This window comes from Chanodichthys erythropterus, chromosome 22, assembly GCF_024489055.1.
Source record: "Chanodichthys erythropterus isolate Z2021 chromosome 22, ASM2448905v1, whole genome shotgun sequence".
Classification (NCBI taxonomy): domain Eukaryota; kingdom Metazoa; phylum Chordata; class Actinopteri; order Cypriniformes; family Xenocyprididae; genus Chanodichthys; species Chanodichthys erythropterus.
In genome coordinates, this window is record NC_090242.1 from 8,006,945 (window position 1) to 8,079,033 (window position 72,089).

A 72,089-nucleotide genomic window follows, 5' to 3' on the forward strand; every position below is an offset into this window, starting at 1 on the left:
ACGCATCACTGTGTGTATATATGCATTTCTTTGAGTAATCTATGTTATGCATTTATCATTTCTGAATTGGCTTCTAATTGTAATGTAATTGGCATGATCCATTTTTACTTGACAAATAAAATGTTATATTTGATTTACTCTGGATTCTTCTGAAATCATTATGACCGGTAGATTATTGGAGTCCGTTATTTCCGTAAATCTGCGTCAAGGCAGGTCAAACTAGAGAGCCTCATGAAAGGAGCATGTGGGCACATCATGGGACTTTTTGAGTTTGTCTGTTATTGACTTAGCAAGTTGCAGTACCGTGACTAAGAAAACTGTATTTTTGTATGAACAAGCATGTGGCGGTTCGACTCAAATGCATTAGTAAACTCTGCACCCTCTGACTAAGAATCATAAACTGGCGAATTTATGTCCGTGAGAACGCAGTCGGCCGATGCGAAATTCTCTAAACGATAATGGGTCCGTAATGAAAGAATAATTGAAAATAAGATACCCATAATAATCAAATATCTAAAATAATACATAACAAATGATTAATTTCTAATTGGAGACACAACCCTTATGCTGCGTTCACACCGAACGCGTCTGGGGCGTCTGATTTACATGTTAAGTCAATGCAAACGTGCGTCTAGAGGTCCTGTGGCGCAAATCAAGCGTCTAGCGCAGCGCGAATCGGCCGTTGACGCGCGAATGGCGCGGCGCGAATTGAGCATTCACGCGGCTGACGCGCGAATTGAGCGTCTGACGCCCAAACGCCCAAGTTGAAAAATCTGAACTTTGGCGTAAATTCGCGGCGCGTTAACCAATCAGGGACTCTGCTTTGGTACGTGTTTATGATGTGATCAGTGATGCCGGAGACCAGAACAAAGATGTCGCTGTGTGTGGCCACCCTGAGCTCTGTGATGTGTCATTATATTTTTATCGAGACAGGAATAAAAAGGACCTTGCCTGGAAGAGAATAAGCGAAGAAATCGGACAATCTGGTTAGTTGTAAAACTTTTTGCATGATTTTAGCCGTTGATACTAGCCCACCTTCTAGCTAGCAAAAGTCGGCCGGCATAACAGAGTTAAATTGCCGCTACAGGTTTCCAACTGACGAGATTATGTGTTTATTCAGAGGATCTGTGCAGAAAGAGATGAAAGCCCCTCCCATGACGCGAATTCGCGTCTGAACACACTTTGTTTATACGCGCGAATTGAGCGAATTTTACGCGCGTCTGAAGCGTCTGACTTCAAAATGTTCAAGCGTCCAACTAGACGCGTCTGGCGCGAATTTGACGCCCCAGACGCGTTCGGTGTGAACGCAGCATTAGAATAAGAATCATTTGAAATTGGAGTCAGATTAAACGAGTGAATTTAAGTGAACTTCACAGAGACGCTGAAAAGGCATACATGCGTTAACCTTCGCCCAACGCCGTCGGACTCCGTTTTTGGGCCGATGGGGGGTTCCTTACACTGTTGCTGCAATTTTTTTTTTTTCAATCCACGGCAGTAAAGGCGGTGCAACTATAATGATCAGTCTATAATCCCACCCACTTTGAAGCGGTACTAAACTGCAGTGGAAAAACAAACCGAAAGTAAGCGAACCGATCTGAGTCCACCATAACTCGCGATTGAGCGGGCGAGCCAATGCTCGGTGGCTCCAGTATGTCATCAAAAGTTATTAGGCTTGTTCGACTTCATGCAGCGCTGCACAGACCGATTGGCTGCTGACTTAAAGCAGTGCATACCGGTTAGAAATTTTGTCCGACTTGAGACAGCGCCGACGCCATGAGACTGTGACGTATGGCTTCAAATTACTCAGACCTTTAGTTCGACTAAGGTCCCACTTTATATTAAGTGGCCTTAACTACTATGTACTTACATTTAAATTAATCATTTGATACAATGCACTTATTGTGTACATACATGTTTTTACATTGTACTTATATTTTAAAAACACCTGCATGTAATTACTTCTGTAATTAATTTCTGTAATTACATTTATAATTACACTGTTGACCCATCCCTTAACCCTTACCCCTACCCTTAAACATACCCATACCACCAAAGCTTTCCCTAACCTTACCCGTATCACACCTCAATAGCAGCAAAAGTGTTTTGCAATTTAATATGAACCCAATAAGTACATTGTACTTATTTTTTGATGTAAGTACATAGTAGTTAAGGCCACTTAATATAAAGTGGGACCGTCTTTGAAATATCAGTATATTTGTGAAATATTGCATTTATCTGCATTTATCTACTTTAGTGTTAGAGGAGGGGCCTTTTTAGCCCCGTTTTAGCCCCAATAAAAAAAAATCCTGAACACAGAATTCGTGAAAAACTGTTTAACGGTCTAACTCCACAATTCAGTACTCATAGTTCACAGTCTGTGTAATGTGTTTCAGCAATACATTTGTAACATTTTTGATGTTTAGAAACAATTCTCAGAATGGACTATACAGGGAATGTTGCAGTTTCAAAACAAGTTGAGCTCTATTTTTTTAAAATATCTAAACACCATAGCAAAGTGTTATACATTTTGTTGACATGGGTATTTGCATTTTCTCAAATGTTTCCAGCAATGTTTAAATCTAGAGAAATTCACAGCAGTGTAACATCCCTCCTTATTGTCACTGTCACATGTCTGTGTTATCTTCAATTTCCCCTTTTACTGTCATAGAAATCATGGCAACACAGTGAGTTTAATGAAAAAATGCGGAAGTGGTAAAACTGTGCTGCGTTACTCGACCATTTAATCCAACAAATAAAGTGACATGTATGTAATTTAGCATTAAATATTACGTTACTTGTGGCCAATCCATTACAATGAAATACAATCATGTGTTTAAATGTAACGGCTATAAAAATTGATTTATTTGCGACTTAATTTCATTACCTCATCCATGAACATGATCGTCGGATTGATTTCCATCAGCAGTGGAGGTGAACAACTCCCATCATTCCACACTCCTTCACAGCAACATCAAGCCATGGCTTTGCTATTGTTTGGAATAAGCCACCTGTAGCAACAAAAATTACATACTGTGCCTTTAAAGGGGTGGTTGATTATAAATTCATTTTTTTTTTTTTTACTTTAGTTAGTGTGCAATGTTGCTTTTTGTGCATAAACAACATCTGTAAAGTTGAACCACATGTTTGGGCAGATACAAGTGTGTTGTTGATAGTTGGTCCTGCATACTGTTTGTGTTGACAGCTTTATCAGCTTTGAGCTCTTTGAAATGAATGTGAAGAACACTGGGATGCTTCTGCACACTTTGCACCTTTTACACTCTTTGCTCCTGTGTCTAACATGTAAGCAACTAAAACACATCTTTTTTCTTATAAAGTTGATCTTTTCCCTATGATTCTTTTAAAACTCTTTATATTGCTCTAAAAAATGACTTTGTGAACTAAACAAACCAGTGGTGGAGTTACTCTTGAATTGACTGACTGGATGTTCAGCATTTGTTTTGAGAATTTCAGTCAAAGTTAAAAGGGGATAGTTTTGCTACCAGTTTTTCTCATCTCTACATTTTTAATGGACCAAAATATTGGATCTGAAGTGATTTTATCTTGGTATTCAATGAAGTTGACAACATCAGCCAGGTGAAAAAAAGTACACTTCTATCATATACTTAAAGTGCTCTATTTTTGTGCACTAATTTTATACATAATATACTAAAAAATCTTCTTTAGTACTTCAGATCATCTAAGTGTACTCAACTGTGCTATTTTGAGACATCATGAAATATGAACTAAAATGTGCTTTTAATATACTATCTCTGTTAGAAAATGTATTTAGATACTACTTACAGTACATTCAAACCCATAGTGTACTACAAGTGGTAACTAAATATAATTTTTAAATACAAATAGTACATTAAAAGCACATTTTAGTTAATATTTAATGCTGTCTCAAAATAGCACAGTTGAGTACACTTAGATGATCTTAAGAACTACTAAAGAAGATTTTTTAGTATATTAAGTATAAAATTAGTGCGCAAAAATAGAGCACTTTAAGTACATTATAGAGGTGTTCTTTTTTTTCACCTGGGCACTAAATTTGGCTCTTCGCCCGTCTTTCCATGATATCACATGAAGCTGTTCTCCACTTTGTCCAGTTCTTGCATGTAGGCCTAATGTAGATCTGCCATCCCATTGCATCACCAATGTAAAAAAGAATGCATAAAATAATCTTCTCCAAAGCGCTGTTTAGGCATAGCTTTAGCTGTATCAGAACCTCTTTTAGGTGCCATTTTCTTATAGCTTCGAACAATTTCTCTTGGCCGCCCTCTTGTGTATCATTCAATAAAATACAAGCAATCACCTTTGTTATTTGTTTTCTCCTCTACACAATGTTTAAAAGCTTTGGTAAACAAACTGAATTGCAGTTTAAGACATTACATTTGTACACTCTAAAAAATGCTGGGTTAAAATCAACCCAAGTTGGGTTGAAAATGGACAAACCCAGCAATTGGGTTGTTTTAACCCAGTGATTGGGTTAAATGTTTGCCCAACCTGCTGGGTAGTTTTATTTAACTCAACTATTTTTTAAAAATTACTGTATTGCTTAATTAAAATTAACCCAAAGTATGTTGGAAATGAACATTTATTAATGTTCAATGAATAATTATTAAACAATAAACATTTATTAAATTGCTTATTAATACATTTATATTAATAAACTATTAAGCTTTTAAATTTATATTCATATATATTTATAAAAATATTAAAGCTTATTAATAAACATTCACCTTTTGTCTATTGTTGTTGCCTCTAATTGCATCTGGTTTTTAATTTCCCAACTATTTTAAGCTAGCCATATAGCAATTTTTAAATAATAATTGGTTTAAATAAAACTACCCAGCAGGTTGGGCAAACATTTAACCCAACCGCTGGGTTAAAACAACCCAATTGCTGGGTTTGTCCATTTTCAACCCAACTTGGGTTGTTTTTAACCCAGCATTTTTTAGAGTGTAAGCACATAACACAAGACACTTCTCTTTAAAAATATAAACAAGACTAGCATTCAACTGCGCTGAAACTAATTTTGACCTTCAACCGTTTGGGGTCTATTGAAGTCAACTATAAGGAGAATAATGTTTTCATCAAAAACCTTAATTTCTTTTCAACTGAAAAAAAAAAGAAAGACATGAACATCTTGGATGACATGGGGGTGAGTAAATTATCAGGACATTTTTATTTGAAAGTGAACAAATCCTGGACTAACTTTCCTGCTCTCAGCAGGAAATACAGAGAGTACAGTTTAGACATGATTTCTCTAAAAATGATGATACATTTTACACAGAATTCATTCAAGCAAAAAATGTAAGTTATGATCAGAGATTTACATTCATTCCAAGCAAGGCACACTTTCAATCAACCATTCTATAGTTATAACAATTACATGAATTGTGAGTGTTCCAAGCATAACTAGTTACATGTATAATGTGTAGACATATAGAATTGTGCAGTTGATTCTATGTTTGATAAGTCAGTTTAGAATTGTTTTGGTTTGTAGACTGAATGGAGCCACAAATGGCAGATTCTCTAATTTTGGGTCATGCGTGTTGATTTGGGATCTTCAGTGTTGAGATGAGTTTTGTATGGAGTTATGTTTGAACGAATCATCTGGAAGATTATTTTGTGTGGTTGCAATTTTTGCATCAATATCCATCTGTAACGTCCAACTGTTTCTCAATATCATGCTTAGCTTTTAAAGACTCTGTCTGAGCGAAAAGAGTGGCTTTTTCCACTTCAAGCCTAATGCGAGGCACCGAGGCATTCGATTTGGTGGAGCATGAACTGTGGCAGCTACTTTTGTGGCATTAAGTGCAATTCCACATTTAAAACGCAATCATTGGGTTGGCAGCACAATCACATTCTTCCTGTAGATTATCCAACCATTTATTTACCACAATGATGAATTCCACAATTTGCATCATTTTTGCTTTGAACCATGTTTCATGACTGTCCTTCATGTGTAAACTGTAAATGAGTTGTCAATTTGTGTTGTTTTTGTTTTGGTTTATTTTCATAAAAAAAATACATCTAGTTCTTAAACCCATACAGCAACATAGTGTAATCCACGTACCAGATGTGGGCCGGATCTGGGCCACACTATGTTGCTGCCTGGGTTTAAGAACTAGATGCAGCGTTAAAAACTGTGAGGCAAGAGTAACTAAATCCTTATCCCATCCCATCACTTTATTCCCAACATTCATGTAGACAAATCTCTGTGTATATCTAAGGGTTCTGCCCGTCTGGAAACAAACACACCTTGTGACTTTTTTTTGAGCACATTTATTAACTACTACAAATGCATTGTCATCTAATTCTGCGTTACAATAAAGCATAATACACTCTCTGAATCAGACTCCCATAATGAATTGAGCTCCATCTATGAGAACGCAAGGAGAACCGGCTCTTCACAACACTGTGATGAATTCTCCATCTGTCTCCATGTGGTCCTGCACACAATGTCAGATGACACACTCATTTCTAATGAAACAATGAGATGCTCTATCGTGTGTGCGCGCTCACCGTGAAGATCTCCATGTGGCGCACGATCAGCTCTCTGGTGAGTTGTACGACGCTTGTGTTCATGGCGAGTTCCTGGAACAGGGTGACCACAAATATCACTGCCAGATTATGAGCCGTCATGCGGTTCACCTGACTGTGCGTCTGCACCCTGAGAACAGATATAGACGTATGATTCATGAGAACGCTATATAGTCGAAAAAATACACTTACAATGTATGAAAGTCACTGATACTTCATCCTCTCTAATCAAATGGTGCTAAATCTTTCCATCAACCTCATTTTAGCAAAGTATGATATCAGTTCCTCTTAAGTGGACACGGGTGTAGTTAATCATATTGTTACATATAGTTTCAAAAGTTTTAAGGTCTCTCCTAGGTTTTGCTTTCTTCACATCTTCAGATTGATGACAAAGTTATCAACCAGATTTTTGCTTCGTCACCAAAAAAAGTTGAAAGCATTTTATCAAAAAATGAAATGAATATATAAATGAAGCATAATTAATGTTTTAATGAACAAATAGAAAACATGTCTGTTAAACAAAATGCCCAAAGTAAGTTTTGGACATTCAAACTTATATTCATATATTCAGATTTATAAATGTATGTTTACATTTACAACTACATGTCCAGAATTGATAACTCTATATTTGGATTTATAACTGTAAATTGATATCATACATGTGTAGGTGTCCACACAGAGCTGCCAGTGTTGCATGGCTGTCAGGAGGAAGCTGTTTAAGCAGTTTGCGGTACGTCTGCAGTCTGCGTACTTCATCTGACAGAGCTGGGGATCAATACATAATACATATTTATTTATATACTCTTAACAGTGGGCTCCACAAATATGAGCAAAACTGAAAATTTGTGTTTGCAATTTCACCTTAGTCTTTCATTTAAAATATACACAAAAATCTAACCTTAAAGTCCAATAGTTCAAAAGAAAAAAAATCTTATAAGATTATAAAACGAATACACATACACACACATATATTTTATATATAGAGAGTCTTCTGTAGAGCTAATTTATAGCTGAATCAAATTCATTTCATAATTGACCAGCTGAATTGAATCAACACTGACGTGAGCTGAATAAAGACATTATTGCTTCCTGTAGAGCTTCTTTACATTGATGTCCATTGTGAAAGCTGTGTTTGTTAGGATGAGGATAATGACAGCTGAGAACAGACGTACCTGCAGCTTTCAGCCAGTGCGGTTTGTGTGTTTGCGGTATGAGCTCAACATCCTGCCGTAGGATCTGTTTTAGTGCTCCTGAAACATCTAGGATGGAGAGCTCATCTGTTTCCAGAACAGTTCCTTTTGGAGAAACACGCAGGGCATCGACCAGCTTACTGATATGAGGAGTGATACCACAGCGCCGATACAAACCCTCCACCTTCAACCCTGACACAAACAAAACATCTCCTTTTACAATTGGTTAAAAATCTGGCTTTGAAAGATAACTTTCATTAAATTAAACCTTTCAGGATATATTTCAGGTTTCAAAAATGTGGTCCTGGATGCTGATTGGTCAATCCAGCATAACAGCCAGGCTAAAACACACAATATAGTACCACCTATATTCATCTGCTACCATATATTCTGACCTTCTATCTAGAGGAAAGATTTCAATTAATGAATTTACTTAATGTTTAAATGTGTGTCCTAAATATTTTTGTCATGCAATCCCTTGAAGTTCATTTAATAATACTTTTAAAAATAGTGCTTATTAAGTGGTAACACTTTATAATAACTCACACTATGAAGCATTAGTTAAGCATTAGTAAATAGTCAATTCATAATTTATAAAACATTAATAGACATTAGTAAGCATTTATAAATACAGCTATAAATGCTTTATTCTTGATTTATAAGCATATCTATAATGAGTTTAATAATTGTATTTTCATACTTTATTAATAATAAATTTATAATTTCTAAATTTAGTATTACATTATTTAAAAAAACAGTTATTTAGGAGTTGTCAGTGGTTCATAAGATCATTTAGGAAGTGAAAGTCAAAAACAAAGTCAATGGAGACGGCTGGATTGTTTTCCCCTTTGGTGCGGGCGTGTCCTAAATGCGCTCTGTCTCTATAAGGCACCTGAGGTTTTACTATATATAGCCAAACTGAAGCTGCATGCATTCCATGCTGTTCTCGCACCTTTATTTACATTTGCATTTTTTCATCTTGAAACTCAAAACCTGTATAACTCCAGGCAGTCACTCACCGTATTGTGTGATGTGAGATATACACCTGTCTATAGAACATGGCACAGAGCCTAACCGCTGCGGTCCGTCCGTCGTCGAGCACACCGCTCTCTGCACGAGCTCATACCACTTCAGACAGCTGTGCTCCAGCTCAAACTGCATATGTAACGTCCTGCAGGAAACAGACTGTGAGGTATACAGATATACATCAAACCCAGAAATCCTATACGCACAATATAATGGCCAAATGTTCAGCTGTTCATTTTAAAAGTCACCTTCTTGTAGAATTGTTATGCATTAAACACAGCCGGTGTCATAATGGTCACAGACACAAAGATGTACTTTTAATTTCATCAAGCTCTCTAAAAATTCCCTTACAGATCCTCAATGATCAAAATAATGATCAAGTCCTTTCAGGTTAATTTCGGCTCTGCCACAAAAGAATGCAGGGCTTCATGAACGGGCGAGTTGTTTACTTTGTAATTACCCTCACAAAAGTTTGTTTTATTAATTGACTCATGTATATATCAAGTTCATGTATATTTTCCAAGTATAAGCTACTAAGTAGTATGTACTATGTAGTAAGTATAATAAAATCAATTTACAAGTATAGTATACTTATAAGTGTACCATTTCAGTATATCTTGATTCAACTGCACAATTTCTAGTTTATTAAAGTGTAAGTGTAACAGTAGTAGACTCTTTTTCTATTGCAACTATACTGTAAACTATAATATAAACTATAACTTTTAGGTATACTGTTATTTTACTAGCCAGCCGTACTTCTAGCCCACTTTCTAATTTATGAAAGTACATTTTATGTACTAACACTTTTTATTCTGAAGTATACTAAGTTTTCTTTAAGTGAACTTATCATATTTATAGTTTACTCGCATTGTGAATGAAATCCCAAAGCTGACTTGTTACATTAAGAGATTTTCCTCCATTGATTGGAAACAACTGAAGTCATTTTCTCAGTTATTCTTTTTTTTTTTTTTTTTTTTTGTAGTATTGAAGTGCACAATAATAATTTGAATTTATTTTCCCTTTTTTGCAAACTCAAGTTTGAATTTTATTTACCAAAAATAAACAAATTAATTAGTTTTCATCTTTATTATCTTCATAAAATTATATAAGTTTTTGTGTAGAATAATAACACTGGTTCACACGCCTGTTATGATCAAAAACTAAATTTGGGTTGCATTTTATTTTACAGTATGTGGACTTACGTGTACTTAACTAAGAAAGTAATATAAGGTAACTGCATGTGTTAAGGTTAGGTTTAAGGGTAGGTTCAGGTTTAGTACCTTGTTATTACCCAGTTATTGCATTTACTATAATAAATAAATAGTATGTACATGGGGAACAGGACTGTAAAATAAAGTGCTACCAAAATTTGCATGTGCCTGCCCTGTCAGGGCCGCCTGCAGGATTCTCATCCATGGTAGAACAACAACAAAAGATATTTGTTTACATTTAGCCACCTTAAACCTTTGATCTAATGTAAACTGGACAAAGTAATAAAGTACGTAAGTTAGTCATCAGGACATCAGGTCTTTGCTGAAACCTGCAGACACCTAGAGGCTGGAACAGGTACTGTTCAACAGAAGGCTATATGATTTTAGGTTTTGTTCTTGCGTTAAATTGCTTCTTTTAAATTGTTTTTCTATATCAACATGTGCTAGACTATCATCTTTGACCATTGCTTTTTTTTAGCCGAAAAGCTGGTGATGTCAGGGTATGCAGTGTGTATACTTAGTGTACAGGCAGGGGTGCTACTGGTGTCTACGATAGGTCTTAAAGGGATAGTTCACCCAAAAATGAAAATCTGATGTTTATCTGCTTACCCCCAAGGCATTTAAGGTGTAGGTGACTTTGTTTCTTCAGTAGAACACAAATGATGATTTTTAACTACAACCGTTGCCGTCTGTCAGTCGTATGATGCATGTCAATGGGAACTCCATCTATAATCCAAATAAAACCCTGCGGCTCGTGACAACACACTGATGTCCTAAGACACGAAACGATCGGTTTGTGCGAGAAACTGAACAGTATTTATATCATTTTTTACCTCTAATACACCGCTATGTCCAACTCCCTTTAGCACCCGGTTGGTGAGATCTGAATGCGCTCTGACAACTGAAGTGATCCCTCACACTCATTGAAGTATAAGCCCGATAGATCACTTCCGTCATCAGAACGCGTTTTCAGACCTCACACACCGGATGTGCAGGGCAGTTGGACATAGTGGTGTATTAGAGGTAAAAAATTATATAAATACTGTTTGGTTTCTCGCACAAAATGATCATTTCGTGTCTTAGGACATCACGAGCCGCAGGGTTTAATATGGATTTGTCTGTGCATGTTTTTTTGACTCTTATAGATGGAGTTCCCATTGACATGCATCATACGACTGACAGACGGCAATGGTTGGAGTTAAAAATCATAATTTGTGTTCTACTAAAGAAACAAAGTCACCTACATCTTGGATGTCCTGGGAGTAAGCAGATAAACATCAAATATTCATTTTTGGGTGAACTATCCCTTTAAGACACAGTCCATGAGTGCACAAATGCCTGTCAGAGACACTGACCTTTCAGCAAACTCCAGCAGGATGGAGTTATCTGAGTGCTGCAGATCTACAAAAAAAGAAACATTATTTTAATGACTTTATTATGACAGTAGTTGATAAACTGATGGGAGGTGTGATACTTACGGCAACGTGTTTGAGCGCCCAGAAACACTGTGTCTCTGGAGCTGTGCTCCTTTGTGTGTATGGTCATCTCTCCTTCCTGAAGGGTGCACCACACTTCAGCACACTGCAGATCAGCACCCTCCCGTATAGACGCTCTGGACACGGCACAAACTCCCACCAGATCGTCATCCGCCACTACATCCGCAAGCACAACCTATACACAGGACATTCTCTTCAGTCACTGCTGTACTGGTATTTACATATTTACTAGCAAAAAAGGCTAATAAGTATCTACTAGGAAAGAAATGTTGTTTGAGGTTGTTAACCACATTACCTTCATGATATGCAACATGTGACCAAGGAGGGTGTTTCGTTCATCTGCGGAGCAAGTCAGTCTGTCCGTCAAAGTTAACACCTCAAACGCATGGGTTTGCCTATAAACGGAATGGTAAGTGTTAATAAATTTGAATTTCACAAATTACTCTTTTCCACAGAATAAAAAGAATTTTCTGCACAACAAAATATATGTAAGAGAGACTCCAAATAATGAATCTGGGTTATTAACAATTCATTACCAGCAAAATATAACTGTATATTTAAGCAATATAATCCAAGTAAGTGGGCTGTTGTTCTGAATATTAGAATTAGCTGTGAATCGGCATTCAAATAGTTTAATGCACAGCTAGCCGTGCATTATCTCTTAATTATTATATGGTCTTTTGCTATTCCAGCCTCTACTATACAAGTACTATACGAGTGATCCAAGGCATGAATGCCCAGTGATGGTCATCGGTGGAATTTTGCCACATTTGTGGAGTGGGTGTTGGTGAATTGCAGGTCTCCGTTCACCATCTTCCCCGCTGAGGACATCACCAGCCCCACTCCAGACCCAGAGCCCAGCCAGCAGCCTCCCATGCTTTTATACAGATAAATTATGAGGAAGAGGATATTTCCCCGAGTCTCCCATCCCCTTGGTCCTGCCCAGCTCCAAGTCTCCTTCGTCTCTGCTGGTCCCACCCAGCTCTAAGTCTCCTGCATCTCCGCTGGTCCCATCCAGCTCCAAGTCTCCTGTGTCTCCGATGGTCCCACCCAGCCTCCCTCTCCCACCTCCTTTACCCAAGAAGCTAGCCCTTTGGCCCCACCTCTGCTGGTTCCCTATAGTCCCTTGGCCCCCCATTCTGTTGACTCCACTTTGCTGTGTGGATCTGCCTTGGGTCTTCCGGTCTCCATCTCCACCTTGGCAAGGGGATTCCCTGGCTCCACTTCCAGCTGCCAAGCCCGTCACTCCAATTCGGCTCATCAACCAGCCAGCTCAACCTTGGCTTCTCCCTCCCTCGGCTCCACCTAGAGGCATTGTCCTTATGAGTCCGCCGGGCTCCCTCATCCCTCCAGCTCTGCCTTGGTCAGTCATCGCTCTGCCTGGGCCACGGACTTCCGGGCATTCAGCTGCGCTTTGTCACTCCAACCCTTTGGCTCCATCAGGCTCTACCTTCCCTCTGGCTCGGCCTTGGTCCTCAGTCCCACTGGCTCCACCTCAGTCCTATGGCACCCTGGCTTCACCTTTGACGCTCGACAATGCTTCTCCTCGGCCTCCAGATCCATCTGTGTCGCTTGGTCTCATTGGCTCTTCGACTCCCCCTGGGTCTCCACCTCCATCGGCTCAGTCTCAGTTTGTCATCTCCCTGGTTCCACCTGCCAAGTCTCCACCATGGCTCGTCCCTCCCTTGACTCTTCTGTGGGGCTTTGTCCTGGCTGTGCTCTGGGGTCCCACCTGGCTCCTCCCACCACTGCCCAGGTTTCTCCCACAGTCACACCCTCCTGTGTCTTACCCTTCGCTAGCCCCTCGTCCTCCTCATAAGCCCCGGAGTATGTTTAGTTTCATTGAGTTTTGGTTTCATTTTCCCTGATCCTGATTTGCCTGTGTTTCGTGGTCATTATTAGTTTCCATGGTTTCTAATTTATCACGGACCTGTTTCTTTTCCAGTTAATCACCTCAATCTGTGTATTTAAGGCCTTAGTTCCTTTCAGTTCTTTGAGTCATGTTTATGTTGATATGTAGTTTCCTTGTTGGTTTTCTCATGAGTATTCTCCTTGTTTATTAAAAGAACTTTAACTCTATTCAGATTTGTGCTTGCTTATCTACAAGTTACATCCACATTGAGTTTTTTTTATAAAGTAAATTTACACATTAAATTAAAGGCCCTAAAATACACAATGTGTCTAAACACAAGTTTATTCATATGATGATATCTGTAATGCACGGCTATCAAGCACAACTTAATTAATGCTGTCCTAACTTGTAGACAGTAAATATTTGTTTAACACTAACAAATATGAGCTTACCCTGCAGAGCAGTCAAACACCGAGATGACCTCTGTTAAATCCAGCACATCACAGGCAGCAGACTCATTCCCCTGAGAGAATAAGAAACGTTCCTCATCCAGCTTTCCATGGAGTTCTTCTACACAGTCGAAAATGAGAGAAAAAACACAAATTATGTAGCAGCGCCATTATTTTAATCAAAGTAGCTTGATATACTGATTCTGCATTGATTCTGCTCTCAATACAAAAATAAAAAAATCTAGAAATGTACTGCATTCTTACCCATCTGTTCCTCTAAATGTCTTGTTTGCTCAAAGTCTGGTGCCTCTTTAAAACAGAGCAACATGAATTAAAAACATCTTCAATTCATAGAAAAAAAATATGAGAAAATTACACTTACGTTAGATAATGAACAAAAGAGTTAGTTGAATAAAACATGTTCAGATTACAATTCAAGATCAAGACAAAAATGTATATTTTGCAAAGATTCTAAGGATCAGTTTTGTATTGTGACAATATTTTTAAGGAACAGCACCATTATTAGCACCCCTAGAGATTCTGAACAGTAATATTCTAAATAAATGAATATCACCATTATTTATTTTTTTAAGCTGAGCGAATTGAAACATTTAAGTGCTAAATCATGACTCCCTGTTTCACGGTATATAATTTTTTTTTTTTTTTTGATTGATTGATTATTTTTATTTCTATGGCTCGAAATAAAGTATTGTACACAGAAAGATGAATATATTGTACAGTATTATACATTATACCCACATTGGGTAAAGGAAAAAAAAACAAAAAAAAAAACAAAACAACAACAAAAGAAAATAATTGAAATAATAGTATCTATAATATATTTCAGAGATGTTCACAGTTTATATATAATATAGCTCGAAAAGGAGTGGGAAGAAGACGAGCTTATTTAACCCCACCCCCTATATTTAACCCCACCCCCTATGAGATGAAATGAGATGACATATACAATAACTTTTTTCTCTCAATTATTTGAATTTTATGAAAGATCTTTTTTTTTTACATTTTAGAATTAGTTTTGCTCCTGTTTATTAGGACATAAATGTTGTACTTAATTGTCATGAAATAATGTCACAATGCAAATGATCTGAATGGTTTTAAAATAGACTTAAAAAGAGGGTTAAAATGTGCCATGGAAAACTGTTAGATGGTAAATAAACACTTGCTGATACACTAGGAATTTAATTTGCCCTCATCAGGACTCAACTAACCCACAAACTCATTATGTCGGAGTAGTTCTGTCTGTAGTGCCTGTCCATAACTCTCTGCCACGCTGATGGCGGAGTGAAGCTCTGGATCTGTGGTGCTGCACGAAACTCTTGCCCCGGAACACAGCAGAGAAAGAGTCTCTTCCACATTAGGACCACACACCACCTCACGCAACCTCTGAAGGGCACCAGAACATAATGCAGTGATCAACATGGGATAGGTCTAAAACCAAAAAGATGGCAGGGTGCTTTTTTCACTTCCAGACCTGGTCAAGCAGTTTTTGGCTTGCGGCGAGCGGGTGAGCTTTGTGGTAAAGTCCTTTGCGGTATTTGGCTAGAATAAATTCCGCCCTCTGATCTGGTGAGACATCAGGTCTGATCTGCTCCGCTGGAGGGATGTTGTGAGCCCACACACTCTTGGCAGCTTTATTGCCATACAGCACAAACAACTGAAAAACAAAACATTTGCATCTGTTGTTAAAAGAATATTAAACACCTATGACACCATAAAACACTTTTTTTATGTCATTGTTAAAAATTTTTTTATTTTGAACATTAGTAAAAAATAAAATTACTTGGACATAAATTCAGGTTGATTGGGCAACATGTTCTCCAACCCATATGACCATATAGGTCATTTGTCACTTCCCCGAAATACGACCCATAGGAGCGTTTACTAAAGTGGCGCCCCTATCGACAACAGGACACTTAATTCATAAAATATGACCCATATGAGCATTTGCTAAAATTGCGCTCCTCTTGAAATATGGTCAATTGGTAGAGCATTGCAATAACAATATGCAACCATGTGATCATTTGATCATGCGATCGTGGGTTCAATCCCAGGGAACAAATGTGCTCATAAAGACCATATGCACTATAAATCACTAAGGGTGGGTTTAGGGATGGAGTGGGTGTAGTCGTTTATTTTTATTTATTTTTATTTTTTATTTTTTTTTTGCTAAAAGGAAATAGGAGAAATAGTGTACAAACTCCACACATTGCATTTAAATGAACAGACATTTTGATTGGTAACAACGGTCATACGTCATTTCATGATGACAGACGTAACATGAAACTGTCATTATTTTTACGCCAGCTAGAGGGCGCATGACTTTAAAACATAAATATATGGTGCTTGAAAAATGATCTATAGGGTCGTTTTTTTTTTTTTTTGGAGGACAGTCTCTGATTGGGAAACTTTTCGCCACTGAGCCGACTAGGGAACAAGTATACCAATCAATCTGAATTTACAGATTTTTAAAAACAGCATAGGAACCTTGCTAGACAGACCTACTACGAGCTTCAAGATTGTTAAATTAATTACATATGCTAGAATCAAGTGCAAATTAGTAGAAGGTCATTAAAGAAAAAGGCCACACCTTATATAAACCTCAATCGTCCATAATGTCAAAAATCAAAAGAGCTACTGAGAAAAGAAGGTTTGACAGTCTGCTCCAATCGAGCTATCCCACCAAATTCAACCCAAGAGCAGAGCACAAGATGCCTTAAGGGTTATTCACAAACAGACCAAAGCTAACCATCAGATTATAGCATGTCATTTCTTAGACATAACCTGACTAATTCCTAATGAAGACGTTCAGACAGTGAAAACAACAGCCAACCAAAGGCAACCCATGGTGACGGGGTATCACACTGTTCTGACAAAACATATTGGATACATATGAAAGCTTTAATCCCTGAATAGTGAACGAGAAACTGGCGTGGCACACCTTTTGATGTGACAATTGTCTAAAGTCTGTGTAGAATCATGCCATCTCAATGGCAGATGACATAAGCATTGAGTCACTGATGCTTCATAAAGGAGCAATCATGCCATCACAATTCAGAGTTTCCCACAAACGAAGCATAGAGGAACTGAGGAGTATGGCTGGCCACACTGTGTCTTGTTCCCTATGCAGGGAACCAAGGTAGTCGATACATTCCCTTTCATAGGCTTACTTAATGCTGTGTCAGTATCTGACACCATACTACGAAGAGGCCATTCATTTAACAGCCTGTGAAACAGACAGCACAGACTGACAAGGATAAAATTTGATTGAAACAGCTAAAACCTGGGAACATCAACATTATAAAACTTTATAGAAGTGCGAGGAGAGACCCAGTCTGCGACAACACACACACACATCCTCCAGAGACATACCTCTAGTCAAAGCCATAGAGGAAGCAACACCTCTAGTTGAAAGTGGATAAAGTCAAAGAGGGGAAGTAAGCCTACGTGCCTTACAGGCCTTCAAGATTCAATGTGGCATCCTTTGCTTAGAAGCCACAGAACCCCTGCTATGTCCACCAAAACAAACAAACAGTTCATCATATTTTCAGATTTATTAAAAAGACTTTCCTGCAACACACTGCAGCACAATAACCTAAGATCGAAATCGAAGCACACTTGGGAAGATAACCAAACCTTGACCTAAGCAAGGCTTTGACCATGCCAGGATCGAAATTCAGACAAGCAGGACTAATTGAAAGTGATCGTTTTAAGAGAAGACAAATCCAAAGCAAGACCAATTTACGAGTCAGAATCTCATCTGAGGCACCAACGAGGACCTGTCAAAGCCTTCAAAACCACGGACAAGTCCCAAGAAGGAATGCATACCAGGGTGGAAAGGTTTCAACTGTCTCACTCCATGCATAAATCTAGAAATCATGGAATGCCTTCCCAAAGAACCTGCAGAAAAACATTCTTGCAGAAATACAAGCACTGAACTTACAGCACAGTGAACAGGAACTACATTGTGCTGACTTCATTAAGCTGCAAAAAAGATCATAGTAACACCTTGTAGTGGTTAAACGGATCATTGTTGATCCGTGATCTGTACAGACAAAGCCCCACGGTCTGGCACGCATGTGATTCGCAGATCAATTGCAAGTTTAACTTCAATAGAGTAAAAGGTTAGCATTTGCACGTGTTTTGTCTTACTAGTTTACATATTAAATAGATATAAAACCATTCCAGCACTAGAAGAGGCAAAAGAGGATTTAATTTGGTATCGCACACCATGCTGTTGTCGGTGCTCACAAACACACATACAAGGCTCACGCGCACACACAAAGAGAGAGGTGGGCGTTTCAGATAGTTCGCAAACTCCAGATTAATTTCTCTTTTGCGTCCTCAATGCACTTAGATGGACACATACATGCATTATGTCAGTCAAAATACCCCTCTCGGCAAGTATTCTCAAACACATTCGGTTATGTCTTAATTGAACGAGGTGAGAATTCGGATGTGTATATCGGATGTGTGCGTGCATGGGGTCTTACTCTTAAAGTGACAGCAACCTATAAATACCTGCTGTCGTCTGTCATTTAAATCAAACAACAAAACACAGCTTTAACAAACATTAATCTATATTAAATTTATACAGTGAACAGTGTCATTTTATATTTAATTATTACATTTCTGTAAATGAAAATTAATACTACAGTTAGACCTTATACTTTATTTGTAACTTTAGGTTGTATTTATCTATGCTTGTAATTGGTGTACAGCACTTGCCTTTAATAATGTATTAGTTAGGCTTGTAGTTTCTGCTGTGGTATCGGAGTAGTTAAAGTGGGCTAAGTAATAAATACAAAGTTACCCCCCACCCCCCAATTGTTTGTTTTTTTTCGCCGATCCGGAAAATGATCCGATCTGTGACTTAATAACCATGATATGATCCGAACCATGAGTTCTGTGACCACTAACAACTTGTGGATAAGGTTCATTGGATAAGGGGACAAACCATGGGGAAATTTAAGCTGTAGTGCATGGTTAAGATATCTCTGGATTACAGTCAGGACACTTTCCAAAGGGGGAAATTTCCAAAGGGGAAATTTGAACTGCGTTGCATAGACAAGATATCTCCGGAAGGGGGATTAGGGCTGTGTTGTGCAGTTTGAGGTGTTTTGGCAAAAGGGGAGATTGAAACTGTGTTTATTAGTTTGAAGTGCCTTAACAGGTAGCAGTCCTGTCGTGTGAGGAAGATCCATTCTGATGGATAGATCCGTTTAGATCCACTCTGATGGACAACAACAACAACAACAACAAACTCCGAGACCTCCTAGCTCTTCCATCCAGATAGCAAAATTCTCTGTTTTTACTGTTATTTCTATTCCTAATGTTCTATTTTTATTATTCTTTTTTATGTAAAACACTTTGAATTACCATTGTGTATGAAATGTGCTATACAAATAAAATTGCCTTGCCTTGCCTAAATTGTGTCTGCTAATTTAAAAGATTATGAAAAGTGCTTGAATCTAAGTGCTCTGTTCAGAGGCCAAACCCAAAATTTTCACATCTCTGGCCAGGGATACCAAATCCTTTCCCAAGCCAAAAAAATGCAGGTCCTTTCTGACCAGAACTTCCCAGTGAGGTTCCTCCAGAAGTGACATGAGAGCTGAGATCCAAGCTTGATATTGTGAAATGGAGCCATCAGCAGGAGGTGCACTCTATCCTGCTGAAGTAGAACTTCCAGAAGCAGGTGCACCGGCAGAAAGGCATAGAACTTGGCCCTGGACCAGAAACTCCACAAACTGGATGCCCTTCATACACTAGCCCCAGACTATTAACAACATTCACATGTTGCTGTTTCAAAATCCCAATTTCAAACCAACAACTCTTCCAACTGTGCTAGAGTCAGCCAATCGTCAAAGGAAATAGGAACCTCAACAGAGCCAGCACTACGTAAAATACCTAGTAAAAATCCAAGGAGCCAATCCAATTTCACACAGTTTAAAGGACTTCTGCATGGAGGTATGGGCAAAACACAACTTTTCAGAGCACTGTAAAATAAGTAGAAAACAAAACATGCTGACAGGATGACACGTTTTGTTGTTGCGGCATGACAAAACTCACCTGAATTAAAGGCTCTGTCCAAACCTTATTATCCAGTTTCAGACCTCGCACTTTGGACCTGTTACTGCTCATGGATCGATGTGCACCTGCACAGGCCTCACAGATGACCACCAGCAGGTTCACCGATGCCCACTCTGGGTTGGCAGCACCACAGTCAGCGCAAACTTTATTACTCGGATTCGACCACAGTCGATGCGCCACCTCACTGTAGGAGAGCGCACTGCGAATCACGTCATTCAGATTCTCCATCCACATGGTCGCCTCCTTAGCAGAGTCTGCAGAGAAACTGAACAAACCACCCAACAGTAAACAAAGCATGTAAAGCACAGAAAAGTGGTAATATAAAATTACTCTTGTTTGCAAAAGGTGAGACTCACTTAAAGGTCCTGTACGGAGTGATGAGACTGAAGCTGTGACGCCCTGTCGACTTCACAGATGCTATATTCATAGACACAAACATCATGCCAAGACCTATATTGAAGTCCTGTTAATTCAAACAAATTCAATTTGTAAATTTTACTTGTCAACAACTATAAATTACAGTCATTTGTTTAGGTTTGACATACAGTATGGAGGTAAGTTTTAAAGTCTTTACTTTGCTCATAGTCTCAACACACTTTTAACCAGGCAGTTGTTGCTCCATGCTATTAAACAAGTTAGTTTGGGGTTAAAGTTTAATTCCTTTGAAATGATTTCCAATCATTATTTCATCAGTTTATGATGTTTTGTTATCCAGGTTCAGCTACACCGTAATATGTAATGAGGTTACACCATAAATAAACATAAACGTCATTTGAAAGACTGATATTATGTGCTCAGCCAATTAATTTAACAATATCCAATATTTTCTCAAATTATTTAATGAGATTACACTCAGAATCTTGTTTTGTGCTTGTTTTTTTTTTTTCTTTAAAACTTTCTATACTTGAAATCTGTATTATTACGCTCCATTTACTAACAGGCTCAAAACTAAAAGAAAACACAAGAAATGACAGCATTTTTGACAGATCTGCCAATGCTTTTATCATTTGTAAATCACAGAAATTTTTAGTTTATGCAAACTCTCAAGTAATATGTAAGTGGTGATTTGCATTTTATAAGTGTGATCGGTTGTCTTTCCCACGGCAATGGAGATGCGTTGAAATGAGGGTGTAAACGCTATCCGACTAAACAATATCTGGTTTCATATCTGGATTTTACTATCCAGATATGGAACGCATGTTAATGCCAGGCGTAAAGATGTGATCACTTTAGTTTTCTACTCTAATCTCTTGAATTCTTCTGGAAAGGTTCACATTAGTAAGCAATTATCCACACCTCTTTGCTGCTGTAAATCCAAAGGGAGTGTCCATATATAGCAGTGTACACCTTTTTCCTTGGGTCTTTCATGACCAGAGGCCCGTGTTGTTTGGGTGCAGTGACCGGTTCCTTCCCACGAGTGGCGTAGAGAGACACTAACCACCCCTCCTGCACAGCTACGACAAAGCACATTCACAGGATAGAGCTGAAAGTAATGACCTTCAGAAACTTCAGAGTGCTAATATTAACACAGTGAACCAAACAGATTTAAGAAATGACTTTGTTTCACTGCACTATGTCCAGAGTTTCCAGTTCCCTATTATACAGCTTACCCTCACTATGAGCCATGAATTCAAGGTGCTTCTTATGTAATGAGATGGAGAAGTGCCCGTGATCCTGCTTCCGAATGTTGGTGATGCTCGTTACATGAAACACATATTCTGTGAACTTATCCTGGAGCACATTGAACATGTGGTTAAATTGACAAATAGGTAGTGGCAATAAATTATTTATACAGTATCAAAATATCATGCCATTATGAAACAACTCACTGTGCGTTTTTTCCACAGTGACATGAGATTCCCATCTAGAGTGGTCCACAGAACATTGTGCCTGCAAAACAAAGTTGCCATTTAGTAAATTTACCACAAATCAAAATTCATTTCATTTCTTTGCACTTCTAGGGTTCTCTTATTGTTTCTTATCTTATAATCAGTGGGTGTCCAAAAAGCACTTTCACGACAAATGTGAATGTTGAGCACTAAGATTTTAAATAGAAATAATGAATTTCTATAGAACTATTCACACCAGGTTCAAACATTGGCCCAGTGATACCCCTGATTAACAAGTTGTTTGCATAATATACACTTTTTCACAAAGTGTTTGGTGTGAAAGGTATGGTGGCCGAGAGAGCTTAATGCGCTGCAATTTAAGAAAACACATGCAAATAGAAAAACACCAGAAATTAAAGAAAACATCAGTTTGACAACACGTCTGCTGCAAATGCTCACAATGCAACCAAATACAGAAACACTCTGCAAATAGCATAGACCACAGTGGAAATGTTTCAAAGGACTGTGACTGGAACTGCTTATTGTTCAAGGTCTACTCATCAGTGGTGTTGTTGATGACATGAAAGCGGAGATTTTTTTTTTGTTTGTTTTTTTACATCCTGGTCATAACATTTATGTATTTGCAGTGCGTTCCTGTATTTGGTTTGCATTGGAAATATATGCTGTGCGTTTCTGCATTTAGTTTTCATTGTATTTGCAATGCATTTCTGTATTTACTTTGCATTGTATTTGTAGTGCGTTTCTGTAGTTAGTTTGCATCGTGAGTATTTGCTGTGCGTTTCTGTATTTGGTTGTGTTGTGAGTATTTGAAGTGCGTTTCTGTAATTAATTTCCATTGCGAATATTTGCAGTGCGTTTCTGCATTTAGTTTCCGTTGCGAGTATTTGCAGTGCATTTCCCGCATTTAGTTTCCGTTGCGAGTATTTGCAGTGCGTTTCCGCATTTAGTTTCCGTTGCGAGTATTTGCAGTGCGTTTCCCGCATTTAGTTTCCGTTGCGAGTATTTGCAGTGCGTTTCCGCATTTAGTTTCCGTTGCGAGCATTTGCAGTGCGTTTCCGCATTTAGTTTCCGTTGCGAGTATTTGCAGTGCGTTTCCGCATTTAGTTTCCGTTGCGAATATTTGCAGTGCGTTTCCGCATTTAGTTTCCGTTGCGAGCATTTGCAGTGCGTTTCCGCATTTAGTTTCCGTTGCGAGTATTTGCAGTGCGTTTCCGCATTTAGTTTCCGTTGCGAATATTTGCAGTGCGTTTCCGCATTTAGTTTCCATTGCGAGTATTTGCACTGCGTTTCCGCATTTAGTTTCCGTTGCGAATATTTGCAGTGCGTTTCCGCATTTAGTTTCCGTTGCGAGTATTTGCAGTGCGTTTCCCGCATTTAGTTTCCATTGCGAGTATTTGCAGTGCGTTTCCGCATTTAGTTTCCGTTGCGAATATTTGCAGTACGTTTCCGCATTTAGTTTCCATTGCGAGTATTTGCACTGCGTTTCCGCATTTAGTTTCCGTTGCGAATATTTGCAGTGCGTTTCCGCATTTAGTTTCCGTTGCGAGCATTTGCAGTGCGTTTCCGCATTTAGTTTCCGTTGCGAGCATTTGCAGTGCGTTTCCCGCATTTAGTTTCCGTTGCGAGCATTTGCAGTGCGTTTCCCGCATTTAGTTTCCGTTGCGAGCATTTGCAGTGCGTTTCCCGCATTTAGTTTCCGTTGCGAGTATTTGCAGTGCGTTTCCGCATTTAGTTTCCGTTGCGAGTATTTGCAGTGCGTTTCCCGCATTTAGTTTCCGTTGCGAGTATTTGCAGTGAGTTTCCGCATTTAGTTTCCGTTGCGAGTATTTGCAGTGCGTTTCCCGCATTTAGTTTCCGTTGCGAGTATTTGCAGTGCGTTTCCCGCATTTAGTTTCCGTTGCGAGTATTTGCAGTGCGTTTCCCGCATTTAGTTTCCGTTGCGAATATTTGCAGTGCGTTTCCCGCATTTAGTTTCCGTTGCGAGTATTTGCAGTGCGTTTCCCGCATTTAGTTTCCGTTGCGAGTATTTGCAGTGCGTTTCCGCATTTAGTTTCCGTTGCGAGTATTTGCAGTGCGTTTCCGCATTTAGTTTCCGTTGCGAGTATTTGCAGTGCGTTTCCGCATTTAGTTTCCGTTGCGAGTATTTGCAGTGCGTTTCCCGCATTTAGTTTCCGTTGCGAGTATTTGCAGTGCGTTTCCGCATTTAGTTTCCGTTGCGAGTATTTGCAGTGCGTTTCCGCATTTAGTTCCGTTGCGAGTATTTGCAGTGCGTTTCCCGCATTTAGTTTGCATTGCGAGTATTTGCAGTGCCTTTCTGTATTTGGTGGCGTTTTGATCATTTTTAGTGTGTTTCTGTATTTAGTTTCCATTTTGAGTGTTTTCAGTGCATGCATTGTGAGTATATGCAGTTTGTTTCTGTATTTAGTTTGCGTTCGGAGTATTTGCAGCACATGTGTTGTCAAACTGATGAATGTGTTTTCTTAATTTGCTGGTATTTTTTTGTGTTTTTTTTTTTCTTTTTCAGTTGGAGCGAGTTGAGCTCTCTCAGCCACTGTAAAAAGGGTACTTTTTTGTTTTATTTTTTTGTTTTGCAAAGATGTTTGATTATTTAGTAGTAATATTTTGTATTTAGTATTGATATAAAATGTATTATTTAATTTAGCTGTTGAATAGCTGGTTATGGTATCTTTTCATGTGATTTCAGAGATTCTAAGAGCTAGTTACTTGCGTCCCTTCCATACGTCGAGCCAGCTGGATTGTGCCACCGCACACTCACTGGTTCTCTGCTGTGGCCTTGTTAAACTCTGTGTCTTCCTGCTCACACGAATGGTTGCAGCCCTGCAGACCAAGAATTCAAGATATTTTAAGATCTTGCAAAAAACTATGCAATTAATAACTTGTTGAGTTTATTTTTACATTGAAGTTGGAAATGTGCTTAATGTCACAACGTCAAAATATAATTTCTTATTTGATTAGGGGTTAAATATGACCTTGGCACATGACATTCAGTCATGAGACAATCAGTAATCATACTGTACCGTGGTTTCTTGGGTTTGTCAAGTTTGATATGAAGGTTCTGGGATTTGGGAACTTGATGGATCACTTCACTGGTGACAAGTCCCGTTTGAGCATCCATCAACTCATCTTTGACACTACAAGGAAAAATATATACACATACGTAATCAAAGACAAAACCGTTTTGTCAAGAAATATGCCATTTTATAAACAAAATAAAAACACAGTTGAGGGGGAAACAGTAATGATACATTACCTTGTCTTGTCAGAGTTGTGGTGATCCTTACTGAGGTCATCATGTGATTTTGAGGAGTTTAGAGTCACAGTGGACTCATCAGAAGAAGTAGAGTCAGCAGTTCTCTCGGCAGCCGGAACTGAACTGGGACTGACATCGAGTGATTCTGGCCATAGAATCGTTTCATTGCAGTTGGTTTCAACAGCTTGAAGATCAGGGGGTTCAGTGGTGGAATCCAACTGACTAGATGAATCATCACTAACCTCATTTTTGATATATGTTTCTACTGAGAGAGAAAAAAATCATCAGCATATCACCTTTTGTACACTTTGTCTTGTTTGTGGCTGTGAGCAGTAGATGTAATTTTAAGCCATGGTGTCAAAGACCCAAAATATTATAAATATGAAAATTCTGTCATCTCACACATTTCTATCATTCCAAAGCCAAAAGAAGTAATGTTCAACCATTTTCACACGGCTCTTTTCTACACAACAGTTCATGGTAACCATATCTGTCACGTTGCAAAAGAAAAAATGAAAGCAGAAAAATCACCGTGAATCATATTCCAAGTCTTCTCAAGTCAATACAACAGATTTGTATGATGTTATTATTAACTGATATTAATGCTTTGAAATTTCTACTTCTACATATTCAAGACTTGCAAGAACTGACAAGATTCTGTAACATTTGGTCCAGGTTTGTGTTTTGCTTGAGTAGGACTTTGTGTTTATTGCACTGTTCCTGGTTCAGTTTAGTCATGTTTCATTTGTCCCAGTTCATCTGTTGCCATGGTTTTTGATTTGCCCTCATGTGTTGCACCTGTGTCTATTTAATTATCTTTTTTAATCCCTAGTGTTTGCTTGTGTATTTATAGCCCTCAATTTCAGTCATTTCTTGTCAGTTATTGTCTTCATTTTTTGTTTTGTTCATTTTTTTATATCTGACATTTATTGGAAACCTGAGTATTTTGGTTATTTTTGAATTTTGGATTAATAAAAGACTGCTGCACATTAATCCTGAAATGTTATTCATTCGTGCTGCAAATAGTGCTGACAGATGCATCTTGAAGCACAATAATGACATTTCTGTCTGTTCCTCACAAAGCTACTGCATGGGATGAGTCAAATTGATGACTTTCACACATTTCAAAGGCATTTTTATTTCTTTTATTTTTTTCATCCTTTTTGGTGCTTCACAATAGCTGGTCAGCTACACTGAATGTAGTCAATAGAGTATTGTCAACATTTGTCTTCATTGGTGTACCAAAAAAGTAATATGGGTTTCAAACAAAGTGACCCTTGTAAAAAAAAAAAAAAGAAAAAGAAAAAAGTGTGCTTTAATTGTATTGATTGTGCATGTGTAGTGTACTCAATACATATACATGTAGATAGAGTTAAAAGACACTTAAGTGTATAAACAGTACAATTTCATGACTAAACAATAAAAAATAAAAAAATAAAAAAAATCAGGAAAAACAACACCAGACAGAATGCAATGATTTGACCAACATTTTTTGGTCCCGAGTCTTCCACAGAGAAATATATATATATATATATATATTTTAATATTTAGACCACTTCTATTATTGATTGCTATCAAGATGTAAAGAGAGTTTCAACAAGTGTAACAAAAAGTGTTTATGAAAAACATTGCCTATACCCTACCTTTAAAATGGCTTATTCCCTGATCAGTGCCCTGACTACTGAACACAGCAGCTGACTGATACGCACCCATAATTCAGCCATTTGAAACACAATTGTCAATGCAGTGGTTTTCAGTCCTGGGGACCCAGGGCTTTGAGCTTTTTGTATATCCTAATTGAACACATCTGATTCTGATCATCAGCTCGTTAGCAGAGAGCTTCATGAATTACTTATTACGTGTGTTACTGAATCAGGTATTCCATATGTTTTTCGTGCCCATGAGAAAAAACGCTTATAAATCATACTAAATAATGTAATTTTTTGTTTGTTTGTTTGTTTGTTTTTAAATGCAGAACGTTTTCTGTGATGGGTAGGTTTAAATGCGAGGTTAGGATAGAAAATATTGTCTAAATCTTTGCATTATGTGTATTCTCCAGCCGTTTTGTTCAGATTTTTTTCACCTACTTGAATATTGTGGGTTATTATTTGACCGTTAAGTAGACTGTGTTTTCATTTTACTATTATATGGATACAAATTTATTTCATATTTTTTAAAGGGTGGTGACTTTCTGTACCCACTTTACATGTTTTCATTTTCAATTTAAGGAATAATTGATATTTTAAGTAATGTGTTCTGGGTCAACATGGAGGATGACTAACACTAGGATAAACATATTACTGATATCTTGTTGCAAACAAGCCAAATAAAAAGTAGCCTACCTTCAGAGTTTATCTGTGTATCACCCTGAACATCTGGACAAGGCAACTGATCAACACCATTTCTGTAAGATATTCAAGTGTAGTAAGTGTATTGACTTTCCAAAAATTTCAAGTTCTTTGTTTCTTTAAAATGCCTTTCTTTATAGTATCAAAAATGGCATAGATCTACTTCCTACAGTAAGCTTGTTTTATGATAAAGTCAATACTTTGCAGACAATAACTGAACACCATCTGCTCACCTGTCACTAGATGGTGCCTGTTTTACACTTGTGCCAATTAAATATCTCGATCGTGGCTTTGGCACGGGTATGATATCAGGCGGATCAGACACAGACATCTGCAGAAAATATGTACAAAGCATAACTTATGTAACTATGTTATACATGTCAAGAATGTAAACATCAAGATGAACAAGAATTCACCGGCTTTGAATTGTTAAGAAACATGACGCATTTAGCAGAGAATTATTTCCACTCATCTACAAAAGGTACCCTTTTTAGGTCAAAGGGGACAATTATGGAAAGAAAATATATAAATGATCAATATATTACAGTATATTTGAAAATATACAGAAAAATATATTGTGTAAATATATCACAATACATTGAATAATACATAAGGAATTGCCGCTTTTCATATATTGAAAAATATGTGATAAAATATTTACTAATATATCATAGTGTATGTAATTTTATATTCAGTAATATACTTCATAATATATTGATTTATATGTGATCAGACATGGTATACATTGCGGATATATTTACTCATGCAGTATAACCACATATATGGAAAAATAGATTATGTAACACATTTCTTAGATTTTTAATAATTTACATTTTAAATGTTTCATATTTTCAAGTTAGTTAACAAAAGCACACCTTCATCTACTAAAGTTTCTACCAAAGAGACCGTCACTGTGCTATAGCGCGCACAGCCATTACTTTTTAAATAAAGTTATTATATTCTTAATGTTGTTCAGCCAATCACAGGCTCTACTCTTCAACACAAACTCTCACATACCAGAAAACCTTTTAAATTCCAAAATAATACAACTTTAAACACTAACAGATCTCCCCCTATATCAATATAGAGCAAAACACATGAAATAGCACTTAATTTTAACGTTTACTCTCATTTAACAATCAGAAGCAAAGCATGCTGGGAACTAGAAGTCTGTTGTAACCAATGATTGTATCTCATTCTGTGAATGTGTGTATATATGTGTGTACAATACATTCACATTTATATGGGAACATGTATGTGCAATACATAATAAAGGATAAAACTTTATGAATGTAATGCTATTTTTGTCTTCATTTATAAATATTTTATATGTATCAATATATAGCCATACATGGTCGATGCATATATTGCAGTAAACTGACAAATATAAGTTTTCCTCCATGATGTTTCTGTCCTAATCTTCATGCATTTGAATATGCACACTTGTTCAATGTCTGCATAAGTTTTATGGTAAATATAGCATAACATAACATTTCAAATGAAATTCTCAGTGCTTGATCTAATAACATTGCCCTTCTCCAAACTGTTGAATCTCAAACAAGCTTTCTGACTCCTGATAGGATATACTGAATGATTATTAAATAGAGAAAACCGTTCTCCTGTTTTTACCCCCATTATTTTATATAGCTTTATTTATAAATTTTACATATTTTGTGATGGGGAGTGGCAAATATTATTGAATTTCTGAGTTACATATTTCAATTTTTCAAGGTATAACAATGAAAAAAGTCAAATATGTCAACCACTGTATTTTTCACAACAATTTTGGATAACTGCACCTTAATAGACAGTACAAATAAAAATTTAGCTGCAAACAACAATTATCAGGATTTGTCAAAGCACAAATCTTCCGTTTAGTCTTTAAGTTAATCATTTATGAAACAATAACTATTCTCTTTTTACCAGTATTTCTTGTACCTTCAAAGGACAAAAATGACAGGTCATGTTTGTCACTGTTATAGCGCCCCCATCTGTTTAAGCGACATCTTCTTTGTAAATACAGTATAAATCCCTAAGCGGAAATAATATCATGGCGATATTATGGGATCTCAAACACTTGTTTATACACGACACCTAAAACTAGTTTATAGAATATAACCTAAATGCATTTTATTAGCGCCACCAATAGTCTAATTCAACTGGATTTTCATGTCGAAATTTCATATTCTGTTATTCTACTACTAGCTATTAGTATTACGACGACGACTAGTACTAAAATCTGTTCAAACAGCTCTATTATATTCCCAGCACTTTTCATGCTTGGATCCTTACAAATACTGTAGGCTATATTTGTTATGAATCTTGGCAGCTAATTGTACTGATTGTAAACATTTTTCAGTGTACGAAAAACAGTTCTAATGAAATAAAACATCGACTAACATAAATAGCATATGTATATGAGAGACTGTGACTTACCGTCGTGATGTTCTTCATGAAGAATGCAGACGCAGACAGCGTGTTTGTGACTTGACGTTTTGAGTCTTACCGGTTTCTCCACTCACGCGCTCAGAGGGTTGGGTTATAATCAGGTGAACTTAAACCTACCAGACAAGAACTGAATGACAGATGACGCGATAGAAAGCTGTAAAATGAAAGCTGAACTGCTCGTATGAAAAAAAAAAAAAAATTCAAAGAGTCATTATTACCTCATTTAAAGGCCGCCTTATGAAGAAAGTGTGTTTTTGACTTTCAGTCCATAGTCTCTAAATTAAATTATGCAAGCTTTTTATAACTATTGTTTGTTTGTTTTTCGCGCTATATCACTATAAATATACAACGTATACAAAATCTGTAAATTAATTTCAAAAAGTGAGTGGCATTGCAACTTAAAACATGGACGTTTGATTTTTTGTTTATTTTGTTTTATTTATTTTATAATCAACTTTCCCATGAGGCTGCATAAATTCTTCTACATTACTTAACAAATTTGGAAGACAAACCTTATTTAATTCAAACTGGCAAATCATGCGTCAATATTTTCCACAGCACCCATTGCTTTACGCGCGCGCAGAGATAAAGATTTTAAGATGCTTTAGGAAACAACATCATCATTTGTCTCTTTCTCCCATCGGAGTTTCAGTGATTCAAAGTGAAGATTGATTCAAGAAATTTATTAATATATTAATATTTCTTGTAAATCCGGTCACTGACTATTGAGATAAGGGACAAATGTGTTTTAGAAGATAGTTTTTATTATTTAATAACACATTATTTATAAACTGATATATTTGTAGACAAAGGTACAGAACAAGGGAACAGATTTTTCTGAAAATGTTTTTTTTCTTCTTCTAAATGGTATTTTTATTCACTTTGGAGCTTAATTTGTGTCGACTCTGTCAGACGCATTAAAAAGCATATTTTAATTTGATCCATCCAACAACAGTGTAAAGTCTTTAATTATGTAATAATGGTGTTCGGTAAAGGAGCTAAGTGATAAAATAAATACTTAAAAAAAATTTCTTGGCTTATTATGGACAATTCAGTTCCTAAATTCCTTAATTCTCTACAGTACTTTTAAATATTAAACATATATATAACCAATGTTCTTAGGTAAATCAGACATGATGTCATGTAGTCCAGTTGATGTTTTAATATTTTAACGCAATCAGTTGAATAAAGAATAAGACATTTGTTCCAAAATGAACAAAAACCTTCATCTGATGTTGTTAAATACTGGCAGTGCTGACAAACACTGACAGAGTTGACATATACTGAGGGAGTTGACAAATACTGACAGTTCTGACAAATACTGACGGTGCTGACAAATACTGATGGTGTTGACATATACTGACAGTGTTGACAAATACTGACAGAGTTGACATATACTGACGGAGTTGACAAATACTGACAGTTCTGACAAATACTGACGGTGCTGACAAATACTGATGGTGCTGACAAATACTGACAGTGTTGACAAATACTGACAGAGTTGACAAATACTGATGGTGCTGACAAATACTGACGGAGTTGACAAATACTGATGGTGCTGACATATACTGACAGTGTTGACAAATACTGAAGGTTCTGACAAATATTGACGGAGTTGACAAATACTGACGGTGCTGACAAATACTGACAGTGCTGACATATACTGATGGAGTTGACAAATACTGACAGAGTTGACAGAGTTGACAAATACTGACGGTGCTGACATATACTGACGGAGTTGACAAATACTGACAGAGTTGACAGAGTTGACAAATACTGATGGTGCTGACATATACTGACAGTGTTGACAAACACTGACGGTGCTGACAAATACTGACGGTGCTGACATATACTGACGGAGTTGACAAATACTGACAGAGTTGATAGAGTTGACAAAAACTGACGGTTCTGACAAATATTGACGGAGTTGACAAATACTGACGGTGCTGACATATACTGATGGAGTTGACAAATACTGACAGAGTTGACAAACACTGACGGTGCTGACAAATACTGACGGTGCTGACATATACTGACGGAGTTGACAAATACTGACAGAGTTGACAGAGTTGACAAATACTGACGGTGTTGCCAAATACTGACGGAGCTGAAAAATACTGACGGTGCTGTCAAATACTCACGGTGCTGACAAATACTGACGGTGTTGCCTATTACTTACGGAGCTGACAAATACTGATGGTGCTGTCAAATACTGATGGTGCTGACGAATACTGACGGTGTTGCCAAATACTGACGGAGCTGGTAAATACTGACAGTGCTGACAAATACTGACGGTGCTGAAAAATACTGACGGTGTTGCCAAATACTGACGGAGCTGACAAATACTGACGGTGCTGTCAAATACTGATGGTGTTGACATATACTGACAGTGTTGACAAATACTGACAGAGTTGACATATACTGACGGAGTTGACAAATACTGACAGTTCTGACAAATACTGACGGTGCTGACAAATACTGATGGTGCTGACATATACTGACAGTGTTGACAAATACTGATGGTGCTGACATATACTGACAGTGTTGACAAATACTGACGGTGCTGACAAATATTGACGGAGTTGACAAATACTGATGGTGCTGACATATACTTATGGAGTTGACAAATACTGACAGAGTTGACATATACTGACGGAGTTGACAAATACTGACAGTTCTGACAAATACTGACAGAGTTGACAAATACTGATGGTGCTGACAAATACTGACGGAGTTGACAAATACTGATGGTGCTGACAAATACTGACGGAGTTGACAAATACTGATGGTGTTGACATATACTGACAGTGTTGACAAATACTGACAGAGTTGATATATACTGACGGAGTTGACAAATACTGACAGTTCTGACAAATATTGACGGAGTTGACAAATACTGATGGTGCTGACATATACTGATCGAGTTGACAAATACTGACAGAGTTGACAAACACTGACGGTGCTGACAAATACTGACGGTGCTGACATATACTGACGGAATTGACAAATACTGACAGAGTTGACAGAGTTGACAAATACTGACAGAGTTGACAGAGTTGACAAATACTGATGGTGCTGACATATTCTGACGGAGTTGACAAATACTGACAGAGTTGACAGAGTTGACAAATACTGACGGTGCTGACATATACTGATGGTGCTGACAAATACTGATGAATTTGACGGATTTCACAAATACTGACGGTGTTGCCAAATACTGATGGTGTTGCCAAATACTGAAGGAGCTGAAAAATACTGACGGTGCTGTCAAATACTGACGGTGCTGACAAATACTGACGGTGTTGCCAAATACTGACGGAGCTGACAAATACTGACGGTGCTGTCAAATACTCACGGTGCTGACAAATACTGACGGTGTTGCCAAATACTGACAGAGCTGGCAAATACTGACAGTGCTGACAAATACTGACGGTGCTGACAAATACTGACGGTGCTGACAAATACTGACGGTGCTGTCAAATACTGACGGTGCTGACAAATACTGACAGTGCTGACAAATACTGACGGTGCTGACAAATACTGACGGTGCTGACATATACTGATGGTGCTGACAAATACTGACGGAGTTGACAAATACTGATGGTGTTGACATATACTGACAGTGTTGACAAATACTGACAGAGTTGATATATACTGACGGAGTTGACAAATACTGACAGTTCTGACAAATATTGACAGAGTTGCCAAATACTGATGGTGCTGACATATACTGATGGAGTTGACAAATACTGACAGAGTTGATATATACTGACGGAGTTGACAAATACTGACGGTGCTGACAAATATTGACGGAGTTGACAAATACTGATGGTGCTGACATATACTGATGGAGTTGACAAATACTGACAGAGTTGACAAACACTGACGGTGCTGACAAATACTGACGGTGCTGACATATACTGACGGAATTGACAAATACTGACAGAGTTGACAAATACTGACAGAGTTGACAGAGTTGACAAATACTGACGGTGCTGACATATACTGACGGACTTGACAAATACTGACAGAGTTGACAGAGTTGACAAATACTGATGGTGCTGACATATTCTGACGGAGTTGACAAATACTGACAGAGTTGACAGAGTTGACAAATACTGATGGTGCTGACATATTCTGACGGATTTCACAAATACTGACGGTGTTGACAAATACTGACGGTGTTGACAAATACTGACGGTTCTGTCTAATACTGACGGTGCTGTCAAATACTGACGGTGCTGACAAATACTGACGGTGTTGCCAAATACTGACGGAGCTGACAAATACTGACGGTGCTGTCAAATACTGACGGTGCTGACAAATACTGACGGTGTTGCCAAATACTGACAGTGCTGACAAATACTGACAGATTTGAAAAATACTGACGGTGCTGTCAAATACTGACGGTGCTGACAAATGCTGACGGTGTTGCCAAATACTGACGGTGCTGACAAATACTGACGGTGCTGACAAATACTGACGGTGTTGCCAAATACTGACGGTGCTGACAAATACTGACGGAGCTGGCAAATACTGACAGTGCTGACAAATACTGACGGTGTTGCCAAATACTGACGGTGTTGCCAAATACTGACGGAGCTGGCAAATACTGACAGTGCTGACAAATACTGACGGTGCTGTCAAATACTGACGGTGCTGACAAATACTGACGGTGCTGACAAATACTGACGGTGCTGACAAATACTGACGGTGCTGACAAATACTGATGGTGTTGACATATACTGACAGTGTTGACAAATACTGACAGAGTTGACATATACTGACGGAGTTGACAAATACTGACAGGTCTGACAAATACTGACGGTGCTGACAAATACTGATGGTGCTGACATATACTGACAGTGTTGACAAATACTGACAGAGTTGACAAATACTGATGGTGCTGACAAATACTGACGGAGTTGACAAATACTGATGGTGCTGACATATACTGACAGTGTTGACAAATACTGAAGGTTCTGACAAATATTGACGGAGTTGACAAATACTGACGGTGCTGACAAATACTGACAGTGCTGACATATACTGATGGAGTTGACAAATACTGACAGAGTTGACAGAGTTGACAAATACTGACGGTGCTGACATATACTGACGGAGTTGACAAATACTGACAGAGTTGACAGAGTTGACAAATACTGACGGTTCTGACAAATATTGACGGAGTTGACAAATACTGACGGTGCTGACATATACTGATGGAGTTGACAAATACTGACAGAGTTGACAAACACTGACGGTGCTGACAAATACTGACGGTGCTGACATATACTGACGGAGTTGACAAATACTGACAGAGTTGACAGAGTTGACAAATACTGACGGTGTTGCCAAATACTGACGGAGCTGAAAAATACTGACGGTGCTGTCAAATACTCACGGTGCTGACAAATACTGACGGTGTTGCCTATTACTTACGGAGCTGACAAATACTGATGGTGCTGCCAAATACTGATGGTGCTGACGAATACTGACGGTGTTGCCAAATACTGACGGAGCTGGTAAATACTGACAGTGCTGACAAATACTGACGGTGCTGAAAAATACTGACGGTGTTGCCAAATACTGACGGAGCTGACAAATACTGACGGTGCTGTCAAATACTGATGGTGTTGACATATACTGACAGTGTTGACAAATACTGACAGAGTTGACATATACTGACGGAGTTGACAAATACTGACGGTGCTGACAAATATTGACGGAGTTGACAAATACTGATGGTGCTGACATATACTGATGGAGTTGACAAATACTGACAGAATTGACATATACTGACGGAGTTGACAAATACTGACAGTTCTGACAAATACTGACAGAGTTGACAAATACTGATGGTGCTGACAAATACTGACGGAGTTGACAAATACTGATGGTGCTGACAAATACTGACGGAGTTGACAAATACTGATGGTGTTGACATATACTGACAGTGTTGACAAATACTGACAGAGTTGATATATACTGACGGAGTTGACAAATACTGACAGTTCTGACAAATATTGACAGAGTTGCCAAATACTGATGGTGCTGACATATACTGATGGAGTTGACAAATACTGACAGAGTTGATATATACTGACGGAGTTGACAAATACTGACGGTGCTGACAAACAGAGTTGACAGAGTTGACAAATACTGACGGTGCTGACATATACTGACGGACTTGACAAATACTGACAGAGTTGACAGAGTTGACAAATACTGATGGTGCTGACATATTCTGACGGAGTTGACAAATACTGACAGAGTTGACAGAGTTGACAAATACTGACGGTGCGGACATATACTGATGGTGCTGACAAATACTGATGAATTTGACGGATTTCACAAATACTGACGGTGTTGCCAAATACTGATGGTGTTGCCAAATACTGACGGAGCTGACAAATACTGACGGTGCTGTCAAATACTGACGGTGCTGACAAATACTGACGGTGTTGCCAAATACTGACGGAGCTGACAAATACTGACGGTGCTGTCAAATACTCACGGTGCTGACAAATACTGACGGTGTTGCCAAATACTGACAGAGCTGGCAAATACTGACAGTGCTGACAAATACTGACGGTGCTGACAAATACTGACGGTGCTGTCAAATACTGACGGTGCTGACAAATACTGACAGTGCTGACAAATACTGACAGATTTGAAAAATACTGACGGTGCTGACATATACTGATGGTGCTGACAAATACTGATGAATTTGACGGATTTCACAAATACTGACGGTGTTGACAAATACTGACGGTGTTGACAAATACTGACGGTTCTGTCTAATACTGACGGTGCTGTCAAATACTGACGGTGCTGACAAATACTGACGGTGTTGCCAAATACTGACGGAGCTGACAAATACTGACGGTGCTGTCAAATACTGACGGTGTTGCCAAATACTGACAGTGCTGACAAATGCTGACAGATTTGAAAAATACTGACGGTGCTGTCAAATACTGACGGTGCTGACAAATGCTGACGGTGTTGCCAAATACTGACGGTGCTGACAAATACTGACGGTGCTGACAAATACTGACGGTGTTGCCAAATACTGACGGTGCTGACAAATACTGACGGAGCTGGCAAATACTGACAGTGCTGACAAATACTGACGGTGTTGCCAAATACTGACGGTGTTGCCAAATACTGACGGAGCTGGCAAATACTGACAGTGCTGACAAATACTGACGGTGCTGTCAAATACTGACGGTGCTGACAAATACTGACGGTGCTGTCAAATACTGACGGTGCTGACAAATACTGACAGTGCTAACAAATACTGACAGATTTGAAAAATACTGACGGTGCTGACATATACTGATGGTGCTGACAAATACTGATGAATTTGACGGATTTCACAAAAACTGACGGTGTTGACAAATACTGACGGTGTTGACAAATACTGACGGTTCTGTCTAATACTGACGGTGCTGTCAAATACTGACGGTGTTGACAAATACTGACAGTGCTGACAAATACTGACGGTGTTGACAAATACTGACGGAGCTGGCAAATACTGACAGTGCTGACAAATACTGACGGTGCTGACAAATACTGACGGTGCTGTCAAATACTGACGGTGCTGACAAATACTGACGGTGCTGTCAAATACTGACGGTGCTGACAAATACTGACGGTGCTATCAAATACTGAAGGTGCTGACAAATACTGACGGTCTTGCCAAATACTGACGGTGTTGCCAAATACTGACGGAGCTGACAAATACTGACGGTGCTGTCAAATACTGACGGTGCTGACAAATACTGACGGTGTTGCCAAATACTGACAGTGCTGACAAATACTGACAGATTTGAAAAATACTGACGGTGCTGTCAAATACTGACGGTGCTGACAAATGCTGACGTGTTGCCAAATACTGACGGTGCTGACAAATACTGACGGTGCTGACAAATACTGATGGTGCTGTCAAATACTGACAGTGCTGACAAATACTGACGGTGTTGCCAAATACTGACGGAGCTGGCAAATACTGACAGTGCTGTCAAATACTGACGGTGCTGACAAATACTGACAGTGCTGACAAATACTGACGGTGTTGCCAAATACTGACGGAGCTGGCAAATACTGACAGTGCTGACAAATACTGATGGTGCTGACAAATACTGACGGTGCTGTCAAATACTGACGGTGTTGACAAATACTGACAGTGCTGACAAATACTGACGGTGTTGACAAATACTGACGGAGCTGGCAAATACTGACAGTGCTGACAAATACTGACGGTGCTGACAAATACTGACGGTGCTGTCAAATACTGACGGTGCTGACAAATACTGACGGTGCTGTCAAATACTGACGGTGCTGACAAATACTGACGGTGCTATCAAATACTGAAGGTGCTGACAAATACTGACGGTCTTGCCAAATACTGACGGTGTTGCCAAATACTGACGGAGCTGACAAATACTGACGGTGCTGTCAAATACTGACGGTGCTGACAAATACTGACGTTATTGCCAAATACTGACAGTGCTGACAAATACTGACAGATTTGAAAAATACTGACGGTGCTGTCAAATACTGATGGTGCTGACAAATGCTGACGGTGTTGCCAAATACTGACGGTGCTGACAAATACTGACGGTGCTGACAAATACTGATGGTGCTGTCAAATACTGACGGTGCTGACAAATACTGACAGTGCTGACAAATACTGACGGTGTTGCCAAATACTGACGGGGCTGGCAAATACTGACAGTGCTGTCAAATACTGACGGTGCTGACAAATACTGACAGTGCTGACAAATACTGACGGTGTTGCCAAATACTGACGGAGCTGGCAAATACTGACAGTGCTGACAAATACTGATGGTGCTGACAAATACTGACGGTGCTGTCAAATACTGACGGTGTTGACAAATACTGACAGTGCTGACAAATACTGACGGTGTTGACAAATACTGACGGAGCTGGCAAATACTGACAGTGCTGACAAATACTGACGGTGCTGACAAATACTGACGGTGCTGACAAATACTGACGGTGCTGTCAAATACTGACGGTGCTGACAAATACTGACGGTGCTGTCAAATACTGACGGTGCTGACAAATACTGACGGTGCTATCAAATACTGAAGGTGCTGACAAATACTGACAGTGCTGACAAATACTGACAGATTTGAAAAATACTGACGGTGCTGACATATACTGATGGTGCTGACAAATACTGATGAATTTGACGTATTTCACAAATACTGACGGTGTTGACAAATACTGACGGTTCTGTCTAATACTGACGGTGCTGTCAAATACTGACAGTGCTGACAAATACTGACGGTGTTGCCAAATACTGACGGAGCTGACAAATACTGACGGTGCTGACAAATACTGACGGTGCTGTCAAATACTGATGAATTTGACGGATTTCACAAATACTGACGGTGTTGACAAATACTGACGGTGTTGCCAAATACTGACAGTGCTGACAAATACTGACGGTGCTGACAAATACTGACAGTGCTGACAAATACTGACAGTGCTGTCAAATACTGACGGTGCTGACAAATACTGACAGTGCTGACAAATACTGACGGTGTTGACAAATACTGATGGAGCATATACTGATGGTGCTGACAAATACTGATGAATTTGACGTATTTCACAAATACTGACGGTGTTGACAAATACTGACGGTTCTGTCTAATACTAACGGTGCTGTCAAATACTGACAGTGCTGACAAATACTGACGGTGTTGCCAAATACTGACGGAGCTGACAAATACTGACGGTGCTGACAAATACTGACGGTGCTGTCAAATACTGATGAATTTGACGGATTTCACAAATACTGACGGTGTTGACAAATACTGACGGTGTTGCCAAATACTGACGGAGCTGACAAATACTGACGGTGCTGACAAATACTGACGGTGTTGCCAAATACTGACGGAGCTGACAAATACTGACGGTGCTGACAAATACTGACGGTGCTGACAAATACTGACGGTGCTGTCAAATACTGACGGTGCTGACAAATACTGACGGTGTTGCCTATTACTTACGGAGCTGACAAATACTGATGGTGCTGTCAAATACTGATGGTGCTGACGAATACTGACGATGTTGCCAAATACTGATGGAGCTGGTAAATACTGACAGTGCTGACAAATACTGACGGTGCTGACATATACTGACTGATTTGACAAATACTGACGGTGCTGTCACATACTGATGGTGCTGACAAATACTGGCGGTGTTGCCAAATACTGACGGAGCTGGTAAATACTGACAGTGCTGACAAATACTGACGGTGCTGACATATACTGACAGATTTGACAAATACTGACAGTGCTGACAAATACTGATGGTGCTGACAAATACTGACGGTGCTGTCAAATACTGACAGTGCTGAAAAATACTGACAGAGCTGACAAATACTGACGGAGCTGGCAAATACTGATGGTGCTGACATATACTGACGGAGTTGACAAATACTGATGGTGTTGACATATACTGACAGTGTTGACAAATACTGACAGAGTTGATATATACTGACGGAGTTGACAAATACTGACAGTTCTGACAAATATTGACAGAGTTGCCAAATACTGATGGTGCTGACATATACTGATGGAGTTGACAAATACTGACAGAGTTGATATATACTGACGGAGTTGACAAATACTGACGGTGCTGACAAATATTGACGGAGTTGACAAATACTGATGGTGCTGACATATACTGATGGAGTTGACAAATACTGACAGAGTTGACAAACACTGACGGTGCTGACAAATACTGACGGTGCTGACATATACTGACGGAATTGACAAATACTGACAGAGTTGACAAATACTGACAGAGTTGACAGAGTTGACAAATACTGACGGTGCTGACATATACTGACGGACTTGACAAATACTGACAGAGTTGACAGAGTTGACAAATACTGATGGTGCTGACATATTCTGACGGAGTTGACAAATACTGACAGAGTTGACAGAGTTGACAAATACTGATGGTGCTGACATATTCTGACGGATTTCACAAATACTGACGGTGTTGACAAATACTGACGGTGTTGACAAATACTGACGGTTCTGTCTAATACTGACGGTGCTGTCAAATACTGACGGTGCTGACAAATACTGACGGTGTTGCCAAATACTGACGGAGCTGACAAATACTGACGGTGCTGTCAAATACTGACGGTGCTGACAAATACTGACGGTGTTGCCAAATACTGACAGTGCTGACAAATACTGACAGATTTGAAAAATACTGACGGTGCTGTCAAATACTGACGGTGCTGACAAATGCTGACGGTGTTGCCAAATACTGACGGTGCTGACAAATACTGACGGTGCTGACAAATACTGACGGTGTTGCCAAATACTGACGGTGCTGACAAATACTGACGGAGCTGGCAAATACTGACAGTGCTGACAAATACTGACGGTGTTGCCAAATACTGACGGTGTTGCCAAATACTGACGGAGCTGGCAAATACTGACAGTGCTGACAAATACTGACGGTGCTGTCAAATACTGACGGTGCTGACAAATACTGACGGTGCTGACAAATACTGACGGTGCTGACAAATACTGACGGTGCTGACAAATACTGATGGTGTTGACATATACTGACAGTGTTGACAAATACTGACAGAGTTGACATATACTGACGGAGTTGACAAATACTGACAGGTCTGACAAATACTGACGGTGCTGACAAATACTGATGGTGCTGACATATACTGACAGTGTTGACAAATACTGACAGAGTTGACAAATACTGATGGTGCTGACAAATACTGACGGAGTTGACAAATACTGATGGTGCTGACATATACTGACAGTGTTGACAAATACTGAAGGTTCTGACAAATATTGACGGAGTTGACAAATACTGACGGTGCTGACAAATACTGACAGTGCTGACATATACTGATGGAGTTGACAAATACTGACAGAGTTGACAGAGTTGACAAATACTGACGGTGCTGACATATACTGACGGAGTTGACAAATACTGACAGAGTTGACAGAGTTGACAAATACTGACGGTTCTGACAAATATTGACGGAGTTGACAAATATTGACGGTGCTGACATATACTGATGGAGTTGACAAATACTGACAGAGTTGACAAACACTGACGGTGCTGACAAATACTGACGGTGCTGACATATACTGACGGAGTTGACAAATACTGACAGAGTTGACAGAGTTGACAAATACTGATGGTGCTGCCAAATACTGATGGTGCTGACGAATACTGACGGTGTTGCCAAATACTGACGGAGCTGGTAAATACTGACAGTGCTGACAAATACTGACGGTGCTGAAAAATACTGACGGTGTTGCCAAATACTGACGGAGCTGACAAATACTGACGGTGCTGTCAAATACTGACAAATACTGATGGTGCTGTCAAATACTGGCGGTGCTGACAAATACTGACAGTGCTGACAAATACTGGCGGTGTTGCCAAATACTGGACGGAGCTGGACAAATACTGACAGTGCTGTCAAATACTGGCCACGGTGCTGACAAATACTGACAGTGCTGACAAATACTGGCGGTGGTTGCCAAATACTGACGGAGCTGTCAAAAATACTGACAGTGCTGACAAATACTGATGGTGCTGACAAATACTGGCCAGTGCTGTCAAATACTGGCGGTGCTGTCAAATACTGCAGTGTTGACAAATACTGACAGTGCTGACAAATACTGGCGGTGTTGACAAATACTGGCCGGAGCTGGCAAATACTGATAGTGCTGACAAATACTGACGATTGCTGACAAATACTGCAGCCGGTGCTGACAAATACTGGCGGTGCTGACAAATACTGGCCGGTGCTGACAAATACTGGCGGTGCTGACAAATACTGGCGGTGCTGTCAAATACTGGACGGTGCTGACAAATACTGACGGTGCTGTCAAATACTGACGGTGCTGACAAATATGGCGGTGCTGACAAATACTGAAGGTGCTGACAAATACTGACGGTGTTGCCAAATACTGGCGGTGTTGCCAAATACTGTGAAGGGCTGACAAATACTGACGGTGCTGTCAAATACTGAGCGGTGCTGACAAATACTGTGCGGTGTTGCCAAATACTGACAGTGCTGACAAATACTGACAGATTTGAAAAATACTGACAGTGCTGTCAAATACTGACGGGTGCTGACAAATGCTGGCGGTGTTGCCAAATACTGGCGGAGCTGACAAATACTGGCGGTGCTGCCAAATACTGGACGGTGCTGACAAATACTGACGGTGTTGCCAAATACTGACAGTGCTGACAAATACTGACAGATTTGAAAAATACTGACGGTGCTGACAAATACTGACGGTGCTGACAAATGCTGACGGTGTTGCCAAATACTGACGGTGCTGACAAATACTGACGGTGCTGACAAATACTGATGGTGCTGTCAAAAAATACTGACGGTGCTGACAAATACTGACAGTGCTGACAAATACTGACGGTCTTGCCAAATACTGACGGAGCTGGCAAATACTGACAGTGCTGACAAATACTGATGGTGCTGACAAATACTGACGGTGCTGTCAAATACTGACGGTGTTGACAAATACTGACAGTGCTGACAAATACTGACGGTGTTGACAAATACTGACGGAGCTGGCAAATACTGACAGTGCTGACAAATACTGACGGTGCTGACAAATACTGGCCGGTGCTGTCAAATACTGACGGTGCTGACAAATACTGGCGGTGCTGTCAAATACTGGACGGTGCTGACAAATACTGGCCAGGTGCTATCAAATACTGAAGGTGCTGACAAATACTGACAGTGCTGACAAATACTGACGGATTTGAAAAATACTGGCGGTGATGACATATACTGATGGTGCTGACAAATACTGATGAATTTGGCGGTATTTCACAAATACTGACGGTGTTGACAAATACTGGCGGTTCTGTCTAATACTGACGGTGCTGTCAAATACTGACAGTGCTGACAAATACTAGGTGTTGCCAAATACTGACGGGCTGACAAATACTGACGGTGCTGTCAAATACTGATGAATTTGGCCGGATTTCACAAATACTGGCGGTGTTGACAAATACTGACGGTGTTGCCAAATACTGACAGTGCTGACAAATACTGGCCCGGTGCTGACAAATACTGACAGTGCTGACAAATACTGACAGTGCTGACAAATACTGACGGTGTTGACAAATACTGGCCAATTAGCGACGATACTGATGGTGCTGACAAATACTGATGAATTTGACGTATTTCACAAATACTGGCGGTGTTGACAAATACTGGCGGTTCTGTCTAATACTAACGGTGCTGTCAAATACTGACAGTGCTGACAAATACTGACGGTGTTGCCAAATACTGGACGGAGCTGACAAATACTGACGGTGCTGACAAATACTGGCGGTGCTGTCAAATACTGATGAATTTGCGGATTTCACAAATACTGACGGTGTTGACAAATACTGACGGTGTTGCCAAATACTGACGGAGCTGAACAAATACTGACAGTGCTGACAAATACTGACGGTGTTGCCAAATACTGACGGGCTGACAAATACTGACGGTGCTGTCAAATACTGAGAGCTGACAAATACTGACGGTGCTGACAAATACTGACGGTGTTGCCTATTACTTACGGAGCTGACAAATACTGATGGTGCTGCCAAATACTGGCGGTGTTGCCAAATACTGGCCATAAATACTGACAGTGCTGACAAATACTGGCGGTGCTGACATATACTGACAGATTTGACAAATACTGACAGTGCTGACAAAAACTGATGGTACTGACAAATACATATACTGACAGTGCTGAAAAAACTACAGAGCTGACAAATACTGGAGCTGCAAATACTGATGGTGCTGACATATACTGACGGAGCTGGCAAATACTGATGGTGCTGACATATACTGACATTTGACAAATACTGACAGTGTTGACAAATACTGACGGCGATGACAAATATTGACGGAGTTGACAAATACTGACAGTGCTGACAAATACTGACGGTGCTGACAAATACTGACAGTGTTGACAAATACTGATGGTGCTGTCAAATACTGACGGAGTTGACAAATACTGATGGTGCTGACAAATACTGACGGAGTTGACAAATACATGGTGTTGACATATACTGACAGTGTTGACAAATACTGACAGAGTTGATATATACTGACGGAGTTGACAAATACTGACAGTTCTGACAAATATTGACAGAGTTGCCAAATACTGATGGTGCTGACATATACTGATGGAGTTGACAAATACTGACAGAGTTGATATATACTGACGGAGTTGACAAATACTGACGGTGCTGACAAACAGAGTTGACAGAGTTGACAAATACTGACGGTGCTGACATATACTGACGGACTTGACAAATACTGACAGAGTTGACAGAGTTGACAAATACTGATGGTGCTGACATATTCTGACGGAGTTGACAAATACTGACAGAGTTGACAGAGTTGACAAATACTGACGGTGCGGACATATACTGATGGTGCTGACAAATACTGATGAATTTGACGGATTTCACAAATACTGACGGTGTTGCCAAATACTGATGGTGTTGCCAAATACTGACGGAGCTGACAAATACTGACGGTGCTGTCAAATACTGACGGTGCTGACAAATACTGACGGTGTTGCCAAATACTGACGGAGCTGACAAATACTGACGGTGCTGTCAAATACTCACGGTGCTGACAAATACTGACGGTGTTGCCAAATACTGACAGAGCTGGCAAATACTGACAGTGCTGACAAATACTGACGGTGCTGACAAATACTGACGGTGCTGTCAAATACTGACGGTGCTGACAAATACTGACAGTGCTGACAAATACTGACAGATTTGAAAAATACTGACGGTGCTGACATATACTGATGGTGCTGACAAATACTGATGAATTTGACGGATTTCACAAATACTGACGGTGTTGACAAATACTGACGGTGTTGACAAATACTGACGGTTCTGTCTAATACTGACGGTGCTGTCAAATACTGACGGTGCTGACAAATACTGACGGTGTTGCCAAATACTGACGGAGCTGACAAATACTGACGGTGCTGTCAAATACTGACGGTGCTGACAAATACTGACGGTGTTGCCAAATACTGACAGTGCTGACAAATACTGACAGATTTGAAAAATACTGACGGTGCTGTCAAATACTGACGGTGCTGACAAATGCTGACGGTGTTGCCAAATACTGACGGTGCTGACAAATACTGACGGTGCTGACAAATACTGACGGTGTTGCCAAATACTGACGGTGCTGACAAATACTGACGGAGCTGGCAAATACTGACAGTGCTGACAAATACTGACGGTGTTGCCAAATACTGACGGTGTTGCCAAATACTGACGGAGCTGGCAAATACTGACAGTGCTGACAAATACTGACGGTGCTGTCAAATACTGACGGTGCTGACAAATACTGACGGTGCTGTCAAATACTGACGGTGCTGACAAATACTGACAGTGCTAACAAATACTGACAGATTTGAAAAATACTGACGGTGCTGACATATACTGATGGTGCTGACAAATACTGATGAATTTGACGGATTTCACAAAAACTGACGGTGTTGACAAATACTGACGGTGTTGACAAATACTGACGGTTCTGTCTAATACTGACGGTGCTGTCAAATACTGACGGTGTTGACAAATACTGACAGTGCTGACAAATACTGACGGTGTTGACAAATACTGACGGAGCTGGCAAATACTGACAGTGCTGACAAATACTGACGGTGCTGACAAATACTGACGGTGCTGTCAAATACTGACGGTGCTGACAAATACTGACGGTGCTGTCAAATACTGACGGTGCTGACAAATACTGACGGTGCTATCAAATACTGAAGGTGCTGACAAATACTGACGGTCTTGCCAAATACTGACGGTGTTGCCAAATACTGACGGAGCTGACAAATACTGACGGTGCTGTCAAATACTGACGGTGCTGACAAATACTGACGGTGTTGCCAAATACTGACAGTGCTGACAAATACTGACAGATTTGAAAAATACTGACGGTGCTGTCAAATACTGACGGTGCTGACAAATGCTGACGTGTTGCCAAATACTGACGGTGCTGACAAATACTGACGGTGCTGACAAATACTGATGGTGCTGTCAAATACTGACAGTGCTGACAAATACTGACGGTGTTGCCAAATACTGACGGAGCTGGCAAATACTGACAGTGCTGTCAAATACTGACGGTGCTGACAAATACTGACAGTGCTGACAAATACTGACGGTGTTGCCAAATACTGACGGAGCTGGCAAATACTGACAGTGCTGACAAATACTGATGGTGCTGACAAATACTGACGGTGCTGTCAAATACTGACGGTGTTGACAAATACTGACAGTGCTGACAAATACTGACGGTGTTGACAAATACTGACGGAGCTGGCAAATACTGACAGTGCTGACAAATACTGACGGTGCTGACAAATACTGACGGTGCTGTCAAATACTGACGGTGCTGACAAATACTGACGGTGCTGTCAAATACTGACGGTGCTGACAAATACTGACGGTGCTATCAAATACTGAAGGTGCTGACAAATACTGACGGTCTTGCCAAATACTGACGGTGTTGCCAAATACTGACGGAGCTGACAAATACTGACGGTGCTGTCAAATACTGACGGTGCTGACAAATACTGACGTTATTGCCAAATACTGACAGTGCTGACAAATACTGACAGATTTGAAAAATACTGACGGTGCTGTCAAATACTGATGGTGCTGACAAATGCTGACGGTGTTGCCAAATACTGACGGTGCTGACAAATACTGACGGTGCTGACAAATACTGATGGTGCTGTCAAATACTGACGGTGCTGACAAATACTGACAGTGCTGACAAATACTGACGGTGTTGCCAAATACTGGACGGGCTGGCAAAGACTGACAGTGCTGTCAAATACTGACGGTGCTGACAAATACTGACAGTGCTGACAAATACTGACGGTGTTGCCAAATACTGACGGAGCTGGCAAATACTGACAGTGCTGACAAATACTGATGGTGCTGACAAATACTGACGGTGCTGTCAAATACTGACGGTGTTGACAAATACTGACAGTGCTGACAAATACTGACGGTGTTGACAAATACTGACGGAGCTGGCAAATACTGACAGTGCTGACAAATACTGACGGTGCTGACAAATACTGACGGTGCTGACAAATACTGACGGTGCTGTCAAATACTGACGGTGCTGACAAATACTGACGGTGCTGTCAAATACTGACGGTGCTGACAAATACTGACGGTGCTATCAAATACTGAAGGTGCTGACAAATACTGACAGTGCTGACAAATACTGACAGATTTGAAAAATACTGACGGTGCTGACATATACTGATGGTGCTGACAAATACTGATGAATTTGACGTATTTCACAAATACTGACGGTGTTGACAAATACTGACGGTTCTGTCTAATACTGACGGTGCTGTCAAATACTGACAGTGCTGACAAATACTGACGGTGTTGCCAAATACTGACGGAGCTGACAAATACTGACGGTGCTGACAAATACTGACGGTGCTGTCAAATACTGATGAATTTGACGGATTTCACAAATACTGACGGTGTTGACAAATACTGACGGTGTTGCCAAATACTGACAGTGCTGACAAATACTGACGGTGCTGACAAATACTGACAGTGCTGACAAATACTGACAGTGCTGACAAATACTGACGGTGCTGACAAATACTGACAGTGCTGACAAATACTGACGGTGTTGACAAATACTGACGGAGCATATACTGATGGTGCTGACAAATACTGATGAATTTGACGTATTTCACAAATACTGACGGTGTTCACAAATACTGACGGTTCTGTCTAATACTAACGGTGCTGTCAAATACTGACAGTGCTGACAAATACTGACGGTGTTGCCAAATACTGACGGAGCTGACAAATACTGACGGTGCTGACAAATACTGACGGTGCTGTCAAATACTGATGAATTTGACGGATTTCACAAATACTGACGGTGTTGACAAATACTGACGGTGTTGCCAAATACTGACGGAGCTGACAAATACTGACGGTGCTGACAAATACTGACGGTGTTGCCAAATACTGACGGAGCTGACAAATACTGACGGTGCTGACAAATACTGACGGTGCTGACAAATACTGACGGTGCTGTCAAATACTGACGGTGCTGACAAATACTGACGGTGTTGCCTATTACTTACGGAGCTGACAAATACTGATGGTGCTGTCAAATACTGATGGTGCTGACGAATACTGACGATGTTGCCAAATACTGATGGAGCTGGTAAATACTGACAGTGCTGACAAATACTGACGGTGCTGACATATACTGACTGATTTGACAAATACTGACGGTGCTGTCAAATACTGATGGTGCTGAAAAATACTGGCGGTGTTGCCAAATGCTGACGGAGCTGGTAAATACTGACAGTGCTGACAAATACTGACGGTGCTGACATATACTGACAGATTTGACAAATACTGACAGTGCTGACAAATACTGATGGTGCTGACAAATACTGACGGTGCTGTCAAATACTGACAGTGCTGAAAAATACTGACAGAGCTGACAAATACTGACGGAGCTGGCAAATACTGATGGTGCTGACATATACTGACGGAGCTGGCAAATACTGATGGTGCTGACATATACTGACATTTGACAAATACTGACAGAGTTGACAAATACTGACAGTGTTGACAAATACTGACGGCGATGACAAATATTGACGGAGTTGACAAATACTGACGGTGCTGACAAATACTGACAGTGCTGACAAATACTGACAGTGCTGTCAAATACTGACGGTGCTGACAAATACTGACAGTGCTGACAAATACTGACGGTGTTGACAAATACTGACGGAGCTGGCAAATACTGACAGTGCTGACAAATACTGACGGTTCTGACAAATACTGACGGTGCTGTCAAATACTGACGGTGCTGGCAAATACTGACCGTGCTGTCAAATACTGACGGTGCTGAAAAATACTGACGTGTTGCCAAATACTGACGGAGCTGGCAAATACTGATGGTGCTGACATATACTGACGGAGCTGGCAAATACTGATGGTGCTGACATATACTGACATTTGACAAATACTGACAGAGTTGACAAATACTGACAGTGTTGACAAATACTGACGGCGATGACAAATATTGACGGAGTTGACAAATACTGACAGTGCTGACAAATACTGACGGTGCTGACAAATACTGACAGTGCTGACAAATACTGACGGTGTTGACAAATACTGACGGAGCTGACAAATACTGACAGTGCTGACAAATACTGACGGTTCTGACAAATACTGACGGTGCTGACAAATACTGACGGTGCTGACAAATACTGACGGTGCTGACAAATACTGACGGTGCTGTCAAATACTGACGGTGCTGACAAATACTGACGGTGCTGAAAAATACTGACGGTGTTGCCAAATACTGACGGAGCTGACAAATACTGACGGTGCTGTCAAATACTGATGGTGCTGACATATACTGACAGATTTGACAAATACTGACGGTGCTGTTAAATACTGATGGTGCTGACAAATACTGGCGGTGTTGCCAAATACTGATGGAGCTGGCAAATACTGACAGTGCTGACAAATACTGATGGTGCTGACAAATACTGACGGTGCTGACAAATACTGACGGAGCTGGCAAATACTGATGGTGCTGACATATACTGACGGAGCTGGCAAATAATGATGGTGCTGACATATACTGACATTTGACAAATACTGACAGAGTTGACAAAAACTGACAGTGTTGACAAATACTGACGGCGATGACAAATATTGACGGAGTTGACAAATACTGATGGTGCTGTCAAATACTGATGGTGCTGACAAATACTGACGGTGTTGCCAAATACTGACGGAGCTGGCAAATACTGACAGTGCTGACAAATACTGACGGTGTTGCCAAATACTGATAGTGCTGACATATACTGACAGATTTGACAAATACTGATGGATTTGAAGGATTTCACAAATACTGACAGTGCTGACAAATAAATCACATTATATAGATTTTTTTGAAAGCACTTGTCAACCATCAGACATAAAACAATGGAGCAATTTTTACAATGGAGCAATTTTGTTTTCAAAAATGCCTAGATTTATCCCACAACTATTTACAGCAATATGTGTCCTACTGTGAGATCCACAATGTGCAGGAAAAAGGAAAGGGGTCCTGAGAGGTGAAGATGACCATGACACCGCCTGATTTATTCAAAATTCTGACTGTGTTAATGCAAAGGACACAATTTTGTTAGGCACTTTTTATGGAAAATATAATTCATGACTTACTTTTTTTATTGTCTTATATATTACACATACCTTCCCTTCAATTTAAATTTATATTTTTGAGTTTGTTGCATTTTTAAACACTTTGTCTGGCAATTTTACAGTGTGACCTCATGCTGAGGACAGGCTAAATTACATGTGTTTCCAAGTGATTAGAGCATATATTTAAAATAATACTAACAAAATTATTTAAAAATAAAAGCAATGAATGTTCTAAGTATCCAGATTTCCTTTAGATATAACTTTTTAAGTATTTTAATTTTGAAGAATTTATTTATTTTTAACGTTGGTGGATAAAAAATGGTCAATATTCATATATTTCATGTTAATCATTTATGGCTTATGATTTCTCAATATTACTTTTGATTTTATATATTCATGTTCTCCTACTACTCCTACTCCATATATGAATCCTCATCTTATTTTCAAGTATTTACTCTTTAATGTACTCCTTTATGGTTATTCTTCTTGTAAGAGTATGTATGCTTGCTATATTCAATAGTTCTTCAAAGTGTTTCAATGTGACAGGTTATGTTGACACATTCGTGGTTAGATATTGGACGCCTGCCAAGTACTGCAGAAGCGATGGTGTTTTCAGAAGTAGTTGCACATCTAAACTTGATGTACCTTTGTATGAAAATATGTCTGTTTCCATCTCTGCAGTCATGAGACAATGCAAGATGTGCAATGATCTCTTAAGGGTGTCAAAACAAAACCTGTCCAAACCAGTCACTCTGACCTAGCCATTACACCAACTATGACATAATAGATAAGTCTGTTTGACCTTTTTTTTATTAGACCAAATCATAAGTTTGAGTGGGATCTAAGTTTTCCTATGCTTATGGTATAAAATGGACTGGGTCTTTGATAGTTTTGCTTTTTCTTTGCCCTTTTTGTTCTCACATCTCTTCTGCTTTTTCTTTCTCTCATTTCATTCTGCAATTATCTTAATTTTGTTCCTTCTTTCTCTATATTCTGATCTTCATCTTCATCTATTAGATACAGTACTCTAGATTTTATTATAACTATTAATTACTTAATTAATTTGTTTGTCTGTATAATTTTGATTTAATAAATGTATTATTCCTTATTCAAATTTGATTTCTGACATAATCATTGTTGGACTGCCTGGATCTCATTGCCTCAAGTTTTTGCATCAACGTAAAGAGGGAGGGCTTTTGTGTTCAGGACATGTTTTGTCCCTTATCTCAAGAATCTTTACCTACCGGAACACTGGAGATAAATGAGTTGTAATTTAATGCTGTAAATGTTTAGTAAATAGAAAACATTAACAATGAGCAATACTTTTAAAGCATTATATTTACTAATACATTTTAACATAAATTAATACTAGTTAATGTATTATGAATGAGCATAAATTATTAATAAACAATGGTATAAATTAGCACTAAACTGTAGGGGGCAGTGTTGTTGTAACACAGTTGTCAAGTTTCACAAGTCAGAAAAAAGCTATGGTGATGATCTCATTTTGAGCTGACAGGAGAAATGGCATGTGACTGTGAGCAACATTGTTGACCCAAAAAAAAAAAAAAAAAAAAAAGATTTTCAGAAAAGTCAGTAAGTCAGTTTTTTTTATAAAAGTTATTTTTTTTTTGCCTAGCAATCAGTGTATAGGACATACAATTATTTGACATACATAACCTAAAGTAGCACTTTCTCTAGTTTAATTTGATGCTTAACCTTACTTCAAACCCACATGCTAAAAGAGTTAGCTTTGTTATGGCTGTTTGGGATGGGTTAACAGGTCAAAAATGTTACAAACAACCCATTTGTGATGATTCCAATGACTCCAGTTTTCAGTAACATCCTCTTTTTTTTATTTTTTTTTATTTATGTGTTAAATGTGTTTTCATCTTAGTTGTCTTATCAGATAAAAACATCACTTGGGAACATTAGTTTTTTGTTTGTTTTGTTTTTGTGCACATTTTTAGAAGTGATGTGTTTCTTCATCTTGGAGTTTCCATCCAGTGTTCGTAATGTGATATTGCAAAATCCACATATAAATAAGCTAATGGCAACATAGCTAGTGAATGAACCCTTATTTGACAGGAATACAGTACACATTCATAGGCACCACAGTTGTTTTTGTGCTAAATTTAAAGTTCTAAAAGAAATATAATATGATTTTTTTTGTCACTTTAAATTATTCACTTTATTCAAAAGTGATTATTCTTTGTTCTTCAATAAAGTTCTTGCATAAATTAGATAGTGTGGATCTTATTTTCAGCAAACTACCTCTCATTGTTACATCTATCCCCAGCCTGTGTTACAACTCACCCCAGTAATGGGTAGATTGTAACAACGGATCCCGTTGTATTTGACATTAACTCACGTAATCTGTGATTGTGTAGTACACGTCCATGTGAGTTTTATTTGTAGTAGACTAATGTGGCTACTGTGTACCAAAGTTTGAGAGATCTAGCTTAAACAACCACTGATTTACTGACACTCCAACAAAAAGTGTTACTACCATCCCGGGTCTCCACTAATTTAGTTCATGATAACGCATTAGCTAATGAACTGAGTTTTATTGTAAACAGTTACCAACATTTAGTTATTACAATAAAAGCAGAATCATTCTGCATTATAAGTTTTACATGGTTAAATGACTGAACATTTCTCATTACTTACATTTTAAATAATCATCCAGAAGGTATTACTGAACACAACTGCCTTACTGTATAGTAGCACAAAATACTTCTCATTTAGCTGTGCCTTTAAAAATCTGAAATCTCGCTTTAATTTGAACTTCTCATGCCTAGTGATTTTTCAACAATGTCATGAAAGGAAAAAAGAAAATAATTCAAGATTATGAGGTGAATAATGACTCAAATTTGTTTTGTCACGCAATATACAGCTTGTGTTGTATAAACTACTTATACACTTTTGGAGATTAACAGTGAGTGCATTATGTAACGTATACATCACTTCACTTTTAAAGCAATCAGCTGCTTGAAATCAGAAGTCCTCTCTTATTTTACTTTACGAATAAAAAAAATAAAAAAATGATGTCCAGTTTTTTTTGGTCTAGATTGAGGCAGCCAACATCAACAGTCTCTGAATGTTTGTCTCAGTGTGTAATAACAATTATTTTATTTCAACTGGAGTTTCTGACAGTGGACAGAGGTGAGCAGACTTGTTCTCTTCAAATGTTCCTCCACCTTGTTTGATATCCTGTAAGACCAACGATTCACTCTGCGTCTGTTCCTGAATACTTTGTTTTTTCTTTTCCCTGTACAAGTGAAATGTAGAGTACAGTGTTTAATGAAATTGTGAAACCGATGCTGAAACGGAAACCTAGTAATCACATGACATGGTTTATTATCAAGAATTACCATTTCTCCTCTACATCTTCAATGGTATCAGGCAGAGGAATGTTGAGGGTTTCTGGAAGCAAAAATGCTATTAAACCAGCAACAACAGCGGATCCTCCATATATAATGCTAGGCAGAGCCGGCAGGATCTCATCCAAGATCAGGACTGCAGGGGCGGCCATGGAACCTATTCTGGACATAGTAGAGACAAAGCCCATGCCAGTCTGCCTGTGGAAAAACATGAAAACTAGAGTAATAATGAAGAGGCTGCATGAGCTTTGGTGGTTGGTTGCTCAACTTACACTATGGAATAAAATTAATGTAAAAGTGAGCATTACTATTCTCCACTTACTCTAATGGATGATGCCCCTTGGTGACTTGTGATTTTTTTTTTTTTTTTTTTTTTTTTTTTTTATCATGTCTTGCTTTCTCTCATTCAGCTTGTTGTATCAGAGTTTATGTTCTCCTTCTGGTACCACTTTAAGTGGTTGCATAGGGGCCCCGTGGCCACCAAAGGGCACCATACCAGGGGTTCAGACAACAATGCTTGGTAATAATAACTTTGATAAAGTTTGCTTGTGTCAATCGTGTGTTAATGTTTGAAAATGAAGAGGCGGCACTATCAATCTGGTGAATAGAAGAAAGAAAGTGAGCAAGATAAGGGTAAGTGATGCTTTTTAAAAATATATTCTAGAAATGGTGATTGCTGCATTGTGTCTTATGGAGTTGTGGAGTTTGGGTTCCTTGCCGCTGTCGCCTTTGGCTTGCTTAGTGGGGGACACTTGACACTCGACTTGACATTTGATATTCAGTAGTATTCTTGACATTTATTCAACAGTGCTTCTGATTTGCCTGCAGTGACACTATTGTTTAAGAGCTGCTGTGCAGCCAAATTATGTACCAGTTATCAATGTAAAGCTGCTTTGACACAATCTGCATTGTAAAAAGTGCTATATAAATAAAGGTGACTTGACTTGACTCTTATCAGTTTAATTCAGAAGGCGCTGTGCCAAACAACAGTGTCAGTGTCATGCACTGTGTTATCGTAGGCAATCCAAAATACGTGAATAATTCTAAATACCTTATTATCAGAATTGTTTTTATTTTTAGAAAGCACATTAGGTTCTTTTCCATTTACCAGTTAAATTTGACAACACTGCGCTAAAAATTTGGTCTGATTTCAACATTGATCTGAACAAAAGTAGCAGATGGGCTGAATAAAAATGCAAGTTCACTCTTTGACTGTACGTGGTGTTTTTGGAACAGAAGAAATACAGCAGTACTCTAGTACACAAAGCAATGCTGTGCAAGCTCAACTTTCTTTCTTTTTTTTTTTTTTTTTGCAATTTGCAATTTGCAATTTTATTACAGTTTTCGGCTGTCGGCCAGTACGGGCTCAACGTCAACTCACTTCCTCCTACTAGGCAGCCGGGAAGTATGGGCCGGCCTGTTGCTGTTGCGGGGAGCCAGGGCATTTTGTTGACAAGTGTCCAATAATGGAGGTGGGGACCCTGATTCGGGTCCTGGACTCTCCACATGCTGCCCCTGATCAAGCTGGTTTCTACTTGATAACTGATTCAGGATGTAACCAAACCTCAAACTATTAAAGCCTGATTCAGCCAAAAAAGCTGTTTTATAAAATCTCCCAAGTAGGAATCCCAAAAGAGATTCTAACTCATCAGGGCATGGCGTTCATGTCACGTACATTACGTAAACTTTTCAAATCTTTGGGCATTAAATCGGTTTGCACCAGCATTTATTACCCACAAACAGACGGTCTGGTGGAATGATTTAATCGCAAATTGAAAACCATGATTCAGAAGTTCTTTCACGAGAACAGAAATTGGGATAAATGGCTGGAGCCCCTCTTGTTTGCTGTGTCCCGCAAGCCTCCACAGGGTTTTTCCCCTTTGAGCTTCTCTATAGACGTCGGCCCCGCGGGGTCCTGGATATGCTGAAAGAAGCTTGGGAGGACGGACCTTTGAGGTCACATGGTCAGGGATCTTGATTATGAGGTTAACCGGACAGACAGGAGAGAGGCACGTCAAGTAGGGTGAATTGAGATGACTGGGAAAAGGTGTCTCAATCAACCTCAATTCACCCTATACCACCTCTACCTCCTTAAAAATGGAGTGTGGTGGAATCAGTGAAGCACCACATTGAGACCAGGGGCTGAGGGGGGTGAGGGGGACGTGGTTCAGCGGAGTAGTAGGAGAGAGAGACGGGAGACAAGCAGGCCGTAAGTAGGTCAAGTGCAGCTTGATAAACACCTGTGTTTCGTTGCAGTAATTGGTGTGGAGAGACCGGATAAAGCCGCTGGGAAACTGGAAGAGAATGTGAGAGAGTGGACAGAGGACTTGTGTGCTATGTGTCTGTTTCCAGCTGTGAAGCTGAGCCGCTGGTATTTTGACCAAGGCAAAGAGAATGTTTATATACTGAATAAAATTATAAATGCAACACTTTTGTTTTTGCCCCCATTTTTCATGAGCTGACTTTTTCTATGTACACAATAGGTCTGTTTCTCTCAAATATTGTTCACAAATCTGTCTAAATCTGTGTTAGTGAGCACTTCTCCTTTGCCGAGATAATCCATCCACCTCACAGGTGTTGCATATCAAAATGCTGATTAGACAGCATGATTATTGCACAGGTGTGCCTTAGGCTGGCCACAATAAAAGGCCACTCTAAAATGTGCAGCTTTACTGTATTGGAGGGGTCCGAAAACCAGTCAGTATCTGGTGTGACCACCATTTGCCTCACACAGTGCAACACATCTCCTTTGCATAGAATTGATCAGGTTGTTGATTGTGGCCTGTGGAATGTTGGTCCACTCCTTTTCAATGGCTGTGCGAAGTTGCTGGATATTGGCAGAAATTGAAACACACTGTCATATACGCCGATCCAGAGCATCCCAATCATGCTCAATGGGTGACATGTCCGGTGAGTATGTTGGCCATGCAAAAACTGGGATGTTTTCAGCTTCCAGGAATTGTGTACAGATCCTTGCAACATGGGGCCATGCATTATAATGCTGCAACATGAGGTGATGGTCGTGGATGAATGGCACAACAAGGATCTCGTCACGGTATCTCTGTGCATTCAAAATGCCATCAGTAAAATGCACCTGTGTTCGTTGTCCATAACATATGCCTGTCCATACCATAGCCCCACCGCCACCATGGGCCACTCGATCCATAACGTTGACATCAGCAAACCGCTCACCCACACGACACCATACGCACTGTCTGCCATCTGCCCTGTACAGTGAAAACCGGGATTCATCCGTGAAGAGAACACCTCTCCAAAGTGCCAGACGCCATGGAATGTGAGCATTTTCACACTCAAGTCGGTTACGACGACGAACTGCAGTCAGGTCGAGAACCCGATGAGGACGACGAGCATGCAGATGAGCTTCCCTGAGACGGTCTGACAATTTGTGCAGAAATTCTTTGGTTATTCAAACCGATTGTTGCAGCAGCTGTCCGGGTGGCTGGTCTCAGACAATCTTGGAAGTGAAGATGCTGGATGTGGAGGTCCTGGCCTGGTGTGGTTACATGTGGTCTGCAGTTGTAAGGCCGGTTGGATGTACTGCCAAATTCTCTGAAACACCTTTGGAGACGGCTTATGGTACAGAAATAAACATTTAATTCACAGGCAACAGCTCTGGTGGACATTCCTGCAGTCAGTATGTCAATTGCACGCTCCCTCAAAACTTGTGACATCTGTGGCATTGTGCCGTGTGATAAAATTGCACATTTTAGAGTGGCCTTTTATTGTGGCCACCCTAAGGCACACCTGTGCAATAATCATGCTGTCTAATCAGCATCTTTATATGCCACACCTGTAAGGTGGATGGATTATCTCGGCAAACGAGAAGTGTTCACCAACACAGATTTAGACAGATTTGTGAACAATATTTGAGAGAAAAAGGCCTTTTGTGTACATAGAAAAAGTCTTAGATCTTTGAGTTCAGCTCATGAAAAATGGGGGCAAAAACAAAAGTGTAGCGTTAATAATTTTCTTCAGTGAAGAAGTGCTGAAAGTGTGAGTTTGAGTTATTGACCTGAGAAAAATTAATAAACACACAAGCCTTAGTCAGCCGACCCTGTCTTCTTCCTTCCTTATTACAAAACTTGCTACAGCTATGTACAATCTTACCTAGCTGCACCATAGAGCCTGTCCACCATTTTGAATTTCTGAAAGCATACTTTCGAAAGCTCTTAAATCATTGATGTGTGCCTCAATACGGTATCAACTGATCAAAAGTAGAAAGATATTTTATAACATTAGAAATGCTTATGGATTTTTAAACCACCTCGCCTAAATCATCATCAGAATGCTATATTTAATCAAACATTTTGCCAATAGTGTGCTTGGCCCTGTAACTGATGCTTGCAGTTATATATTTTACTATACTGTGGCACTTATATTTAGTACTATAAAATCCATGTACTGTACATTCCATTATACAAAAGATAATAATACCATGATTCTGAATGAATAGCCCACTATATTCATATACAATGGTATTATGGTGCACGATTCCATGGTACTATATTGTACATAAATGCCTTATAGCTTAATGGTTTAAACAGAACTGTAACATTTAGCTGCTTTAGACAGATTCTATACTTTATGTTTATTCTTACCTGATTACAGTAGGGTAAAGCTCTCCAGTAAATAGGTAGACACAAGTAAAGGACGCTGACGTGAAGCCCTTCCCAATAACGGCAAGCGCTGTCCTTGTGATCTGCATATCTGCAATGACAAACAGCTTAATTCGTCAGTATAAATTAATGATTTTAAATTAATGATGACCCCGTTCATGCTGGAAAAGGATATTTGGTCCGTGTCAAAGCCACTCAGATCTTTTTTCTTGCCCATTTCTTTCGCTTCCAACACATGAAATTCAAGAAGTGACTGTTCACTTGCTGCATAATATATCTTTGACAGGTGCAATGATATGTTATTCACTTCACCAGTCAGTGGTTGTAATGTTGTGGCTGACCAATGTAGGTATCACTGTATAATAACTTTTATTAATAATTAAGTAACATTACATAAAAAAATCAATTATGAACATTACATTATGCAGAGTTTAGCTCCAACCATAATCAGACACACCTGAACAACCTAATTAACCCTCTAGTGCTCCTTGCATGGCGGTCAAAAATTACAGATTTTTTATTTATTTCAATGAAATAAATGTACTATATTTTAGTTCAATAATGTTTTTATTTAATATTTAGTATTTTTATAGTATTTTATGGTACAAAATTATATTTATGCAGTTGTTATAATCCATTTAAAGCCTGTTAAAACTTTTGCATGGGCCAGAAAATTAAATATAAAGTAAATAATGAATGCTTTGGAGCACAGACTTAAATTTGGTCTCTTTTTTACAGAAGGCACTTGGCAGATTATTGCTGAAATGAAAAAAAGTTTATTATTATCAAATAATACTATTTTCAATTTTTTATTTGAAATATATTTCCCAAAACATGCAAGAAAATCAAAGCGATAAATCTAAACAAGTTGTGCAACAAAATTTGTGTGTGTGTGTGTGCGTTTTTACAAGGCAAGTGCCAAAACCAGTTATAAATTCTAAAAAAACAAAATGTTGATATTTTTGTTCAAAAATGACTGACAGGCACCAGAGGTTTAAGGCAAAGTCCCTTTAAGACAAGTCATTTCACTCGGCGGCCATCTTTGAAACGCCTCTCGGGCATCCTGGGCATCATGCCCTATCTCTTTGAATGGGGAAACATCAAATTCTCCAAAACTGTTTGTCAACCTTATGATTAAATTTCATATTTGAAATCACCAATGAAATCTAACAACATCCGACTCATAAATATAGTTTCTAAACGCTCGAATCATGACAAAAAAAAAAAATGTATTTTTCAGGCTGGATCAAGCTAATGCGCATGCGCAGACCTAAATGTCTGACTGTTTCTATAGAAACCGATGATTCTAACGGCCGCTGAAGTGACGCGAAGACTTTACCAGTCGTCGATTGGCTCTTATTTAGAAGGCGGGACTTATTCCGCCATATTGCGTTTCACTTTCTCCCATTCAAAACAATACGAGTGACACGTCTTGTGTTATTCTATAGTCTTTGGTTAAGGTGCTCAGGATTACTTGATAACCACAGCCAACAATGTCTGGGCAGGTAGCCCTCCAGGAGCAGGGTTTATTAAATGTTATATTTATCATTTATAAAATCAGTGTCATCACATTAGGTGATTAGCCTTAAGTGAATGACTGTAGCTTCAATGGCATCATAATAGAGTTATTGTCTTACCTTTAGGAACAAAAATGTTGGAAAATATTACAGATGCTGACACAAGGAGACACATGCCCTGGGTCAAACGTCGGCCCAGAAAGCTCAACATCAGAAGAGCAATCAGTTTAGCGGGAAAATCTACCGCCCCAAAGATGATCTGCATTAAATAGATGTTCACCCCAAATTTCTGCAGGTCCATGGCCAGTCCATAATATGCAAAACTAGTTGAAAACCTGTTAGGAATAACAGCAGACATTTTATTTATTGATCTTTATATAGTTAATGTATGTTTAATATTCTCTTATAAATAAATATGTTTAAAATATATTTATTTATAAGAGAACCACCATCCAGGTTTCTTGCATAGTACAGACATTGAAACATTGACATTTCAAATTGATTCTTACCAGACGACCATAAGGCACATGGATATCTTCCTCATGGTTGGTGTTCTCAGGAGATCAAGCGCAGAATGAGTGTTCTTACTAGACTGAACTTCTTTTTGCATGTGTGACTCCAGAACCTAAACATAAGCACATACATGAAGCACACATGCATTATTGTTCAAAAGTCTGAGTCAGTTTTTATTTCTTTATTTGTTTATTTATTACATAATGAAACATCTTTAGCAAGGACGCATTAAACTGATCAAAAGTGACAGTAAATACTTACATTGTTACAGATAATCTGTTAAATAAATTTGAACTTTACATTCATCAAACTATTGAACTTTTTATTTTTCATAGAATCCTGAAAGAAATGTATCAGTTTCCACAAAAATTCTAAGCAGAACAACCTTTTTCAACTGTAATAATAATAATAATAATAATAATAAAAGCACCAAACCAGCATATTAGAATTAAAACTGGAGTAAAAAAAATTCAGCTTTGATCAAAGGATTAAATATCAATTAATAAAATAACGACCCCAAACTTTCAAAAAGTAGTGTATATGACACGAAAGCTGATGTGAAACCTCTAATGTGATCTTCTCTGTCATCTCAGGCTTGCCATTCATTTTAGCTACGTGGTGGAGATGCTTCAGTGCCTCCTCAGAACGGCCATTCAGCACCAGCCAGCGAGCAGATTCAGAGAACCACCTTTGACATGGAGACATTTTTGCAGTTATTTAATGTATGCTGCATTTATATAGTTCTAATTGGTCTATATACATTTTAAACAGACCTTTCAGAATAATATTCAGAATCAACACAAACACACTGTCATTTTCTGTACAGGCTGAAAAATGACAAAAAGTTCATGTTTAAAGATGGCCTCTGTACTTAGCATTGTAATTAGGCCAGTGGTTTTCAATCCTGGTCCTGGGGACCCATCGTGTTGCACACTTTGTATGCCTCCCTAATTTATTAAACCTGATTCAGATCATCAGCTCATCAGGAAAGAGCTCCCAATTCAGAAGCTGCATCCTTTGAAGTATGAATGCGTCACAGTGGCACAACAAAAAACATCCCAATTCGAATGCAGCCTACAAACGCATAATTTTTTTCCTGGGTGTCACAGACACGTCAGGTTCCACCTCACTTCAGTACCCGCGCACCCAATCACCAGCATACTAATCACCGCCACCTGAAGCTCATCACATCAGTCATCAACACCAGCACTTAAACCCCACACTCACACACACTCACTGTCCGGTCTCGTTTGTGTTACACCAGTTGTAAACTTACCTCAAGGACTCCCAAAGCGATACTTACCCAGCCTCATCATCTCCTTCGTCTCCATTGTCTCCAGTCTCCTCGTGTGTCTACCTGCCAGTGTGTGTGAGTGTTTCCATCCACCTTCTCCAGCGTCTCCATCTTCATTCATCTGCAACATCAACAAGGACAGTATTATCTCTCATTCCACCTCTGAGATCTTCCGCCACTTCATACATCACCCGTTTTGCTCTGCTGTTTGCCCAATAAACAACTTAACTGCTTTTATTCCTGCCTCCGGTGTCTCTGTCATAACAGAAGACCGGACCATAACAGCTAAGCATCAGCATGAGCCAACAGGACCCCTTTCAGGAGCTCGTGGACGTTTTACGTCGAGCACTCACCTCACAACCACCATCACCATCACCAGCACCCACCGCCGCTGCCGCTTCCGCATCCACTGCCACGGCTGCTTCTCCAGTCTTCACCGCCAGTCCCATGGCCAAACCGGCGCCCTACTCTGGATCGGCGGAGGAATGCAGCGGATTCCTTCTGCAGTGTGAGTTGGTTCTGGAGATGCAACCGCACCTCTACCCCACCGACACGGCTAAAATAGCGTTTATAATATCACAACTGCAAGGTAAGGCCCTTCTATGGGCGGATTCTCTCTGGACTCAAAGAAGCTCTGTCGTTAAATCATACCCTGCATTCGTCTCTCACTTCAGAGAAGTCTTCGGAAAACCCCTAACCGACTCGTCTACTGGTGAGAAATTGTACAACCATAAACAAGGAAATAAGAGTGTTAATGATTATGCCTTGCAGTTTCGAACGCTAGCCGCAACCAGTGGTTGGAACGAACAAGCCCTCATCACCACCTTTCGACAAGGGCTGGAGCCCAACGTGCGGTTGCATCTCGCTGCATACGAGGACTCCCTAGGACTCGAACGCTTCATCCAACTCGCCATCCGCGTGGGTTCTCGTATGCAGTCGTGCCTCCTAGAGCACCAGAGCCAGCCACCAACCACCACACTCCTCCGTCGGTTCGAACCCGTCAGCTCCCCAGAACCAGCAAGTGAACCAATGCAAGTGGATAACTCCCGCTTATCTTCTACAGAAAGACAGAGACGGCTGACCCTGAATCTATGCCTATATTGTGGTTCCCCTGGGCATGTAATCTCCACATGCCCAATTCGTCCTCCTCGACCCGTGGTGAGTGCCATCATTCCCTCAATCCAAAAAATGAAACCACTCACTACTGTAGTAAACCTTACTGCGGCTAATGCTTCTATTTCAGTGGTGGCGCTCCTCGATTCAGGGTCAGCAGGAAATTTCATCTCCGGCGCCCTCTGTCGACACCTCGGGCTCAAGACCTCGCCTTCTCCGAATGTTTACAAGGTCCACTCCATCACGGGCAAACCCCTGAGCCGAAGGATGATCCGACGGATGACTGGACCGCTTCAGCTGCAAGTGGGTATCTTCCACACTGAGAACATCCATCTGCTGGTTCTGGAGGAATCCACCGCTGATGTGGTTCTAGGGCGTCCATGGTTGGAACAACACAACCCCACCATCTCCTGGCGCACGGGCGAAGTCCTGAAGTGGGGCGACCACTGCTTCTACAGCTGCTTCCCAGACCTTCCTACTCCAAGATCTCCTCTCTCCAAAGACCTCTCCATTAACGCAACCTCCATCGAAAGTCCTGTGGATAAGCGCTCCGTCGACATTCCACCCAATTATGCCCACTTCAGTGACGTCTTCTGCCCGCAACGCGCCTCCAAGCTTCCTCCACACCGGCCATGGGACTGCGCCATCGATCTGTTGCCGGGTGAACCGGTGCCTAGGGGACGCATATACCCCCTGTCAGTACCGGAGGAGAAGGCCATGGAGGAATATATCAAAGAGGCCCTTAACCAAGGATACATCCGCCAGTCTACTTCCCCTGCTGCTTCAAGCTTCTTCTTCGTGGCCAAGAAGGACGGAGGCTTGCGGCCCTGCATCGATTATCGCTCCTTAAACAAGATAACCGTCAAATTCAGGTACCCACTTCCCCTCGTCCCAGCGGCCCTGGAACACCTCCGTGGTGCCACTGTTCACGAAGCTGGACCTCCGCAGCGCGTATAACCTCATCTGGATACGCGAGGGGGACGAGTGGAAGACCGCCTTCGTCACGCCCACCGGCCACTACGAGTACCTCGTTATGCCGTATGGCCTGGTCAACGCCCCCTCCGTATTCCAGGACTTCATCCATGAGGTGCTCCGGGAGTTCCTCCACAAGTCCGTCCTAGTGTATATAGATGACATCCTTATTTACTCCCGGAGCCTGGCCGAACATCGCCACCACGTTGCGGAGGTCCTCCAACGCTTACGGCAGTTCCATCTATTCCTGAAAGCAGAGAAGTGCTCATTCCATCAGCCCTCTGTCCACTTCCTGGGATACGTGATAGATCACAGTGGCATCTGGATGGATGAGGGGAATCTTTCCGCCATCCAGAACTGGCCAACCCCAAGTACCATAAAAGAACTCCAACGCTTCCTAGGTTTCTCTAAATTTTACCGCCGTTTCATCAAGAACTACAGCACCATCGTCAGTCCACTCACCAACCTACTCCGTCATCAGCCCAAGTTTCTGTCCTGGTCCCAACCTGCCAACGAAGCTTTTGAACACCTCAAGAAAGCCTTCACCACCGCTCCCCTCCTCGTCCACCCCAATCCAGACCTGCCATTCGTCGTTGAGGTGGACGCCTCCACCACCGGAGTGGGAGCGGTCCTATCACAGCAGCAGGGGAATCCAAGTAGGCTCCATCCATGTGCCTTCTTCTCCCGCAAGCTCAACCCGGCGGAGGTTAATTACGACATCGGGGACCGGGAACTCCTGGCTGTCAAGCTCGCCCTTGAAGAGTGGAGGCATTGGCTGGAGGGAGCTAACCATCCGTTCCAGGTACTCACTGACCACAAAAATCTCGAGTACCTAAAGGCTGCCAAACGACTCAACCCTCGCCAAGCCAGATGGGCGATGTTCTTTTCAAGATTCAACTTTACAATATCCTAACGTCCAGGCTCCAAAAATCTCAAAGCTGACGCTCTCTCACGTCTCCATGCACCCGAGGAAAGGAACGAAGACCCCGACACCATCCTGCCCGAATCCATATTTATGAGCCCCATAGAGTGGTCAGAAGAGACACTCCCCTCCTCCAATGCCTCCTCACGAACTCCGCCGGGTTGCCCCCAGGGCTTGCGTTACATCACCCAGACACGACGCACTCCACTCCTGCACTCCGTTCACTCTTCACTTGGCACTGGTCACCCGGGGGTCAATGAGACCCTCTCGCTGCTCAAACAGCGCTTCTGGTGGCCAAACATGGCCAACGACGTCAGAAGGTACGTGCAGGGCTGCAGGGAGTGCGACATCTCCAAGAGCCCACGCCATCTTCCCACCGGCAAGCTCCATCCTCTGCCCGTTCCTGAGAGGCCCTGGTCACACCTGGGAGTCGACTTCGTCACCGACCTCCCAGAGTCTGAGGGTAACACATGCATTCTAGTCGTCGTAGACCGTTTCTCAAAGGCCTGCCGACTCATTCCCCTGGAAGGTCTACCCACAGCCATGACCACAGCCGAGTTAATGTTCAACCATGTCTTCCGTCATTATGGAATCCCCGAGGACATTGTCTCTGATAGAGGACCTCAATTTATCTCCCGAGTCTGGAAGGCTTTCTTCTCACTCCTGGGTGTGACCGTCAGCCTATCGTCTGGATACCATCCTCAGTCGAACGGGCAGACGGAACGGAAGATCCAGGAGATCGGCCGCTTCCTGCGTACCTTCTGTCACGGCCACCAGAACTCCTGGAACCAGTACCTGGGTTGGGCCGAGTACGCCCAGAACTCCCTCCGTCAAGCCACCACTGGATTAACACCTTTCCAATGCGTACTCGGTTTCCAACCCCCACTGTTCCCCTGGAACGGGGAACCCTCCAACGTTCCTGCCGTCGACTACTGGTTTCGGGAGAGCGAGAGGGTATGGGACTCAGCTCACCACCAGTTGCAGAGAGCCCTGCGCAGGCGCAAGATGACAGCCGACCTTCGGCGCTCCCACGCTCCAACCTACCAATCGGGGCAGAAGGTCTGGCTGTCCACCAGGGACATCAGGATGCGCCTGCCCTGCAAGAAGCTGAGTCCCCGCTTCATTGGCCCATTCACCATCCTGCGACAGATCAACCCCGTCACCTACCGGTTACAACTCCCTGCACAGTACAAAAGAATTCATCCCACCTTCCACGTGTCACTATTAAAACCTCACCACCCTTCTGTTCTTCCCTCCACAGAACCTGACGTGGCAGCCGCCGAGCCCCCCCTTCCACTCATCCTGGACGATGGAACTGCTTACGTGGTACGAGAGATCCTGGACTCCCGGCGCCGTGGTGGTCTCTTGGAATACCTGGTGGACTGGGAAGGCTACGGTCCCGAAGAACGCTCATGGGTCCCCAAGAATGATATCCTTGATCCTGCTCTGTTACAGGCTTTCCACACCAACCACCCAGACAGGCCTGCCCCACGACCTCGAGGACGACCACCACGACGTCGGGGTCCTCGGCCCTCAGGAGCGGGCCGTGGGAGGGGGGGTACTGTCACAGACACGTCAGGTTCCACCTCACTTCAGTACCTGCGCACCCAATCACCAGCATACTAATCACCGCCACCTGAAGCTCATCACATCAGTCATCAACACCAGCACTTAAACCCCACACTCACACACACTCACTGTCCGGTCTCGTTTGTTACACCAGTTGTAAACTTACCTCAAGGACTCCCAAAGCGATACTTACCCAGCCTCATCATCTCCTTCGTCTCCATTGTCTCCAGTCTCCTCGTGTGTCTACCTGCCAGTGTGTGTGAGTGTTTCCATCCACCTTCTCCAGCGTCTCCATCTTCATTCATCTGCAACATCAACAAGGACAGTATTATCTCTCATTCCACCTCTGAGATCTTCCACCACTTCATACATCACCCGTTTTGCTCTGCTGTTTGCCCAATAAACAACTTAACTGCTTTTATTCCTGCCTCCGGTGTCTTTGTCATAACACTGGGATAGAACGGATGGATCCTTTGCAGCCTAGCCTTTGCCAAGATTCATTCAGCACTCCTGGCGACTAGATTTTTTGGAGAGAAAATGCCGGTTTATACTTTTAAAAGTTTTGGGTTTCATCTTACCTGAATATCTAATGATACCAATGTAAATAACAAAAAAAACAAAAACAAAAAAACATTTAAAGCAGTTTAAATGTTAATGATAACCTGCTAATTATCACATCATTATCTATAGGTTACATATGTTTGGTTCCTGCTGTATTAGTAGCCAGCTTGCATGCTTAATCTTAGAAAAATGCATGCGTCAGCACTGCTTAGCAGCGCAGCTTGCTTCAGAAACCCTCCACCTTCCCCAGCTCCACGTGTATAGATCTGCTACGGTTATTCATGTACGCTATATTACTTATATATATATAGTAATTATATATTACTTGCTTACAGTAGTGTGTCGTGTATGTATTGGCAGTAGCAAGTCCCGTACTTGCTCTGCAGCAGCAGCAGCAGCAATAAAGCAGCAGCAGCGTAGCAGATCTATTCCGCCAAGACCAAATATATCTACATTGTCATATGCATTACCATGCCAAACACTCTGAGAGTTGTCATGACAGAAATACAGAAAATTCCTTCATATTAACAAAGTACACTGGGCCCTACTTTTACAGAATTTTCTTATAGTGTAAACAGCAAAAGCTATGTGACTATATTACATGGCTGACCAAGAAGCCCTAAGCAATCAAGCCTAACAGCACTCCTGGAAAGCCCCACCTTTTCACAAAAGATTCAGTAGTGCTAGCCCAAAATGGCATGCTTACATCTCTTCACTTGTGGCATCCAAGATAATATGCCCTTTTCAGTACAACTAATGTTAGATAATTTAGCTATAATAAACTGGTAAACACTGGGGCTGGCAGTGGTGGGCTAGAGAGGTCTTTGGCTGAATTTGTCCACAATGGTGAAAAGAGATAAAGCACACTTTCTTGTCCAGCCAGTGGACCCTAAGGACCTGTTGTTTCGAATCAGTGGTTTGGAGTGTGTATCAAACTGCCAAAGTCATGCCCCCCAGTGGTGAACCATTGACATTTCAAAATACTTATGATGTAACAAAGCCTCATTAATTGGCAGTTTGATAAATGCTCCGAACCACTGATTCGAAACAAAAGATTCGTAAAGCTTCATGAAGCAGTGTTTTTGAGGTCGCCCATCACTAGATATTGTTGAATAAAGTCATTATTTTGTTTTTTGGCACACAAAATGTATTTTTGTCGCTTTATAATATTAAGGCTGAACCACTGTAGTCACATGAACTGATTTAAATGTCTTTAGTAGCTTTCTGGGCATCTGAAACTGAGGCCTCCATTTTTGGGTGAACTAACCCTTTAAGGTTGATTTATATTGTTAAAGGGGTCATGACATGAGAAATCAAATTTTCCTAATTATATGTTGGTGGTACTTATTCATTTTTAACGCGATAGAGCATTATCCTTTTGGTGCCACTCACTGGACATAACATTCCCAAACTGCTGCAATACATGCAAAAACCAGTATAACAAAACGTGTAAAAAGCAACATGATATAATTTTGCAGAAATGTCACGACAGGCACGTTTTTTCAAAGAGCATGGGTTGTTACAATAATTCCAGTTAGTCACATACATCAGTAATATAGAATGTCATGGTTTATGAAGTTCTTCAAAATCAAAAGTAATTTGTATAATCTCTCACCAGCTGTATAAAAAGAAGATGAAGAAAGGGAGACAGACGGCCACTTGTATTTTACGCCAGTCCTTCAAACTGTAAGCCACTCCAGCTAAAATCATCTGACCAAACGTGAAAAAGAAAGATGATAAGGTGCCCACCAGAGTCCGAGTTTTAGTGGGAATCCACTCCACCTCTGAGAACACAAATATTTCAAGTCAAGTCAAGTCATATTTATTTGTATAGCACTTTATACAATATATAAAGCAGCAAAAAACTTCCATTATGAAACAACTAAAGCAGCTCTACATTAGACAATATCATTATTTAGCTCAATTCAGTTCAAGTTTTAATTTCATCCGATAGTGTAAGTGCAGTCAAATCAATAGTATTTTCTGATATTAAATTACTTTTAAACCAGCAGTTTTCATTCTTGATCTTTGATCCCACCGTTCTGTGCATTTTCTAATTCTCTCTTGTCTGACACACTCATTTCAGTTCATGGATCTGGGGCCGTATTCACAAAACATCTTAAGGCTAAAAGTAGCTCCTAACTTGCCGATTTAGGAGAAACTCTTAAAATTAATGGGTGTGTCAGTCCTAATTTTAGGAGTCCTAAATTTTTGCTCTAAGAGTATTTCACAAAGCATTTTAGCGCTAAAACTAGCTCCTAAGTCTGTGAAACGTTAGGAGTATTCAAGAGGACTCCTAAGTCCCTAAGACCAAATCACAAACAGTCCTAATCCATCCAAAGACACTGTACACCATTGAGGCAATAGCGATAGAGCCTTGGGTGCTGAACCTTTTCTTCATAAATGCAATACATTTTGATTTATAGATTTGAATCTACGATGAGACGCCAAAAAAAAAAAAAAAACTTTAACAAATAAATAAATAAATAAATATTGTCTGATTATCTGTGGCAATGGTTTTCATGAGTTCATACTTACAAATGACTGAATAGAGTAAAAAAAAAATAAATAAAAAAAAAAAATATATATATTATATATATATATATATAATGTGTTGCTATATATATAATGTGTTGCTTGAATTCTGCATTCCCTTGAGATGAAGACATCCAAGAGGTGGACAATTAACTGTATATACTAGAATTAGTGACAGCCTACATTTTAAAACCTTTATGGCAACAATATGGCAACATTTTATTTTGACTATGGCAACAATTTTATTAAAAAAACTATTAATAATGCAATAATAATAATACAACATTTGTATTTTTAAACCTTTATTTTAATTTGGAAACATGACACCTCATTCTACAATATTTCTATGATTAAATCGCTGACTCCTCCCCCATCAGCCAATCACTGAGTGTTTACTCCATAGCAACGAGGTCAACCCCACCCTTACTCTTAGCTTAAGACTTCAGTCTATTCCTTAGTAAAAGTTTGTCTCAGCAGCTTTGTGAATAGGTTTTAAGAGAAAACTCTTAGCTAAGAACTTTTATTGCTATTTAGGAGAACTCTTAGTGGTAAGATAAAATGTTTTGTGAATACAGCCCCTGATGATGATCCGAATCAGGTGTGTTAAATAAGTGAGATATGAAAAAGTGTGCAGAGTGGTGGGTCCCCAGGATCAGGACTGAAAACAACCACATGTAACATGGCTCCCTGAGAAGCATGATATTTTAGAAGTGGCAGAAAGGCCTAGCCTGCCACAGCAGAATAACCTAATGACCTTAGTCGGTAGGCCGGGTTCTAGCTGAATGCTCGTAAAAGATTATCTAATACTAGGGTTAACACTACAGGTGCTGGTCATATAATTAGAATATCATCAAAAAGTTGATTTATTTCACTAAGTCCATTCAAAAAGTGATATATTAATAAATGAATTGTATATTATATTCATTCATTACACACAGACTGATATATTTCAAATGTTTATTTCTTTTAATTTTGATGATTATAACTGACAACTAAAGAAAATCCCAAATTCAGTATCTCAGAAAATTAGAATATTACTTAAGACAATGGACGTGGCATGGAGTCGATCAGTCTGTGGCACTGCTCAGGTGTTATGAGAGCCCAGGTTGCTCTGATAGTGGCCTTCAGCTCTTCTGCATTGTTGGGTCTGGCATATCGCTTCTTCCTCTTCACAATACCCATAGATTTTCTATGGGGTTAAGGTCAGGCGAGTTTGCTGGCCAATTAAGAACAGGGATACCATGGTCCTTAAACCAGGTACTGGTAGCTTTGGCACTGTGTGCAGGTGCCAAGTCCTGTTGGAAAATGAAATCTGCATCTCCATAAAGTTGGTCAGCAGCAGGAAGCATGAAGTGCTCTAAAACTTCCTGGTATACGGCTGTGTTGACCTTGGACCTCAGAAAACACAGTGGACCAACACCAGCAGATGACATGGCACCCCAAACCATCACTGACTGTGGAAACTTTACACTGGATCTCCAGCAACATGGATTGTGTGCCTCTCCTCTCTTCCTCCAGACTCTGGGACCCTGATTTCCAAAGGAAATGCAAAATTTACTTTCATAAGAGAATATAACTTTGGACCACACAGCAGCAGTCCAGTCCTTTTTGTCTTTAGCCCAGGCGAGATGCTTCTGACGCTGTCTGTTCAAGAGTGGCTTGACACAAGGAATGCGACAGCTGAAACCCATGTCTTGCATACGTCTGTGCGTAGTGGTTCTTGAAGCACTGACTCCAGCTGCAGTCCACTCTTTGTGAATCTCCCCCACATTTTTGAATGGGTTTTGTTTCACAATCCTCGCAAGGGTGCGGTTATCCCTATTGTTTGTATACTTTTTTCTACCACATCTTTTCCTTCCCTTCGCCTCTCTATTAATTTGCTTGGACACAGAGCTCTGTGAACAGCCAGCCTCTTTTGCAATGACCTTTTGTGTCT

General features: G+C 40.2%; 2 protein-coding genes across 6 annotated transcripts in view; both read right to left on the bottom strand.

Annotated features, from left to right (window-relative positions):
* Positions 1–5,174: 5,174 nt before the first annotated feature.
* On the bottom strand, positions 5,175–29,875 carry LOC137012751 (arf-GAP with Rho-GAP domain, ANK repeat and PH domain-containing protein 1). 4 transcript variants are annotated; one of them, XM_067376176.1, is made up of 23 exons: positions 29,787–29,875; positions 27,584–27,681; positions 27,345–27,406; positions 25,003–25,264; positions 24,770–24,883; positions 24,456–24,569; positions 21,711–21,771; positions 21,492–21,612; positions 21,178–21,335; positions 20,238–20,344; positions 19,861–20,146; positions 15,266–15,448; positions 15,003–15,177; positions 14,038–14,082; positions 13,777–13,894; positions 11,768–11,867; positions 11,455–11,647; positions 11,332–11,377; positions 8,759–8,910; positions 7,722–7,931; positions 7,209–7,314; positions 6,532–6,679; positions 5,175–6,458 (listed from the first exon to the last, which is right to left on the bottom strand). In XM_067376176.1, the coding sequence occupies exons 1-23, from the start codon at positions 29,802–29,804 to the stop codon at positions 6,417–6,419; spliced, it is 2,919 nt and encodes a 972-aa protein (XP_067232277.1). In that variant the 5' UTR covers positions 29,805–29,875; the 3' UTR covers positions 5,175–6,416. The 4 variants fall into 4 exon arrangements, with proteins under 4 accessions (XP_067232277.1, XP_067232276.1, XP_067232278.1 ...); XM_067376175.1 differs by having other exon boundaries at positions 25,003–25,267; XM_067376177.1 differs by having other exon boundaries at positions 5,175–6,489; positions 25,003–25,267.
* A 23,910-nt stretch (positions 29,876–53,785) lies between these two features.
* Positions 53,786–72,089, bottom strand: part of oatx (organic anion transporter X) — a 22,801-nt gene continuing 4,497 nt past the window's right edge. For both annotated transcript variants that reach the window (XM_067375597.1, XM_067375598.1), the window contains 7 exons: positions 69,234–69,402; positions 61,752–61,875; positions 61,184–61,299; positions 60,795–61,009; positions 59,140–59,248; positions 54,512–54,718; positions 53,786–54,408 (listed from right to left, as the gene is read on the bottom strand). In XM_067375597.1, coding sequence (XP_067231698.1) covers positions 54,264–54,408; positions 54,512–54,718; positions 59,140–59,248; positions 60,795–61,009; positions 61,184–61,299; positions 61,752–61,875; positions 69,234–69,402 — 1,085 coding nt within the window. In that variant the 3' untranslated portion in view covers positions 53,786–54,263. The remainder of the gene's footprint in view (positions 54,409–54,511; positions 54,719–59,139; positions 59,249–60,794; positions 61,010–61,183; positions 61,300–61,751; positions 61,876–69,233; positions 69,403–72,089) is intronic.

Bases quoted from the DNA above. Each gene is read 5' to 3' on its own strand.
- LOC137012751 (XM_067376175.1), bottom strand. The intron at 11,868-13,776 runs GTAAGCTCATAT...TTCCGTTTATAG, and splicing joins GTGTTTGACTGCTCTGCAGG to GCAAACCCATGCGTTTGAGG. The intron at 7,932-8,758 runs GTGAGTGACTGC...TGTTTGTGTCAG, and splicing joins ATCTCACATCACACAATACG to GGTTGAAGGTGGAGGGTTTG.